General features: G+C 43.3%; 3 protein-coding genes, 1 long non-coding RNA gene and 2 pseudogenes across 6 annotated transcripts; 3 read left to right on the top strand and 3 right to left on the bottom strand.

The window, feature by feature from the left end:
- Window positions 1-4,927: 4,927 nt before the first annotated feature.
- LOC125519643 lies at window positions 4,928-8,595 on the top strand (the record flags this gene model as incomplete). Its single annotated transcript, XM_048684379.1, has 4 exons — window positions 4,928-5,181; window positions 5,278-5,371; window positions 7,622-7,957; window positions 8,401-8,595. Coding segments are annotated over exons 3-4 (525 nt in total), but the record flags the coding sequence as incomplete, so codon positions are not given.
- Window positions 8,596-30,209: 21,614 nt separating this feature from the next.
- Window positions 30,210-34,232, top strand: LOC125521116. The gene is made up of 4 exons (XR_007289019.1): window positions 30,210-30,311; window positions 30,439-30,605; window positions 31,921-32,120; window positions 33,882-34,232. It is a non-coding gene; the product is annotated as an uncharacterized LOC125521116 (long non-coding RNA).
- A 2,453-nt stretch (window positions 34,233-36,685) lies between these two features.
- Window positions 36,686-42,021, top strand: LOC125521113 (putative disease resistance protein At3g14460). 3 transcript variants are annotated; one of them, XM_048686163.1, is made up of 4 exons: window positions 36,686-36,843; window positions 37,009-37,200; window positions 37,339-41,588; window positions 41,737-42,021. In XM_048686163.1, exon 3 carries the CDS (start codon window positions 37,739-37,741, stop codon window positions 41,549-41,551), a length of 3,813 nt encoding a protein of 1,270 aa, XP_048542120.1. In that variant the 5' UTR covers window positions 36,686-36,843; window positions 37,009-37,200; window positions 37,339-37,738; the 3' UTR covers window positions 41,552-41,588; window positions 41,737-42,021. The 3 variants fall into 3 exon arrangements, with proteins under 3 accessions (XP_048542120.1, XP_048542121.1, XP_048542122.1); XM_048686164.1 differs by having other exon boundaries at window positions 41,734-42,021; XM_048686165.1 differs by lacking the exons at window positions 36,686-36,843; window positions 37,009-37,200 and having other exon boundaries at window positions 37,723-37,852; window positions 37,936-41,588.
- A 4,826-nt stretch (window positions 42,022-46,847) lies between these two features.
- Window positions 46,848-48,300, bottom strand: LOC125519641 (annotated as a pseudogene).
- Window positions 48,301-48,393: 93 nt separating this feature from the next.
- On the bottom strand, window positions 48,394-51,916 carry LOC125521115 (annotated as a pseudogene).
- Window positions 51,917-58,505: 6,589 nt separating this feature from the next.
- LOC125519640 lies at window positions 58,506-59,531 on the bottom strand. The gene is made up of 3 exons (XM_048684378.1): window positions 59,309-59,531; window positions 59,057-59,185; window positions 58,506-58,580 (listed from the first exon to the last, which is right to left on the bottom strand). The coding sequence occupies exons 1-3, from the start codon at window positions 59,501-59,503 to the stop codon at window positions 58,506-58,508; spliced, it is 399 nt and encodes a 132-aa protein (XP_048540335.1). The 5' UTR covers window positions 59,504-59,531.
- Window positions 59,532-72,089: the final 12,558 nt, after the last annotated feature.

Raw genomic sequence — 72,089 nt, 5'->3', positions numbered from 1 at the left:
CCTAGTTAAAAAAATGAAGCCGAGCCGTGAGGTAGGATTTCATGTAGAAACCGAGCCGTGATAAAAATGGAGCTAGCCAAGTAAGCCTGCTCCATTCCATTCTGTGTTTTTGCCATGAACCTCCGCGTGCTGAGGCCCATGTGCACACGCCCCGAAATAGGAGTTTATAGATTTTTTTTCTGCATAAAAAAGGAGTTTATAAATTTTCTCTAAAAAGACAAATATTTAGGGACGGAGGGCCCATGTTCTAATTTTTTTTCTGAATCGGATGTATGTTGACATGTTTTAGTGTGTTTGTTCATTAATTTCAGTTCGCATGTAGCCCATATTAAAATATTTATGAACGGAGAGAGAGTTGATTTTCAATTATTAGCTCTATAAAAAAACCAACAGTCGGTTTTGTGAGCAGCAACATGAAAAACGTAGAGAAAAAACAAAGAAAAATTGAGACCCTAACACATGCTGACGGCCCATGCGCACAGGTCTCCACAAAATCGTGAGTGCTCTTATATGACGCTCACTGGGCACGTAATAGCCGGATACCCAATTCCATGTAGCGTCCTGTTTTCCTTGCCGAGCGCTCCTACAGTTTTGTCTTGGCAAATGTTTCTTTGGTTTACAAAGTTTGGCTTCGTTTCAAATCGGTTTTATATCTCGTACATAATATCAATTTTCAGATATAAAATGTGAATAATAATAATACTTCAGCAAATATCCTTTATTCTTTTTAGAACTACATGAACATTTCTTAAAAAAATATGATTTCTAAAAAAATATGAATATTTTAACAATATTAATATTTAAAATATATGAATATTTAAAAGGGTACAGAACTTTCACATAAAAATGCATGCACACTTTTGTAAAAATATGTTCAGCGTGTATTTCAAAATGCTTATCATGTACTAAGAAAATGTCCACCATGTTTAAAACAATGTTCACCATGTTTTAATGAATCTTGGTAGGCTTAAAAGCATGTTCATGGTGTACCAAAAAATTCCGACGAGTTTAAAAAAATGTTTGCCATGTATTAGAAAATATTCACCAGGATTAGATAAATGCTCATCATGTCGTAAAAATAGTTGCTCAGCGTGTATTGTCCATCATCTACAAAATATGCCCACTGCGTTGATTTCAGAGGACCAAGTGGTCCGTCCCCGGCGTCGGTGATGATTGAATCCTTCCACGAGCCACCAAGCACGCGATCACTTTTCTTGTTCTCTCTTAGGGTGTTTTTCATAAGATTTAGTAGTTTGTTTGCTATTTTCAGTCTATTTGAGGGTCCTGATTGTATGTGTACTACTGCTCTTCACATTTATTAATGCAGTGTCGGGTCCCTTTTGGACCCTTTTCTTGTTAAAAAATAGACAATAAGTCGCCGAGCAGCAGCACCCGACATGTGCATCAGCAGGTCGGGCCCAACGCCCTCTGCTCGCTGGTACAACCCGCATTGATAATTGGTGGTAGGGCCTACTCCATTATTGCTCGCTCAGGCCATGTGAACTGACGTGTGTGGGCAACTGGACATGCAACCCTAATTATTAGGATCATTGTTATTTTTCCTCAAGAAAAAGGATCACTGTTATTTTTTTATTATGCAACCTGTTTATGTTCAGTTTGGTTTGATTTGGATGAAAGCGTTACAGACTAAATTGATATCTTCCACAAGCCACATTTACGTGTTGCATGACTTGCTTCGCACACCCATTTCTCAATTATTCTTCAACCTTTTGAAAATACTAGTAAACATGCACGTGCAACGCACGTATCAAGCATTAACCAAGTAATCATAAGCACATATAATAAAAATGTGATATTTCCAAATATATGAATTAAATATAAACACATTGTTGCAATGTCCACTCAAGTTGTGTTTTCAATGTGAGAAACCATTGCGGATTTGTGGTCGCGTTGCTGGATAATAATGTAAGTTGTTTCACCATTTAGTGTTCGTTTTAAAAGATGATTAAATCTACTGATCTTGCACACACATTTTTCTTTCATGGAACCCTAGGATTTTAGGATTGAATCGTTGGCTACATAAAGAATTACTCCCTCCATCTGAAATACTTGTCGGAAAAATGGATGTATCTAGATTTCTCTGACAAGTATTTCCGGACGGAGGGAGTATATAGACAGGACAGTCCGTCAGCAACATAGAATGGCCTCCGTGAGCATCACTCGTACCCAAATTGGCTAGTACAAATATTCAAAAAAACTGTCTAGCACAGCTTGCCATCCATTGTTTGGACTCGCCTACTGATGGCAGGTTTATTTTATCTCTCTGCCCCCGCAAGAGCCAAATGAGGCATACTGTTCATAGATGTAGTTTGTCCGACAACCTGAAAAGTACTTACCGTAGAATTGCACTTTCAACAATTTAGTTGTACTCTCTTTTCTAAAGGGGCCAAGACTGCTAATTTATAGACAAATGTACATTGATAATTCAATCAGTTTCCACTATCAAATTGAGTTATTACAAGATAAACACCACAAAAGTTCCCCTGCTACAACACATGTCACCAACAGCAACACCTTCTCGGCCTTGAAAAACAACTATGAAGAGTGTTCTTACGATACAACCATATATATGTATGCAAGCACGGGCTCAATAACTTCGTTGATATGCAAGGCAGCTCGTCAACATATAAAACTCGCAGTGCATTACAAGCCTCTAAAATCCAAACGTTATGAAACCAATTTATCTATTTACTAAGCTTTTAGAATACTCATTTTGCTAAAAATGTGAAGAAAATGAAAAATGGATAAAATTTTGACGATACTCACCACGTCCAGTTTTCAGCAATAACAGTGAAACAATTAGTATGTTGCATCTTCCGGCATCATTAGTAAGCAGAGCAAAGGAATAGAGTAAGCAAGTCTTCTTTACCATCCAAGGTTATCCATTTTCATAATGAGGTTACCAACTTTGTACATTTCACTGAATTGTTCTGCAAAACATGAGGGCCGTATATTTCATCAGCACGGATAATTGCTATGAAAGAAAGATTTTGTACACTCAGTTCCATTGTTCTGCTAGTAGTAATGGTATTTGATGCAGATATTTAAATTCTTTTCTGATTTAGCCGAAGTGATTTGAAATATGTAACAACCAATAGTCTGCAACAACACTAACAGGCTGGAATCAGAAAAGAATTTAAATATAGCTGAAACGAATAAATGTAGTGTGGTTCTAATTATAGTTTTGATACTGCCAAAGATTATTATAACTATCTTATCCCGGTAAATTTTTAAGAACCATGCTGCTAGTTCTTTATGATGGGCGTCCAGGCAGAAGAACTGCTACCAGACCCTTGTAAAGACCTCTGATCAAGACCATCACACATATCTAGAACTTTTTACTTAGATTACTGGTAATACCATCACAAATGCTTGAGAACCTCGAGATTCAACCTGACATCATCCAAGCTTCTGATTTGGTTGTACAAAAGTCAAAGGAAATGAGCTAAAGAAGGAACCGAGCAAAGCTTTAACTTGCGCGCGATCCTTATGGTTCTCCCCTTTCTGAACTAAACTAAGCAGCTATGCACTGTAATTATTCCAAAATGTGCCTGTTATTCTATACACATGATACTAAAAAATCCTGTAGAAACAGAACAGTCTTGATACTTTAGATTTCTAAACAGTCATAAAGAGAAGATTGTTAAACACACATACTATATTTATTCTAATGGTGGTGGTTCTTGAAATTGCTTGTCATCTGGGGTCAAAGACAGCAACATTTCAGAATTATACGTGTGCTAGAAATCTGCACTTCTAAATAATACAATTGACAAGAACATCGAATTGGGTGCACTTACAGTGGGTTAATTGATTGTATTTGGACAGCAGCGGGAAAAGGCTTGCATTCTTCTGAAAAAATTTGTGCCTGTTTCTCCGCAATGGAATCTACAAGTTGTACATCCTTTTCTAACTGCTCATCAACACTACCAGGGAGCAATTTGTCAGGTAATCTATGTTTCGGATGCCCCAATATACTAAGGTTAAAACATCATCTAATACTTTCTGTACAATGAAGTACATTCTGCATCAAATAGTCCTTTCTGCTTACAGTGCTGGAAACTGTTCAAGTGAAAATAGCTACCGATTATCAGTGTTATACCAACCTTCACTCTGGGTGGTCGACGTAGAAGCTAGCTTCCACCAAGTTAACAATTAGACGGAGAAGGTCCACTCGCCTACCTCTCCCATGCAACAACACAAAAGATGATGCACGCTGAATCTGAGTTTGCAATTCTCATCACACACCATATATCTAGCATCTGTCTGTAACAAAATCTAACACTCAACAAATGTAAGCCTCAAAGAACAAAGAGATGCATTCCTCTCACCTGAATTGCTATGCGTGATACCGAGGAAATTCACGATCTCTGCCAAGTCTGCAGAACCCCAACCATCAGCACAAGGAAAAAGCAAGCATTCCAAATTTAGTGCGGCGAAAAGGGTGGACCAGGAACCTTATGTTGGATCCTGATGTTATCCTCCTGCCAGTTCTGCTGTCCCCCTGCCAGTTCTGCTGCGTGAACGGCGATCTGTCGCCCAGCAGTCGCCGGCGGCGAAGAGCGCGGGGCGGGCGGCGTCTCCGCGGCTAACGGCTGCGGAATTTTGCGGGGCGGCGAACGGCGCGGGAGAATGAGGAGGGGGCGAGCGGTTGGCGAGCAGGGTCCGAGCGGCGGTGTGGTCGAGAGGTTGGAAGGGGCGTGCGGGCGTGCGAGACGATTGGTAAATCATTAACAGCTCGTTTGGTACCCATCATTTGGGTCGGATTTGGTGGATTTCATTTGCGAATTCCGGAATATACTTGTTTGGCTGCCACAGAATTGAGGGTGGATTTCATTCTAAGATTCCAGAGGATGTAAACTTGGCCTAGTCCCAAATCCCAGCCCCTCGCCCGTCATTCTCCCAGATTCCACTCGCTCGCTTCCCCCACCCTACCCCGACGCCTTCGTCTCTCGCCTCCTTCCCCCACCCTACCCTGACGCCCGCCGCCGCCGCCGCCGCCATGAGCCCCACCTTCTCGGCCGCCGCTGATGCACCCCCCGCCGGTGAATAGCTTCTCCCCGAGTTCTCTTCCCCCGTCCCCTCTACACGCGAAGCTTTCTGTTCGATGGTGTGCTGCCTCCGGTGACCACAGCGCCGTCGTCGAGCTCTCAAATCCTGGTAGGTTCTCCCTCCACCTCTCTTCTCCCCCTCCCTCTCTCTGGTGGATCTTTTCTGCTTGAACCCTAACCCTAACCTGAACCCACCTCCATCCAGCCACCCGATCCGGACAGAAGATCGACTTCTTGACGATTCCTCCGCCAGCCCACGGTCGGTCAGCTCCACACCCCGGAAGATCGACCTTTTTGTGGTACGTGGTCAGCGTGTCTGCGTCCCCTCTATGCAAACAGAATGGATCTCTGAATTTAATGCGTTTTGCACACTGATTATTTTGTCTGAATTCAGTATAGAACAAAGTCAGTGTGGTTGGACAGTGATTTTTTTGTCTGGATTCAGTATAGAACAATTCAGTATGGGCCGCAAGCAGACATGAACCCCTGATTTCAATATGTTTGCACACTGATTTTTTGTCTGAATTCAGTATAGAACAATTTCAGTGTGCTTGCATAATGATTTTTTGTCTGAATCAGACTGGGTTTTTTCCAGACTGAGCTGATTTTATATTCGGGCTTGTTATTGAAGCTAGATACTTGAGCATAATGTTTTGAAATACAAGTTCAGGATAGTTTTGATTCACTCCGTTTTAGGAGAGAGTGTTAATAACATGTTCAATAAGACTGTGTCAATTGTATCGTATGGCGATTGAAGCTTCTTTTTATGTGAAACTCTAATGCTTGATGGTTTTGTTTGTTATGATCTATTTTTCCAAAAGTATGGGGGCGCAGGTCTGTTCATCCACCTGACAAAAGTGAAACCGAAAGTAGCATAAACCCTGTTTGGGTTTTGCCCATCTTTTTCCTCCATCTAAGCTTTCTTGACAAGCAACTGCATCTGTTTTTTGTGTATCACTAGTAATAAGCATGAGTTTTTTGTGTATCACTAGTAATCGAGCTTGAGTTCTTTCTCAATTGTTATTTTCTTCATCTTAATATAGATGTCGGACTTGTACATTAACACATTGCATGGTGATGAGAGGAGAAAGAAAAGGAAGAGGGCAGCTGCTGGATTTTTTGTGTCGGTTGTCGCGATAGTTCAACACACGTATTGTCAGAGGAAGATTAGAGAGCTTGATGATTTCAGTGAGGATGAGGCGGAGATTAGGATTAGAAAGCAGATGCTTAGATCAATTTATCGGGGTTCTAACAAGCACTGTTTTGATAGTTTGCGCCTAACTAAACGGTCCTTTGTGGACCTGTGCGCTATCTTGCGTGAAAGATGTGGTTTGGGGGACACATTTTATGTGTCGGTTGAAGAATCAGTCACAATGTTTCTGCTAGTGCTAAGCCATGGGATGAAATACCGGTTAATTGAAAGCACGTACAGATGGGCACTCGAGACCATCAGTAGGCATTTCAATGAGATCTTAAGAGCTGTCCTTTCCTTGTCTCATGAGTTTATAAAGCTACCAACCCCTTCAGCTGAGCAGCCCGAGGATAGTAGATGGAAATGGTTTCCAGATGGGCTAGGAGCTTTAGATGGCACACATGTTGATGTCCGTGTTTCCGCTCTCAAGCAAGGCAGATACAGGAATAGAAAGCAAGATGTGACCACTAATGTGCTTGGTGTTTGTGACCGGAATATGAAGTTTTTGTATGTCTTAGCTGGATGGGAAGGTTCTGCATCTGATTCACGAGTGTTGCGAGATGCAATGTCACAACAAGACGCTTTTAGAGTTCCACATGGTAATTCTCTGTCTTGGTACGGTAGAACAACTAAGTTATGATATTTCAATGTAAATATAATATCTAATACTTGTTATTTTTGCAAACATTAGGAAAATACTACCTTGTAGATGCTGGGTACACTAATGGTCCGGGCTTCTTTGCTCCATACCGGTCAGTCCGGTACCATTTGAAAGAATGGGCAGCTAATGGAAATAACCCACAAACTCCAAGAGAGTTATATAATCTGCGACATGCATCAGCTAGGAATGTGATAGAGAGAACTTTTGGTCTACTAAAGATGAGATGGGCTATTTTGAGGACTAGTTCATTTTTTCGCATACGGAATCAGGTATCACATAGTATTTTGCAAAACCAAGCCTCCGTTTATTTTTATTTTTTTATTAACACGCCAATAATACCATCTCGCAGATCCGTGTCATTAATGCTTGCTGCATATTGCATAACTTTCTAAGAGATAGGCAGAGAGAGATGGATCATATAATGCTAATTGACGTGGATAATCAGTTAAATGTTGCTGCCATCGAACATCCTGAAGAACCAAACATGATTAGACATGTTGAATCAACAACTGAGTGGAACAACAAGCGAGATACCTTAGCTAATCAAATGTGGGCAGATTACCAAAGGAGACGCGGGGGAGCCAATCATTGATTTCATTCATTTGTATGTTCATATATTTCATATGCCTATTTTTGAACCCCCTCTCTCTCTCTCTGGATTCTACGTTTGTCTCATACATATATTGTTGCTTGCAGGAAGATATGGATGTGGAGAAGAAAGGAGGTAGAAACTACCTTACCTGGACGGATGAAATGGATGAAGCAATGCTGAATGTGTTCGTGGAGCATTACAATAGAGGGGATCGTGCTCAAAATGGGTGGAAGCCACATGTTTACACTGCAGTTGTCAAGAATGTTCGAGCCAAGTGCAATGTGGATATCACAAAGGAGAATGTCATATCAAGGTGCAAGACTATTGATAGACACTATGTCAATGTCAGCAAGATGTTGTCAACGAGTGGTTTTGGGTGGGATTGGATCCATAACAAGCTTATGGTTGATAGTGAGGACGTGTGGAGAAACTATGTCAAGGTAAGCACTACATCTTGAGCATCTATGTATTCATGGCATGGCCACAAGATTCATTTTCATCATTCATGTGGTCAAGTAGTCTTATTCGAAAACAATGCACTTATACACCTTCTCCACCTTCTCCATCATGATGTGGAATTCAGCCAAGTTTATTTGAAAACATGCACTTATACTTGTTCATGCATAGCCTTCTAATCAGTAGTTTACTCATCATTTCCCCTATGTTTTGCTATTATATTAGTAATCAGCCTTCTCTTGAGAAACAATCACAACTTGCAGCAGTGCACTTGTTTTCCCCATTATTTATGTGATTTTGCACCATGACATGAGTTACATCTTAGCTGTAGTCTACGATTTTCTCTTTGGATGTGTGTTTGGTGTTTGGATGGATGTGTGTTCATTTTCCACCATGACATGAGACTATTTGTCTTCATGGGTTGCAGGCAAACAAAGATGCAGCATGCTACAGGCACAAGGTCATAAAGTTTTGGGACTCTATCAGCCTTGTCTTCTCGAAGGATCATGCCACCGGAACCGGAGCCAGAACTGCTGGTGAAAGTGCAGCGGAAATGGCTGCAGAGAATGTCAACAACATCAACACTGATTCTGCCGCAACATCTTCAACCCAAACCGGCGAGGAAAAGATATCGATCGGATGACTCAATTGCATCTATGCTTGGAGAGAAATTGGATAATTTTACCAGTGCCTACAAAGCTGATATCGCTCAAGTTGCTCCTCCTGAGAAACCCTCCTCTCCTGAAGAAATACTTGACGCTCTCAATGCAATTGTGGGACTGGATGATGATGGCTTGCTAGCAGCTTATGATTTCCTCATAGCAGATGACCGCAAGTTCAAGGCTCTTATGGCGCTGCCTGAAAGGATGAAGAAGAAATGGATCCTCAAGCAAATCAACCAATGAAGGTATGTTTCTTGTTCTGTGATTAGTTACCAGCTAGCAAGCTCTACTGCATTTTGTCCTTAGTTGTTTGTTATAGTACAATATTATGGGTGTCCTGTATTTTGTCATGCCAATATGGAGCAGAGGAGGCAGCAGCTTGCTTGCTTTTCATCATATTTATGTACTTACCTATTTCCATGTTTGAGATTAGCATGATAGAAGGTTTTATGTTATCATCTTAATAAGGTTTTCCTGCCAGGTCTTCCCAAACATGGCTTGATAAAACAACGTTTTCCTGCCATGTTTGAGAACAACTTGTTCTGCCTTGTCTCCTGAAACAAGGTTTTATGAACATATTTTGCATGCACATAAATATTCAGTGTGTTTGAAGGTCTCTTATGAACTAGTCTTTTTTTCTTCGGTCGAGAGGTGGCATTATTAGTCTAGAATACATCAACCAGATATATGCTTATTTAGTGGCTGTAGTCTTTTATCGACTTAGTTTCGGTCCTACTTAACCTACTCGGTTGTTGATGGTTTTTTGCTATTACCTTTCGATTCATGATAATTGTGCAAATGAAGTGCAAGTTAACCTTTGAAAAATTTCTATATCAAGTTGAGTTTTCTTACCCTTCCTAGAGATTGTTGCAAGCTAAAGCTTATCGTGTGACACTTCGATTTGTCTTCTTGGCTATCCTCATCTTTCACTTTGAGCAATTTCTACCAACCATTGTGTTCAAGGATTGTTTATTGCCCTATGAGACCATATGTCACCATTTCTCATCATATTTTGCAGGAAATTTTGGGTGAAGTGTGATGTTGAACGAACAGAACGAAGAAATGAAGATCCTTGAGCAATGAAAATCTTTCTTGGATGGTGCTAATAATGCAAAGATTCAGTTTTTATGTAACCTTGACTAGATTATGATCATTTGATGTTGTTGTGAACCTTTGTCGTATTGCAAAGATTAACTTTTTACAAAGTCTCATGTTTAAGTTATATGTATTGGCATGGTTCAGTTTAATGCAAAACATTGCCATGTGTGAACAAACGAGCTGTCAATGTTGGTGTTGGTACAGATTTGTTCATACTATTTATTCCTAGCACAAAGGCTAGTGCGTTGGTGCTGGTATAGTTTCATGCTCATTTTGGTTCTGGTACAGATTTGACCTCAAAATCCTAGTGACAGCCAAACATGAAATTTGGATTTGGAATCTAGATTCAGCCAAATGAAATCTTGATAGAGATTTCATTTCATTTCATTTCAGCCAAATGAAATGAAATCAGGGGAGCCAAACAAGCTGTAAGTAATGGCATGGTGGGTAATTAAAGTGTAAAACGCGTTTAGTATGTTGGAGTGATGTAGACCATCAGATTGTAGGTTTCGATGAATAGGATGATCTGGTTCTCCGCCCTCTCTTTCTTTTATAGTGGTATAGTAGAAACAGAACATCAGGATATATATGTTTCGCAGAAATTCAACTACAAAATTTTATATATTTAAAAAAATCATCTTTCATTTCATTTGTTTTATTTGCGTGCACACAAAAACAAATCAGTCTCTGTGTCCTCTGCCCATTGCCGCCAGAGCAGAGTCCGCCGCCATGTCTGAATCGAGCTCCTCTGTTTCCCAGTCTTCTCCGCCGCCGCGCACCCCCACCCCCTCTGGCCCTGTCTGAGATCTGCTAGCAATTGTCCTCCGCCGCCGGCGCGGCCGCTATGGTGAGGTGAGTATTCATTCGCCCTTAGCAGGTGAGCTCCATCCTGCCCCTGGAAGGAGCTATATATGTTTGGTCTTAGCAGATGCAGAGGTTCTTGATCCATCCAATTGATGCCCATGGGAGTAATCTGAATCTGAATCTGAATCGGTGGCCCATGGGAGAGGGGCATCTGAATCTGAATCTCAATCTTAATCAGCGGATAAGATGCAGAGGTAGGTTGCTGTAACCATTGATGCATGCACTTTGTCTTACACAACACAACTTTTTGGGCCACTGATTCAGATGCAATCCTTGATTCATCCTTTTTCGCCTAGTACTAGTACTAGTAGGAGGGTAAAACATACTGTATTGCATAACCTGCTATATTTACTGCTGATTATGCCTTGACGCAGTTATATACTTCACCTACTATCACCAATTTGCTATTGGAAACCGGTCACTGACAGTGACCGAAAAGAAACAGAAGCAGGTAACAAACTACTAGTACAATTTGCCATAATCTGCCTCTATTGTCTTTCCTTTGATGCATATCATTATCATTGTTACGCATTTGCTATTGTATGTTGCCATTGATTCCCTGTATGTAAATCAAAGGCGTAAGAGATGGTATTTTATTGTTTGTCATATATAGCTTTCACAACTCGAGCGTAGGAAGGCGCTTCGAAATCACAAAGGGCCGGTGATGGTGATGGAAAACAAAGAGAAAATAAGCAAGTAAGGCGACCTACCTACCATTTTTGTTCATACGTATTCTTTAAAACAAACTTCACTGACTTTCTTGCTTTTGATGTGCTACCACCAGGTAAGTCCTACACTACACGATATGCAAACTGGCAAGATTCAAGCTGGTATTGGTGAGCCTTCAGGCTAACAACTCAACTCAATCCCAGACTTGCTGTTTTGTGACTTGCCTCATGTTTTCAGCAGAACCACTGCTTCTAATTAACTGCCGAGTGACATCCATCCCTGCTGAAACAGTGGTTAGCTCGATTTACTCCCTCATGCCAACAACCGTTCTCTTTGATCAAGTAACACCACCAAAAGATGAACAAATGAGCAATGGCTCATTACTTATTAAAATATAGCTTAGGCCGGCAGCTTGGGGCACTTGTTGTACTTATAATCATTTGATTAGTGAGTGCGCTACAGTACACTGGGTACGCGTTACTTTTTTCAGCAAGTTGAGCTCAGCTCAAGTTAAAATACACAACTAGCTGGAGCAGAGTTTTTTTGCTTCAGCGTGCTTGGGGCAGTCAGCTAACCTATCTATTGTTCAGGCAATTTGTTCCATGTATAACCATTGTTGCAATTTGTCTTGACAACTCAATTCAATTTGGGTCAGTCACCAAGAGGGGGAAAACCCCATCGGATTCAGATGCAATCATTCTTCTTTTTTCTTTCCGACGAGGCCAAAACATGTTAGTTAAACTATGTTTACTGCGGAATATGCCTGCCTTGTAGCAGTTAGTTAACCTGTATGTGCTGGCAGGGATGAAGCCTACCTGCTCCAGTTTGTTCTTGGAAACCATGAAAGGCCAGTGATGGTGATGGAAAAACAAAGAAGGAGTAGCAGGTAAGGTTACCCAAACTGCTACAGTTGTCATAATCTGACTTGTTGGAGTTGTGTTGAATATAGTGTACAAGGTAGGTTACAGTTGAACTTGTAGTTGTATCGTGTTTAAATAGGATACGGAGTCGTGTCCTAGGACACTTGTATCCCGGGCCTCTTATATATAGTAGGGGTAAACACACGATGTAACCTATGCCAACATAATAGCACCGGAACGCAGGGGAAGCCGGCGGCATGTGCCGGTGTCCAGGGCGACCGGGTGCGGTATTGTGACGGTGTCACGGGGAGGAGCGCCCGTAGTCAGGCCCCCGGGATGTAGCCATATCGGTGAACCTCGTTAACAAATCTTGGTGTCGTGTTCATGTGATTGCTTGGTCTTCAACTAATGGCCTTAGGTACACATCAATGTCGTTGTCGGGTTGCTTAGGGCCTTGGATGAGAACTGGCATCATAATGAACTTCCGCTTCATGCACATCCAAGGAGGAAGGTTATACATACATAGAGTCATGGGCCAGGTGTTGTGATTGCTGCTCTGCTCCCCGAAAGGATTAATGCCATCCACGCTTAAAGCAAACCATACGTTCCTTGGGTCCTTTGCAAACTCATCCCAGTACTTTCTCTCGATTTTTCTCCACTGCGACCCGTCAGCGGGCGCTCTCAACTTCCCGTCTTTCTTACGGTCCTCACTGTGCCATCGCATCAACTTGGCATGCTCTCCATTTCTGAACAGACGTTTCAACCGTGGTATTATAGGAGCATACCACATCACCTTCGCAGGAACCCTCTTCCTGGGAGGCTCGCCGTCAACATCACCAGGGTCATCTCGTCTGATCTTATACCGCAATGCACCGCATACCGGGCATGCGTTCAGATCCTTGTATGCACCGCGGTAGAGGATGCAGTCATTAGGGCATGCATGTATCTTCTCCACCTCCAATCCTAGAGGGCATACGACCTTCTTTGCTGCGTATGTACTGTCGGGCAATTCGTTATCCTTAGGAAGCTTCTTCTTCATTATTTTTAGTAGCTTCTCAAATCCTTTATCAGGCACAGCATTCTCTGCCTTCCACTGCAGCAATTCCAGTACGGTACCGAGCTTTGTGTTGCCATCTTCGCAATTGGGGTACAACCCTTTTTTGTGATCCTCTAACATGCGATCGAACTTCAGCCTCTCCTTTTGACTTTCGCATTGCGTCCTTGCATCGACAATGACCCGACGGAGATCATCATCATCGGGCATATCGTCTGGTTCCTCTTGATCTTCAGCAGCTTCGCCCGTTGCAGCACCATCATGCACATCGTCTGGTTCCTCTTGATGTTCAGTAGCATCACCGTATTCAGGGGGCACATAGTTGTCATCGTACTCTTCTTCTTCGCCGCCTTCCATCATAACCCCTATTTCTCCGTGCCTCGTCCAAACATTATAGTGTGGCATGAAACCCTTGTAAAGTAGGTGGGTGTGAAGGATTTTCCGGTCAGAGTAAGACTTCGTATTCCCACATATAGGGCATGGACAACACATACACTAGTAGAAAAATGGTCAAACGTGAAGCACATTAGTGCCGGTTTGTATTTGAGCCGGCACTAATGTATACATTAGTGCCGGTTCCAACGGATAGCCGGGCCGCTTTCATTAGTACCGGTTCGTGGCGAACCTTTAGCACCGGTTCGTGCCACGAACCGGTACTAATGAGAGTGGTGGCAGGATGTTGTCAGAGTGGGGCCCCTCCAGCACCTTTAGTACCGGTTCGTGCCACGAACCGGTACTAAAGGTCGTCCTATATAAACCCTTCGTCCACCAGCACTCTGTTCTTCCCCCTTTCCCCTCTCCGGCCCTCTCCTCTGTTCTTCCCTTCTTCCTCTCGAGTTCATCACAAAATTTGCCCAAAATTTGTCAAGATTTGAAGGCCCTCATCCATTCAAATGATCACAAAGGTTAGCAACTTTGTCCTTTCATCTCTCATTGCTAGATTAGCTCTTGCATTGGTTTATATAGTGATTAATTTGTGAGTTTAGTAATTTGGGAGGATATATATATATGTGCTAGTATTTGATTTATATGCAATTTGAGGTCAAAAATAACACTTAGTTTGCATATGTAGGTGTAGTTTACTTAGTGCCTTCTAAATCTCCATCGTAGCCACCGTCGATCGCCCGCACCGTCCCGTCGCCGGCACCACCTTGTGGTGAGCCTCTTGTTCATGAAATTTTATATAAAAATTGATGTTTGTGTGATTTGGATATATAGTTACTCGTATAATTATCTTACCCGTACGTTGTTTGTTATACATATAGTGCCATGGTTTTGATATCCGTCCCTGTCGGCCCTAGTCCTTGTTATGATTCGGATGTGGTATGTATATTCTCTTTTAAAACTAGTTGCATTTCGTGTTTATGACAAATTATGCCCATCAAGTTGACATAGAAATTTTTTCTAGGAGGTATCTGAACCAGAAATTCCAACCGACCCTATTGCCGAGAGGTTAAATTTAGTTGAAAGAGAAAACGAGTACTTGAAAGAAAAATTGAAAAGAATTGAGGGGGAGAAGATGGAATTGGAGTTGCATGTTGCCGATGTCGTCGATGATCACAAGATCAAGATGGAGAAAATGCGCTTGAAGATTAGAAAGATTAGAAAATATGCCATCGATAGTGAGGCTTGGTATCATTATGCTGTTGGATCCATTGTTACCTTAGTTGCGATCTTGATCGTATTTGTTGTTGCATTTAAATGCTTTAGCTAGAGAGTTATTTGTTTGTTGCATTTAAGTGTTGTATGAACTTTATGTATGAACTTGTATTAATTTGGTCTATTCGGTGTTGTGTAATGAAGATGAGCCGGCAATGGATGTACGATGACCGATGCTCTCCCCAGTTCGTTGAGGGCGTGCGTACTTTTTTGCTTGCGGCTGAGGCAAACAAGCGGGCGGATGGTTTTATACCTTGTCCATATGCTCGCTGTAAGAATGGTCACAATTACTCTACGTCAAGAACCATTCACGTCCACCTGTTTAGGACCGGTTTCATGCCCCATTATAATGTTTGGACCAAGCACGGAGAAAGAGGGGTTATGATGGAAGACAATGAAGAAGAAGAGGACGACGACAACTATCCTGGCCATGGGTTCCCTGAATACGATGATACAACAATGGGGGAAGAAGCTGAGCCGGTAATGCGGGAAGAAGCTGAGCCGGCAATGCGGGAAGAAGCTGAAGAAGAGGCATCAGATGATCCCGTTGATGATCTAGGTCGGGCCATTGCCGATGCGAAGAGAAACTGCGCAAGTGATTTGGAGAAGAAGAAGTTGCAGCGCATGTTAGAGGATCACAAAAAAAATTGTTGTACCCGAATTGCGTAGGTGACAAGAAAAAGCTGGGCACCACACTGGAATTGCTGCAATGGAAGGCAGAGAATGGTGTATCTGACAAGGGATTTGAAAAGTTGCTGGTAATGATAAAGGATATGCTTCCAAAGGACAACGAATTGCCCGAGAGTACGTACGAAGCAAAGAAGGTTGTCTGCCCTCTAGGGTTAGAGGTGCAGAAGATACATGCATGCCCTAATGATTGCATCCTCTACCGCGGTGAGTACGAGGATTTGAACGCTTGCCTGGTATGTGGTGCATTGCGCTATAAGATCTGCTGCGATGACCCTGGTGATGTCGAGGGCCGGCGCTCCAGGAAGAAGATTCCTGCCAAGGTGATGTGGTATGCTCCTATAATACCACGGTTGAAACGTTTGTTCCAAAACAAAGAGCATGCCAAGGCGATGCGATGGCACAGAGAAGACCGTAAGAAAGACGGAAAGTTGAGAGTACCCGCTGACGGGTCGCAGTGGAGAAAAATCGAAAGAAAGTACGGGAAGGAGTTTGCAGATGACGCAAGGAGCGTATGGTTTGGTCTAAGCGCAGATGGCATTAATCCTTTTGGGGAGTAGAGCAGCAACCATAGCACCTGGCCTGTGACTCTATGTTTGTATAACCTTCCTCCTTGGTTGTGCATGAAGCGGAAGTTCATTATGATGCCAGTGCTCATCCAAGGCCCTAAGCAACCCGGCAACGACATTGATGTGTACCTAAGGCCATTAGTTGAAGAACTCTTACAACTGTGGAATAGAACAGGTGTACGTGCGTGGGATGAGCACATGGGGGAAGAATTTGACCTAAAGGCGTTGCTGTTCGTGACCATCAATGATTGGCCTGCTCTCAGTAACCTTTCAAGACAGACAAACAAGGGATATCGCGCATGCACGCACTGTTTGGACGGTACTAACAGTATATATTTGGCTAATAAGAATGTGTACCTGGGACATCGTCGATTTCTTCCGAGCAGGCATCCCGTAAGAAAGAAAGGCAAGCATTTCAAAGGTGAGGCGGATCACCGGACGAAGCCTCGCCACCGTACTGGTGCTGATGTACATGATATGGTCAAGGATTTGAAGGTGGTCTTTGGAAAGGGTCCTGGTGGACAACCTGTTCCGAATGACGCTGACAGACGCGCAACCATGTGGAAGAAGAAATCTATATTTTGGGACTTGCCCTATTGGAAAGACCTCGAGGTCCGCTCCGCAATCGACGTGATGCACGTGACGAAGAATCTTTGTGTGACCCTGCTTGGCTTCTTGGGCGTGTATGGGAAGACAAAAGATACACCTGAGGCACGGGAGGACCAGCAACGTATGCACGGAAAAGACGGCATACATCAGGGTCATGCAAGCTACGCTCTTACCAAAGAAGAGAAGGAAATCTTCTTTGAATGCCTGCTCAGTATTAAGGTACCGTATGGCTTCTCGTCGAATATAAAGGGAATAATAAACATGGCAGAGAAAAAGTTTCAGAACCTAAAGTCTCATGACTGCCACGTGATTATGACGCAACTGCTTCCGGTTGCATTGAGGGGGCTTCTACCGGAAAACGTTCGATTAGCCATTGTGAAGCTATGTGCATTTCTCAATACAATCTCTCAGAAGGTAATCGATCCAGAAATCATACCAAGGTTACAGAATGATTTGGTGCAATGTCTTGTCAGTTTCGAGTTGGTGTTCCCACCATCCTTCTTCAACATCATGACACATGTCCTAGTTCACCTATGCGAAGAGATTAACGTTTTGGGTCCTGTATTTCTACACAATATGTTCCCCTTTGAGAGGTTCATGGGAGTCTTAAAGAAATATGTTCATAACCGTGCTAGGCCAGAAGGAAGCATCTCCAAGGGCCGTCAAAATGAGGAGGTCATTGAGTTTTGTATTGACTTTATTCCTGACCTTAAGCCGATTGGTGTTCCTGAATCGCGGCATAAGGGCAGACTGGATGGAAAAGGCACGGGGGAACAAATAATATGTATGGACGGACATTCTCTCACTGAAGCACACTACACAGTTCTACAGAATTCCGCCTTGGTGGCTCCGTATATGGATGAACACAAGAATTTGCTACGCTCCAAACACCCGGAGCGGTCTGATGACTGGATTACACGTGAACAAACCAGGAGTTTCGCCAGCTGGTTGCAAGCACGTACCATGCATGACACCTCTATTGAAGATGACCTGTACTTGCTGTCCCAGTTACCATCTTCGAATATAATGACTTTCAAAGGGTATGAGATAAATGGTAATACATTTTACACGATCGCCCAAGATAAGAAGAGCACCAACCAAAACAGTGGTGTCCGCTTTGATGCAGAAACCAAGACGGGAAAGGAAACATATTATGGTTATATACAGGACATATGGGAACTTGACTATCGACGTGGTTTGAAGGTCCCTTTGTTTCGGTGCAAATGGGTCAATATGACACGAGGCGGGGTAACAGAAGACCCGCAGTACGGAATGACAACAGTGGATCTCAACAATCTTGCGTATGCAGACAAACCATTCGTCCTAGCCAATGATGTGGCACAGGTTTTCTATGTGAAGGACATGTCTACCAAGCCAAGAAAAAGAAAAGATAAGGAAGCGAATGCATCGTACGATGAGTCAAAGCGGCACATAGTTCTTTCTGGGAAGAGAAACATCGTGGGAGTGGATGACAAGACAGACAAGTCAGAAGATTATGAAAAGTTTGATGAAATTGCTCCATTCACAGTGAATATTGACCCGAGCATCCCGTTAAATGATGAAGATTTTCCATGGCTACGACGCAAAGGGACACACGCGAAGAAAAAGTTTCACACCCAAAGATCTGGGATGTGATCGGCTTAACTATCATCACTTTCTTTTGTGTTTCACACCCAGGAGGGAATCTCTGTAATAGTTAGGGTAGCTAGTTATGTGTTTTGGCATTTGAAACGCGAAGAAATTTTATGTGCAAGCAAATTCTTTCATGCATTTATTGATTTTTTCCAGCTAAATGACCCTGAAATTGAAAAGAATTTCAAATGAACTCAGAAAAGGATGAAAGTTGGCATGGTATCATAATTTCACCCACATAGCATGTGCAAAAAAGTAGAGAGGGTTACCGCAAAAACTGGATGCACTTCGTGTACAAAATGGACAATCTGTTTCGAAGTATCAGGGTTTCGGACGAAAACTCATCCGTTACAAAGGCATTTCATTTTTAAATAACTTAAGCATTACCAAATTGAATATAATGATAAAACACACTAATATTAAACATAAGAAAAAAGAATCACTGGAAAATGTATTTTTAAAGTTAAGTTATTCACAAACTAGTGATTCACACAAATTTCAAATAATTCAAAATTTAAACTATTCAAATTTAAAAACTACCGGCACTAACTGAAAGTTTCTAAAAACTATCAAAAATATTCACAAAGAAACTCTAAATATAGCAAAAAACAACTAAAAATAAATAAAACAAAATAAATAAAGTAGAAAAGAAAAAACTAAATGAAAAAAGCCCACCTACCGGGCCACAGCGGCCTGCATACGACTAGAAACCCAACCTGTTGTTGGGCCAGGATGCAGGCCCGCAAGCCCAATAGGCCCCACAGGGCAGAGTAGCAGAGGTAGGCCCAGAAGGCCTGCTTTAGAGAGGAGCTCGAGACAGCAGCGGCGGCGGGGCTTATAAGCAGGTGTGAGCGCCCTTCGGCTAGCGAGGTGGGACTAAACTTCTGCGCCCCTCGCCTGGCAGCGCACCCCCTTTAGTACCGGGTCGTGGAACCAACCGGTACTAAAGGGGGGCCTTTAGTACCGGTTGGAGCCAGGAACCGGAACTAAAGGGGGGTGCTTCCCCCCGCTTGGCCTGGCCAAAACAGGCCTTTAGTACCGGTTGGTGGCTCCAACCGGTACTAAAGGTGTCCCCTATATAAGAAACACTTCGAAAATTTTCAGTTTCTCATCTCCCACTTCTCTCTGCCGCCGCCCCGTCCCGCGCCGTCCCCGTCGACTCCGCGACGCCCCCGTCCTCGTCGCGTCGTCCCCGTCGACTCCGCGGCACCCCCGTCGCCGTCCCGGTCGCCGATCCCCTCGCTTCGCCGTCGCCGTCGTCTTTGGATCGACCTCGCCTCGCCGTCGCCGTCGCCTCGACCTTGCCCGCGCGCGCTGTGAGCCCCTCCCCCGGCCCCTCTCCTCCCTCCAATCGATCGTAGCGCACACCGGCGCCGGCGCAGGCGCCGACCGTAGCGCACACACACGCGCGCGCGCACACACACTACATGCACGCACACACACAGTACACACACACTAGACGCGCACACACACACAATTTTTCTGTTTTTAGCTTTTAGTTTTTTCTGCTTTTCTGTTTTTCATACAAAGTTTTAGATGAATTAATTAATTAGATTAGATTAATGTCAAATAGTATGTAGAAATGTTAGTTATAATATATATAATGTCAAATGTTATAGAAATGTTAGTTATATAGAAATGTTAGAAATTTTGGAAATGTTAGTTTTAGCTAGCTAGATGAATTAGATTAATTTCAAATTGTTAGACGATGATCGATGTTTTTTTAGTTTCTTATATTTTTAGTTATAAAATTTAGAATTTGCATATATGAAATCATCACAATCCATCATTTAAAAAATGTTACTTTACTTTTGCGGCATATAGTATTTTGTTGTCGACGATGCCCGGCCCGCATCCTCGCCGTCGACACGTCCGCGACGACGTCCTGCTTCAGAGGACCCATGTCCGGGACTGGGCTCCGCCGGGCTGGCACTGGGAGGTGCTACCTTCAGGGGCACGACGCTTGGTGAGGAACCCAGCCCCGGGTCCCGTCATCGACTCTCATCTCCTTTGGTGGCATTCGCGTGGGCCACTTTCGGTGCGGAGGGAGCCGGCCCCGCCGGAGGTGGTACGTCGCCGTGTCAGGGAGGAGGACGAGCACGTCCATCGCTACATGGCTGCTATGGACGTCAGGTTCTCCAATACCTGGCAGGTTGTTTGGGGAGATCACCCGAGCTATGATCCAGTGATGGTTCCTTCTCTTTGGGTGTCCACCGCCCGCACCTCAGGAACCGCGAGTGGCCTAGATTACTCTGTAGTATTCGATCTTTATTAGCTTGCTAGCTAGCTAGCTAGTGATGTATTCAATATTATATCTATTATTCGAGATTATACTAAATTGTTTTATATTTCTTTTGGCATAGTTAAATAAAAGCTATGGCGGACAATACCGACAGAGAGAGAGAACAGACCATGTTCGATATCATACGCGGGCCAGATGATGATCAGAATGAAGAAGATTTTGACGGCTCCGAATTTCTAAACAACACCGGAGAGGGTGATATGATATTCGATCGCGACGACCGAGAAGATGAAGTCATGAACTACGACGAAGAACATGTTGATCCTGAAACAACAAACACCGGCGAGGTATATATATTTATATAAGTAGGAATCTGGTGATCATCGCATGTTTTAAATGAGTTGAAGATATATTAACGAATCGATCTTTCTTCTTTCAGCCATCCGGATCGAGCAAATCTTTAGGCAAAAGGACGAAACGAGGCCCGAACAAAAAGTTGAAGGAGGGCGTAAAGTACAATATCGAGGCATTCAAACCTAATGGCGAACCATTAGCGCCTAAGAAGATTGCGGACAAGTTCGTTCGTCAGTGCGGAGTTCTTGTGAAGGACCAACTCCCGATCTCCCTTCAAGAATGGAGAAAGCCAGCAAATCCACGTCCAGATGTTACTTTTGTCGACGAGAATCAAAAAAATCTGCTTTGGGATACTCTCATGGAACATTTCACCCTACCAGATAATTTCACAGAAGCAGATGTGCGGAAAGTCAAGGACGCTGCTTTTAGGAAGATGGCGGTTGCATTCAAGAACCACAAGAGAATGACGTGGGAGAAGTATGTCAAGGCAGGAAGGAAGACTCCAGTATTCGAGGGGATACTAGAGAATCAAAGTGCTCATTGGGACGATTTCGTGAAATTCAAGGATTCAGAATTAGCTAAGGAACGGTCGAGAATAAACAAGAAGAATGCCGAAAAAAAGGATAAGTTCCATAAGCTGGGGCCAGGTGGCTACGCGGTGGCAATGCCTAAGTGGGATAAGTCTGAGAAAGAGATGGAGGATGCAAGTGTCACTCCGGTTACTAAGAGCTGGCCCCCCAGGTGCAGGACTTGGTTCTATGCGCATGAGGGGGAGTTGGACCCGAAGACAGGCAATGTTTCGACGAAGGCATGTCTGAACGGAGCCGGCGATGCGCTACTTGTTGCAATAGAAGAGGCTCGATCGGGGGTGTTCCAGCCCAACAGAGAGAACGACGAGCTTACGCGTGCCTTGGGAAATCCTGAACACCCGGGAAGAACACGAGGCAAGGGCACTCTTCCATGGTATGAGGGGTTTTTGGACTGGAACGCCGACTACAGAACCCGTGCGAGAAAGAAGATTGCGGAGGAGAAGAAGAGGAAGATGGAGGAGGAGCAGAGGAAGCGGGACTATGAACGCCTTCAAGGCCTAGAAGTAAGTCAAGCGGAATTGGCAGCTAAATTCCAGCGGCAGCAGGAGCAGATCGACTCACTTAGCCAGCAAAGGGGGTCTCAGCATTTGCAGCAGCTAGCGGATGATCCAGCATTGGATACCACCGCCCCATCCATGCCGAGAAGCAGCGTGGGTTCCACCCCGGGCGACGCAGTAGTGCTGGATAGATACCCCGTGGATGACATCACGGAGAACACTAACTGCGAGCTACACTTCAAAATGAAGAACATATCCATGAAGGTGGCGGACGCCGTTGCTTTTTCAAATTCCCCCGAGGCAACCTTCCATTGCAACCCGATTCCAGCGGGCTATACTCGTGTCTTGGTTGATGAGGGTGGACCCATATTCGGAGCTACAACTTGACATTCCTGGAGGTGACGACGAGCACACATTGGGAGAGGCCATACATCGTGTCATCCTATGGAGAAAGGATTGCATCATCTTTCGAAGGCCACCGACACCGCGTCACCCGACTCCTCGTCGAAGTCCGCCACCGAGTCAGCAGACTCCCGCTCCTCCAAGTCCACCAACGCGTGAGGCCACTCCTCCTCCTCCAAGTCCGGCAAAGTGTCAGGCCACTCCTCCTCCAAGTCCGACACAGCGTCAGACGTCCACTCCTCCTCCAAGTCCGGCACAACCTCAGGCCACTGCAAGTCCGGCACAGCTTCGGGCCACTCCTCCTCGTCCAACTCAGCCCTGTCAGCCGTCTCCGCCGCCTCAGCAGTCGCAGAAGAGACACCCCGCAGCTATGGTGCGTAGCGGTACGAGTCGAGGTCATAGTACAGGAAGTACAGGCGGAGGCAAGCGATATAAATATGGTCCAAACCTCACTACTCCTCTTCCTGTGAGGGCTTACGACAGGACCGAGGAGCAAACCAATGCCATAGTGCAGGCAGAAGTCGACGCCCATTTTGGACCGAAACCGTCACCGCCGCCAAGGGAGAAAGTGCCTGTGGAAGTAGTTGACCACTTCACTCGTATGGCTCAACCACCAGCTCCTAAGCCTGTTGACTCAGACTATGAGCGCCACATCAGGAAGTTACATCGATGACGTCTACAGAAGGAGGCGAGCTCGAGCTCGAGCAAACAACAAGCAGCTGTCAAAAAATGCAGGAAAACCGTTGCCCAGCTGGGAAAACAGGCGGCGCAATCGACCCCCCCGCTTGTTGTGCCGCCAACAACATGTGACAGTACGCGCGCCCAATATTATTGTGGCCAAACAGTTTACCTTCCCGAGGTGGGCGATGTGGTAATAACCCAGGAGCATATAATGCAGGCTGAAGAACTCAAGATCACTGTTGGACAACTCCTCGAGATCGAGGACATGCCTGGGATTACAGAGGAGGAAATAAAACGGAAATATGTCCGGGGCCAACCTTTGGTCGAGCCAGAAGATGTCAACAAGCTCCCAACGAGAATGTATGAATTGCATCAATGGTACATGGACATTACCAAGAGATCCAATCGAGAGTCCCTCATGGTGAATGTCAAGAAGGATGATTACTACCATGAGAAAGCTGTGGCCGTTGAGTATCCTGAACTGTTTCAGTTATACAATCAAGACGCACTCAACAAATCTATCGTCAGTTGCTATTGTCTGTAAGTGATTTCTTTCTGTAATTTAAGTCTCAAGCTAGCTGTAGTGATCCTTTTGATCAATCATTACCTGTAATTATCCTCACTATATTCTTTTTTGTGGTATTATGCAGGATGAAGATGTATGAAATGAGAAAAGGTGGACGCTATGGCATTGGGTTCATTGACCCAAACACCGTTAATGAATACACATGGAAAATGAACAAGCATCAAGAAAAAGAGGTAGAGGACAGCATGCTAGAGTTCTTGAAGCGCCTCAAATACAATGAAGATATACTACTTCCTTACAACTTCCAGTGAGTCACACTTTCTTGTACTACAAATTCTCTGTTTTTGCCTACTAGCTAGCTACATGTTTTTGCTTACATATGCCCGCTTAATTAAGACATGCAAACGTGTGTGCATGCAGATTTCACTGTATCTTGTGTATCATAAAAGTTGACGCCGGAACAGTTGAAATACTGGACTCGCTACTCAAAGCAAATAGTGACTATAACATCTTGTTTGGGATAGTCAACAGGTAATTTCAATCATTATTAACTATATATCTCGGCCTATTTAGTTCGTCATTAATTTCATGAAATGAACTATTTAATAACCCCTTTATTCATTTTCTTTGTCCGCGGGCAGGGCTTGGGCAAGGTTCATCAGCGTCACGGAAGGTGAATGGAAACCAAAGCTGAAATGGTTTCGATCCAAGGTAAGTAATTAAGTAGTACTAGCTAGCTAGCTAGCTGCCATCTCTTTAATTATCATGCTTGATTAATTATTATCTGATCAAATTAAATTCCATTCTCGTAATAAAGGCCCTGAAGCAGGCGCAGGGGACTGATCTGTGTGCATTCTGCGTTTGCAAGAACATTCGCATGATGGCGTCCGAAAGGAGCAGATCTCAAAGACAGGAATGGGTATGCTTGTCAGAACACTATTCACAATTTTTACACCATTATCGATATCTAGTCACACAACTAATACACATGCATATTGATCTCCTTCTTAACAGTTCAAAGAGGTGTGGGACAAGCTCCTACCAACGGAGCGCGTAGAAGCACTTCAAGAGGAAATAGCGGGATTTTTGCTCGACCAGGTCATAAATCCGAAGGGAGAATACTATTACCCGCTACCGCCCCCATGAACCACTTCCAATTGTCATCGTGCTCCGAAGGCACCAATTAGGCTAATGCCACTGCCTCCGAAGGCAACATGCATATGTAGGAGAAATTGTATATAGCTATACATGTGTGTATGTGTAAATTAATATGGTGGTTTGTGAGACATTGATGATATATATATATATATATATGATTGGTTCTACTAGAAATTCTATATATATATATATATGCATAACGTGTACAATGTGTAGTACCGTAAAATACCAGCAAACGAAAAAGAATTAAAATGGAAAACACAAAATTAAATGAAAAAGAAATCATAAAACCAAAAACCCCACAACCATTTAGTACCGGTTGGTGTTACCAACCGGTACTAAAGGGCTCCCGGCCCCCAGAGCTGGCTCGTGCCACGTGGATCCCCTTTAGCACCGGTTCGTGCTGAACTGGTACTAAAGGGGGGGGCTTTAGTGCCGAAACTTTAGTGCCGGTTCCTAAACCGGCACTAAAGGGCCTTACGAACCGGTGCTATTGCCCGGTTCTGCACTAGTGATAAAACCATTCTGCTTGTTTGCCTCAGCCACTTCGAGAAAATCATGCACGCCCTTAGTGTACTCGGAGGTGTGTCTGTCACCGTACATCCATTGTCGGTTCATCTGCGTGCATTATATATAATTAAGTGTGTCAAAAATCATTACAGAACATCATGAATAGATAATTAAGTGACCAAATTAATAGAAGTTCATCATCACATAAAACCAAAGTACATACATAGTTCTCATCTAACAACATAAAGCTCTGCAGAGCATCTAAATTAATTAAACCATACATTGAAACTATGTAAAACATTTCAATGCGAAAACAAATGCGATCATAATCGCAACCAAGGTAACAACTGATCCAACGGCATAATGATATCAAGCCTCGGTATGAATGGCATATTTTCTAATCTTTCTAATCTTCAAGCGCATTGCATCCATCTTGATCTTGTGATCATCGATGACATCCGCAACATGCAACTCCAATATCATCTACTCCTCCTCAAGTTTTTTTATTTTTTCCTTCAAAAAATTGTTTTCTTCTTCAACTAAATTTAACCTCTCGACAATAGGGTCGGTTGGAATTTCTGGTTCAACAACCTCCTGGATAAATAAAATCTATGTCACGTTGGTCGGCATAATTTTCATAAACAATAAATGAACCAATAGTTATGAAAAGATAATATATACCACATCCGAATCATAGACAGGACGAGGGCCGACGGGGGCGGATACCAAAACCATCGCACTATATAAGATGCAATAATAAAAGTAAGAAAATAATACAAGTATCTATCTAAACATACAAGTAAGAATATTTTTCCTTTCAGAAAGAAGATAAGAACAAGAGGCTCACCACGGTGGTGCCGGCGATGAGATCGGCGCGGGTGGTCGACGGCGGTGAAGACGGGGACGGAGCGTGATGGACCGCTAAACCTAGACAAATATTGAGGAAAATGGAGCTTGGAGGTCGAGCTTGGAGAGGAGAAAGCTTAAGTAGTGTGGCTCGGGCATTCCATCGAACACCTTGTGTGCATAGGAGGTGAGCTAGAGCAGCACCAAGCCCTCTCCCCTCGGCTAAGACAAAAAACAGAGCAGTGTGCTCTGCTCTTACGCGGGGGGTATATATAGGCACATCATTGGTCCCGGTTGGTGGCATGAACCGGGACTAAAGGGCAGCCTTTGGTCCCGGTTCAAGCCACCAACCGGGACCAATGGTGGTGGGCCTGGAGCGAGGCCCAGTGGTCCCGGTTCGTCCCGCCAACCGGGACCAAAAGGGTCAGACGAACCGGGACCAATGGCCCACGTGGCCCGGCCGGCCCCCTGGGCTCACGAACCGGGACAAATACCTCCATTGGTCCCGGTTCGTGGCAGAACCGGGACTAATGGGCTGAACTGGCCTGGGCCATTGCCCCCTTTTCTACTAGTGTTCCTTTTTACAGACTAGTAGTATGTTAATGGGCTGAATTCCAGGGTGGTCCATGGACCACCCTGGCCAACCTACAGTTACGCCACTGTCTAGTACACGTGAGGACTAGAATGTTTTTTGGTTGGAACTGTTGTAGTACGCGGAGGCTGTTCGTGTACATGGGGCATCGCGTGGAAAGTTTGGATAATTTTTCACAGGGTCAGTCATATGAAAACCATGGCGCCAACGGGTACCAGGTTTGAGGTGGAGAAGTTCACGGAACTGAAAACCTTGGGTTATGACAGACAAGGGTGAAAGTTTTGATGGCACAATAGTGATGCTTGAAAGTGTTGCAGGAAGTCAGGTCAGCTAAGATGGAATTATTACGTGATGGATGAAAATTTGCGGAAGACGATCTGGGAGCCTTGAGCGTGTCATACAGTCGAACGAGTTCGGCTGGGTCGGACTGGGCGGTCTGACGGGATCGACGTAAGTCGGTTGGTACAGAAGACGATGGTGGGATCGGCGACGACCACATAGGAGCGTGATGCCGATGGTGACCGACTTCTAGGCGTGGAAACACGTGGCGCAGGCTTGAGGGCTTGTGTGGCTTCGACAAGACTGGCGCGGGGTTGATTCAAGACGGTGTACACATGGGAGCTTGAAGTCGACGGGGCGCGAGGGTGGACTGATCATCTACCAAGGAGTCATGTTGAAGGTGAAGCTGGATTGAGGGGCTACGATGTAAGGATCCAGGGAATCGAAGCCTATTCAGCAACGGGAAAAAGCGAGTGACACGTAATTTGGACGGGAGCCCAGTGGTCTGATGGAAGTGTGAAACTCGTCATCGGTTGGTGATGATCGGTGGTACTCTGTAGTGGGGGTTGAGTGGTGTGGGTTCACGACCCTTGAGGCTCGACCGGGACAGCGGAGGCTCGACGCAGTAATAGCGGCGAGGCGTGCGGTATGCACGGTGCATGGAGACGGACTAGGGCTCTGGTGGTCATACATGTGGTGAGACAACTGTGAATTTGACTCGGGATGACTACAAGCAACGGTGAAATTCCTTCAAGTTTCAGACAGGCGGTCAAGAAAGGAGCGGTGATGTTGAGTTCAGGTAACTCTTATGTGTGACACCCAATATGTCAGTTGTTCACTTTCAGGTAGGTCAGTGATCGGTGTGTGATGGCGTTGGACTGATACTCTGGAAGTTGGGAGCACAAACTAGAGTAATGTGGAACTTAATTTCGCTCGAGTGTTGACTATGGTCAAGAAAAGAAGGAACTACAAGTTGCAGGTGGAGTCACATGGAGTCTTTGGAGTAGCAGCGATACTCATGGGATAAGCTCAAGTCCAATGTACATGGAAGTTTGACGCATTGACGAATTCAAGGTGGTGGATAATATTCGCCAAGGTGGAGTTTGTTGGAGTTGTGTCGAATATAGTGTACAAGGTAGGTTACAGTTGAACTTGTAGTTGTATTGTGTTTACATAGGATATGGAGTCGTGTCCTAGTAGGACACTTGTATTCTGGGCCTCTCATATATAGCGGGGGTAGACACACGATGTAACCTATGCCAACATAATAGCACCGGAACGCAGGGGAAGCCGGCGGCATGTGCCGGTGTCCAGGGCGACCGGGTGCGGTATTATGACGGTGTCATGGGAGGAGCGCCCGTAGTCAGGCCCCGGGGATGTAGCCATATCAGTGAACCTCGTTAACAAATCTCGGTGTCGTACTCGTGTGATTGCTTGGTTCTCGAATGATCGACGGTAATGCCTCGAATTTATTGTAACATGTCTTATCACCCACTTCCTCTCTGTTTCGCGATGTCATAATCGGTCTTCATTGTTTTTCCTTTAGTGCACATCATATTGCCCATTTGCTATTGTCAATTGCCATATATATCCTGTATATTGAAGGCATATGAGATCAACTCTATTCCTAATGGAGCAGTTGGTAGTCTCCGCCGGTCAATTTTCGTCCCACCTCCGCTGGTTTATTTTCGTCCTGAAATTTCGTAGGTTAACCAGGGACAACTCCCACCTCCCAGGTTTTTTTCCGTCCCAACTCCCACCCCAACCCACGTACGCACCCAAAAAACCGGCCCTCATCCACCTCTCGACCCACACCAAATAGGGTTTCTGTCCGCCACCGCCGCTCGCATCGTCGCCTTCTCCTCAGCTCTTGAGCTCCCACCCCTCTCGCTCGCCAGTCGCCTGTGCCCCGAGCCCCCACTAGCCCGACCTTGGAGGAGGCTGCGGTCGCCGGATCCAGCCATGGCCGTCACCAACGCCCTCCTCTCCATCGCCGCAGGCCCATGTTGGATTCAGCCGGCGGGAGGGGGAGCGGGACTGGAGCTCGCAACCCTAACCTCAATTAGGAGCCCGAGGGAGGGGGAGCGGGACTGGAGCTCGATTCAGCCGCCGTGCCTTGGATTCAGCCGCCGTGCTATACCCGGCGGAGGGGGGAGCGGGACTGGAGCTTGATTTGGACAGGGGGCGGTTTGTGGCTCCCGTGCGCGTTGAAGATCCGGCGGCGGCCGCGTCCTGCATCAACGGCGCGACGAGGAATCATAGGACAGATGGGAGAGATGAGGAGATGGGAGGAGGAAGGAAGGAACGGGGAGGGACTCACCGACGCGGTGGCGCTCGCCGGAGGCTGGCTGGCGGCGGGGTCACACGAAAACGGCGGCACGCGTGTGGCACCCTCCCGGCGGCGCGAGCAGGAAGGAGGAGGTGCACAGGAGGCGTAGGTGCTACGGTGAGATGGGCTTCAGATGTGCAGCCGGCCCTAGCGCTGCAACTTCTGCATCATCAGAGAAGGTTTGTGATGCAAATGCCTACTCCTTTACTCTTTTTTTATTAGTTTCAACTGATCGTATTGGTTGGATTAGCACATATTATCTGTGATTCCAATGCCTTCTCCTTTCCTCTGCTATAGAATTTCCTCTCTTGTCGATAAACTTTAGTTTCCAGTAAAAACCCCGTGCGTTTGCTTTTTTCCTGGGTGAAAGCACTGGAGGTTTTGTTCATGCATGAACCTTTATTTATTTTTCCTCTTATATTTTTTCTATCTTGGATGTCTCAAGTAAATACAATTTGAAGCTTCAGTGCATGATAGGAATGTAGTTATGATATACTCCCTCCAACCCAAAATAAGTTATTTTGGGACGGATGGAGTGTATCTTAACTGAATATTGTATCTCATCAACTGAAAAATGTAGCAATCAGTCACACATCGAATATTCAATTTACATCTTTCTGGTACAAAGACATCAATTATCTTCTATTTGCATCCATGTGCGTAGACAGTCTCATGAAGATGGCCATGTTACTTTTACGTGGAAGATAATCTGTTCAATCTTTTCAAAGGTACATTGGTGAAATGCAGCAACCAGATAAAAGAAATGCATTACTCCATCACCACACTGCTGCTCCATCTCCCTCTGATGGCAAGTGCGACCCTGATGAAGCTGCTCCCCTACATCAAGGACTACCCCAACAGTGCGGCCTTGATGGCACAACTCCGATACACCAAGGACTAGCCCCATGGTGCGGCCACGACATCACTGCTCCCCTACACCGCCGACTACAACCTGAGATCTTAGAACAGGTGCAGAACTTACACAAATTCCATCTCCCTCATTTTTGATCAATTACATCTATATTCTTGCTTGCAAGGTCATGTGGATTGTTTTTATTATTATGGCTAGTCGTGAGATCGATTGTTTTGGATGCAGGTTTGCAGGTTCATTGGAACAAATGTTCAAAAGGAAGATGCACAGTAAGAATTACAGTAAGAAGTTCAACTACGAGCCCAGACATGAGGTATTTTAACCGCCAACAGAGGGTGTGTTGCGCTAAAAATTAGTAATCTTCGCTCCAAATTCTTAGGTCACTGGCCCAGGTTAGTGCCCATTGTCATTGTGCATCTCTGTTAACTATTTTAGAACTAGCACAAATTTGAGTAGGGCTGGAACAAAATGAACACCCAGGGTTCGAGTACCTCTACTATGATATAATTATCTTCCAAACAGGTGTCATTTCCTTATCAAGATGGTTCTCGTGATTTAGGAAAACTAACAACACCTCAATGGTCTTCGCACTAGATTAGCTGTAGGATCCATTTTCTGGAGCATTTTGATTTTGGTGGACTATTTAGATACTTCCATACATACACTTTACTGAAGGTTATTTTGACGGAACGTTAGCTTGGAAGCTTTTCCATACTTTTTGTAACTATCCTTCAGCAAAACTAGATGCAGTTTGTGTTGTGATGAAATTAAGATTGCTCACAATATTTTGCAGGATAAAATTAATTACAATGTAAGTTCTTTGGTGTGTGATCCATTACAATACAGGAAGTTTGTGGTTTATGCCATAAAATTTCAGTTAATATTTGGTACATGAAGTGATCTAAGTCTGCCACACTGTTTGCATTTGTAGCTTGCTTTGTTTAATAAATAGATTGATCTTATTTTCTATAAACTTTTTTATTTAACCTACTAACTTGAAATACATTATATTTGATCCTTCAAGGGCAAAATAGTTCAGCTCTTTGTTTTACAAGTTTCAGGATTGAAGGGGGAGATGCTACAACAGTACAACTACAAGTTCCCTTGCTTCTTTGTAAGGGAACCAATCAACTAACTTAATGAGATTGATGCACGAGAGCTTCTAGATGTTCTTCTCGATCTTGAATATTCATTTTCTCCAACTATGCAAGATTTGCTTGTGTATAAGTTTGATAAGGCCAGGGGCAAGAACAAAGTGGTTGATTCATTGAGTAAGTTCATCCCTCAGTTAGTTTAACTTGGCTGCTTGTGTCCCATAAGGTTGTACAACCTTTTGCAGCATCTAATCTACTAACACATGGTTAGATTGAATTTGTGTAGTTTCTCATTGTATTCATGCTCTGTAGTCACCGTCTCAAATTTATTTAATTGCTTCAGTTAATTCCATTGGTTAATATGTACTCTTTACTTTATTTGGTTACAAATATAAACCTGCATTACTCATGCCCTTGATATATAATATCATTCGTTCAGGGTGGTTGAATCCACTATAGGGAGTTCTTTAAATTCGCATGTTGTGTTAGTGCATTGTAATTTGTTTGGTACATACGCTGCAATCAATTAGCAGCCACAAGCTTTCCTTTTTCTTTAGCACTATTTTTTCAACTGCAATTGATGCTTTCATTATAGTTAGTTTTATTTTTCCAGATGAAGTATGCGTTATGTACAGTCCTCCAGAATTCAGAAATTGATCTATAATTCTGTGAAGAGAAGGTTTTCAAACCCAAAGGAGCATTGGCAACCTTAGGGACTTGGGCGCCAACGTGTAGTCCCAGCAGAAGTTGCTCACCCGGAAGGTGGTCTTCTCCAAGGCCTCCCTAGCCTTTGAACAAGACCGCTCCATCAAGGTATCTACACACGTTTCCAATTACCAAACATATCTTTTCTCTTGGGCCACAGGACAATATCTTCATCTTAATTATTTGAATCCATTATTAAATCTTATTCTTTGGTCGAGTTGAATCTATGAGTCTCCCATGGAGCAATGTCGTCTTTGTTAGGCTGCAATTATATGCCTGGGGGTGGTCAAACTGAAAAGTTCAGGGGAGATTCAGATTACATGTGGTAGTGCTGAACATTGTTGTGGCGTTCATCGAATGTGGTAGTGCGTATAAGGTTGTAGCCTCGGGTTAAACTAAAAATATATCTGCAATTTGCTTTTACAGTGTCTAAGAGTTAATGATGTCTAGAATTGCTGCAAATTAATTAATTATTATGGTACCATGTAGTGGTACACTGATTATCTGCCGTTAAGTAATTAATTGAACATTATTTTTGTGTTCATCAATTGTGGCAGTGCATAGGCTGTTATATCTTCAGTTTAAACGAAAAACCATCTAAAATTTGGATTTACATTGTCTAACTGTGAATGGTGGCTAGCTTCGGTTGAAGCTGAAATACCAAAGATCACACTAGAGTGAAAAAACACCCCCGCGTCACCCTCCTCTGGCGACTCGAGGGGCGACTCCACCCGCGCGCCGCCGGGACTTCCCCTCTCCCCGCTCGTCTCGCGTCCCGGTGTTGCAGGATCGAGCTCGTCCCGCGCCCGACACGGCTAGACGGATCTCGTCTCGTGCACGGTGCAGCAGGAGTGACCTTTGGATCGAGCGGTTGCGGCGATCCGGTGTCGTTCCTTTGGGGTGCGATGTGTCTCGGGTGAGGTGGTGTCGAGGTCTTGGATGCTAGGGCGGCGGCCCTGGTGGTGGTAGCGCGGTGCTTGTGGGCAGAGCCCGTGCCTTGGTGCTGCCCGGTCACCATGGCCGTGTGGGCAGCGTGGTGTCCGGGGTGTGGCGTTCGGTGGCGATGAGTGTTGGCCGAGGTGAAAACCTGTTCTATCTTCGAACGGACCGGCGGCGGCGAAGATCGTTCCTTTCTTGAAGGCGTCGTCGCGGCTCTCATTGCCTGTCATGCGGTTCCGAGGGAAACTCTGATCTTTGGATCGGGCGGTGGCGGCGATCCGGTGTCGTTCCCTTCCTGAAGGCGCCGCCTTGGAGCACATGGTTCGTCATATGTAGCTTCATCTCTGTGTGGGTAGTGCTAGGGGTGGTGTTGCTGCGCTCAGCACCTATGTATCCTGCCCTGGGTGTGTGCGTGTGTTGCGGTGGCGGGCGTGTGTTTGTACTGGGTGCTTGTTGATTGATGCTTTATATATAAAGCGGGCCGAAAGCCTTTTTCGGTAAGATCACACTAAAATCCTTTTTTTAAAGCTCTCATGGCTGAGTTGAATTTCTTCTTGGTCGGTTTAGTAGACGGAAAGTTAGCCTCGTCTCCAAATTCTGAAATACGGAGTATAATTTTTGTTTACTAAAAAGATTAATTGACTTTTAACAGCTGGGGTGATGTGATCTGTTTTTCAACCATGTTAATGTATACTTTTGGAATGGAAAATGAATCTATATCTATTTGTTTAAACAGAGAGAGGACCTGTTTTTCAACCGCATTAATGTATACTTTCGAAACAAAAATGACATTATATCTATTTTTAAGCTTTTCCAAAATTGGAAGCTGGAAGATGTATACTTTTGGCTGCACGGTGATTTTTTTCTGCCTATCCGTCCATTCTACTGAACCTGATCATCTCTGATTAGTGTTGTTCCTACTTCTTTCAGGGTAAACCATTGAGTGGCAATGATACATGTGTGTCCATACGACATAGTGATTAGCAGCATGAGGTGCTGAGCACATCGCGTGTGTGTCTGTATGTGTGCGCTGATATGTGGTTCATGAGGAACAAACTGATTAAGCATGCTCCAAAGCTACGAGCGACTGAACTAGGTATCTTTTCTATTTTCATGGTGAAGCCTGGTTTTAACTGCTAAAGAATAGCAGGAGATGGAATCATTGAAATATAATCAATTCTTAAGTAAATGAACTGAGACTTGATGGTTGTGTGTTATTGGTACAATATGTATTTTGGGCCTGAATTGTGAAGCAAATCGAGAATTCCTGGTTACTTATTATTAGTATAGTATACCTTTTTTGGGCCTGAATTCTGAACCTTGCTGATTTTTTTGGTAGTGTGTTATCAGTGTAGTATGCATTTTTGGCCTGAATCCTTAACCTTATCTAGGTATTGATTTTCTGCAATCAGTGAAGCACTCATGGTCATGCTTATTTGTTAGTCTACATTACTTATAGATTTAGTTGTTTTGATATGTATCCATTCGTCGGTTAGTTAACTGAAATTTGTTGGCAGTGGTTCTTTATGTTCTTTAACTGTTATACAGAAGCAGCGGACTGAAACATTTAAAAACAATCAGCTCTTTATGAATTAACTAAAGACTTGATGGTTGCGTTATTATTATAGTATATACATTTTTGGGCTTGAATTACAAATCTGATTCAAATATCCTTGTTTTGTGTTATTATGATGGTAATGTTATCGAGCTTTGTTAATGTTTTTTTCCTTTCCTTCCTGAACTTCTGATACTCTCTGCACTGATGAAATGTTTTTGCATGTCAGTTAAGTACCAGGGCAACCACAGATGATGTTCCTTCCTTTCATTGAGTTGCCTTACTGTTATGTCGTCCAACTTTTTGTTAATATACACACTCGACAACTTACTGTTATAACGTCCAACTTTTTGTTAATATACACACTTGATTCTGGAACCCATGAACTCTTTGTCTCTCCGAGGACATGTTTCACATCTACTCCTGTTTGTAAAAAAACATTATAGTCTATTATGTGTTATATAGTCAAAAAATACATAATTGGTTCTCTTCTATGTGCTTTCCTTAATGAATACACTTGGTTCACAAAAGCCTTAGCATAATTTGTTGAACAAGTTTTGCCTAATTTTATTTCTTGCATCTCCTGTGGTAAGTTTTATTTCTTGGTACTTGTAAAATTGTTCAGATTACTTAGCTTCGTTCAACTGCTGTGTTGACTAAATCTACTGTGCCTATAAACATACGTGCTTGCCCGTGACCATGTCGGCTATGTTGTTATTCTTTCTTGAATTGGTAGGGTTGAAACCAAGAGGGCATTGTAAACTTTGATGACACTTTGTGGGAAACCAATTACTTCATGGCCAGAGGTGATTTTGGAATGGAGATTTCAGTTGAGAAGATATCCCTTGCACAGAAAATGATGATCTACAAGTGCAACCTTGCTGGTGAGCCTGTTGTCACAGCGATTGTAGGCAACATCCATTCCAATTGTCCATTGGTTTAACTGCAGTTTTTTATGTACAATTTATAGGCCGGACTGATTTTTTTTACTTGCCCTGATGAAGCTGTAGACTATACACATAAGTTGCTGGTTTTGCATGCTATACTTGTGTAAATGTTGTTCCACCTTCCCACTTTGTAATTTCATGGCCATTTCAGATGATCTAGACATTTAATGTATGGAATTTACATTGGCACTAAATAAGGAATATTGAAAGATAGTATGCCACAATATCTGTTATGAGGTAAAAAATAATAATTTTCTCACTTTAATATTTTAGTCATGACTTGTATTTTTATTTACTAACCTCTCTTCATAATTTTTTTTGAATTATATTTAGCTTTTCAGAAAGTTGTAAAGAATAGTTCTATTTTTTGTGGGTAGTCAATCAAATTATGGTTCTTGGTTGAAGCCCTCTTGATGACATCATGGAGAGATTAAGAACATCAGCAACATCTTGCGGTGTTCCTCCTCATCGTTGTTATCACCACCGAATAATGACGACCAGCTCATTAGACCGCTACTAGAGCATTGGAGCCTTCTTGAGAAGGCAACACACCTGAGATCGGGAGAGAGTGCGCGAGAGAGAGGGGGAGAGAGCGAGGGAGCGAGGGAAGGGGGAATTGGGAGAGAGATCTTGCACACATTGGTAGGAAAAACATGTTCTGAAATATAAATGAGATTTGATGGTAAGTCATCATTGTGTTTGTTCCCTATCTGTCAGATACCATAACCTTAATGTCGGATGTGTTGTAGAATTATTTTTTTGATAACTATATTTTAAACCATTGATATTTTCGTATGATTGTAAATTTGTCCATCCACGTATCACCTCAAGGAACATTTTTAGTTGATGGATGGAAGAAAGAAAAAAAGAAGTCGCCGATGCAGCCCGTTGCAACGCACGGGCGTTCTACTAGTAAATTTATTATTTGTCATACCTTTCATAACTGGAGCGATGCTTCCTGGAAATCACAAAAGGGCCTGTCATGATAATGGAAAAGAAAGAAAAAAACAAATAATGAGAAGCAGGTAAGGTGACCTACCGTTTCATTGTTAAAAAACATGAGTGGATGGGCACTTTCTTTTTATTAATTATACCTAAGGCGGCCACTTCATGTATTTTAATCACCGTTTGATTAGTGAGTGCGCTACAGACAGTGGGTACCGGTTAATTTTTCAGCAAGTTGGGCTCAGCTCAAATTAAAAATTGCGACTAGCTGGATCAGATCCATTCATGTCTTGTTGACCCTCATTGGAGAGTCTTGCGTCCTATTTCTCTTATGGTCTAGTGCTGCCTCCAATTCGCCTCTCCCGCAACCTCCCATTCCCCTTCATCATCACACCGGCTCTAGCGATCGCTCGCTGCCTTGGTCATCCTGCAGCTCATCATCTGTGTAAGCTCGCTGCCCTTTGTTTTCTTCCTTCTCCCTGTTAGTATTCTTCTTCAAATACATCTACTTTCCAAAGGCAAGAAGAAGAATCAGTGTGCAGCGGCACTGTTTACAGTGTGTTCTATGATGCAACTCTCTGATTTATTTCCCTGTTTTTTACTCCTGCAGGTTTTTCAACTATTGCTATCAAAAACCTTTGATTTTCACTCCAGGGGCCATCATTAGAGCTCATGCTCCCGTTTTCCCATCGGTCTTGTGTTGCCTCCAATTCGCCTCTCCCGCAATTTCTCATCCCCCTTCATCACCGCACCTGCTCCTGCAATCGCTAGCTACCTTCATCATCCTTCACCCATCATCAGCGTAAGCTCTATGCCTTTCTTGCTGTTTTCTTCTTCAAATATACTATTAACTTGCACAAAAGCAGGAAGAAGAATCAGCTTGCAGCGGCTCTGTTTGCTGTATGTTCACTGATTTATCTCCCTGTTTTCGCTCATGCAGGTTTCCCATCTATTGCTGTCTTGAACCTTTGATTTACACTCCAGAAGCCATCTTTTTCTTTTTTGAGGAATCTTTAGAGTTAGCTATTGTTTACTTCTCCGTATTCACCCTACGGTTTAGTGTCTTCACCCATTCATTCTGTCTCAGTGTCCCCTCCAGATACACTTCTTTGCATCATTTTTTCATCTTCTCCACCAACCACCAACCAAATTGAAGATTCTGTGAATACACACACAAACACAATCTGCCTTCAGAGTAATTTTACCTATTTCCCATATTTGCTCTGTTATATTCCTGATTTTCATTCCTCAAAAAATCCCAATTTTCCCACCGTGCCTTTCTACTTCCAAGAAACACAAAAAAAAAGATACACCCCCCTCAATACCACGGTGTGCTTTCAATGGCGGAAGTGGCATTGGCTGTGGCTGGTGTACGGGCTGGCTTACAGTTGGTGGTATCACCGATCTTGAAGAAGCTGCTAGCTGACCCCGCAAGGTGTCTTGGTGTGGACATGGTGAGTGAGCTCCATGAACTGGAGACCAACATCATGCCACAGTTCGCTCTACTGGTTGAAGCAGCTAACAGGAGCCCTCACAGGCCAATGTTGAACAACTGGGTCCAGCAGCTCAAAGACGCCTTCTGTAAAGCTGAGGACCTGCTAGATGAGCATGAGTACAACATCCTCAAGCGCGAAGCAGAGAAGGGGAAGGATTCTTTGATAGAACATGCATCTTCTAGTGGTACTATTATGAAGCATGTGCATATTGTGTCGAGCAGGCTGTCCAATCTGCGCCCAAAGAACAAAAAGCTACTCGAGCAGCTGAAGGAACTGAAGGTCATCCTTGCGGAAGCCAAGGGCCTCCGGGAACTACTTTGCTTACCTGTTGTGGCCTCCTCAGTGCCAGCAGCTGCTATTCGAGTGGCCACATCAATGGCCCCTCAGAAAGTGTTTGGCCGCGACAAGGACCGCGTTGATATTATAGGTCTTCTTACCAAGCCGGTTGCTGTTGAGTCTGATACAAGTAGGTTTTCTGGTCTAGCCATTGTTGGACTTGGAGGCATGGGAAAATCCACCTTGGCGCAATATGTTTACAATGACGAGAGGATAAAAGAACATTTTCAGGTCAGGATGTGGGTTTGCATCTCACGCAAACTTGATGTAATTGGCCATACACGGTTGATTATTGAATCAGCAAAAGGAGGGCAATGCCCTCCTGTTGATAATCTTGATACTCTCCAATGCATATTGAGGGACATGCTGGAAAAATCAAAGAGATTCCTGCTTGTGCTGGATGATGTCTGGTTCGAAAAAAAGAGCAATGAGGACTGGGAGCAACTACTGGCTCCTCTAGTTTCTCGACACACAGGAAGCAAAGTTTTGGTAACTTCTCGATCCAAGACACTTCCAGCTGCTCTTTACTGTAAGGAAATTATTATTATGAAAGAAATGGAAAACACTGATATCTTAGCACTCTTCAAGGACCATGCCTTTTCTGGTGCAGCAATCGGTGACCAGAGGGTGCGTGAGCAGCTAGAAACTATTGCAGAAAAGCTTGCTAAAAGACTTGGAAGATCTCCTCTGGCAGCAAAAACTGTGGGTTCACGGCTGAGCAGGAAAAAGGATAAGGCAGCATGGGAAGATGCTTTAAGGATTGACAACTTAAGTGATCCCAGTAGAGCACTTTTGTGGAGTTACGAGAAGTTAGATCCAAGTCTGCAGAGGTGTTTCCTGTATTGCAGTTTACACCCAAAAGGCCACTGCTATAAAAGGGATAAGTTGGTTTGCATGTGGGTAGGAGAGGGACTTATTGATTCGTGCAATGTGAACAAGAGAACGGAAGATATTGGGAGGGACTGCTTTGATGAGATGCTCTCAGTTTCATTCTTTCAACCCGTTTACAGAGGTGACGAAGTTATGCACTGGTATGTTATGCATGACCTCGTTCATGATTTGGCAGAGTCATTGTCTAAAGAAGTCTGCTTCAGATTAGAAGATGATAAGATGGCAACAATACCACACACTGTTCGACATCTATCTGTTTGTGTTAAGAGTTTGAAGCAACATAAGCACTCTATCTGCAGGCTACATCATTTACGTAGCTTTGTCTGCATTGAACCACTTATAGATGATGCAACAGATATTTTCCAGCAGGTGCTGCAGAATTTGAAGAAGTTACGTGTACTTATTCTGGAGTTCTATAACAGCAGCAAACTGCCTGAATCTGTTGGTGAATTGAAGCACCTTCGGTACTTGAACGTTGCCCGTACTTCGATCTCTGAATTGCCTGGATCATTGTGTGCTCTTTACCACTTGCAATTACTATTCAGTCCAAATGTTGAAACTTTTCCTGAAAAAATATTCAGTTTAAGTAAGTTGAGATATCATGAAGGGCGTGGCCAAATCCCTTACATAGGCAAGTTAATTTCACTCCACAATCTCGATCAATTTTGCGTGAAAAAACAGAGTGGCTATGAGCTGCGACAACTGAAAGACATGAACAACCTTGGTGGCAGTTTAAGGATCACAAATCTTGAGAATGTTGCTGGGAAGGATCAAGCCTTAGAAGCAAAGCTACATCAGAAAAATCATCTCGAGAGATTGCACCTTGAATGGAGTGAAGAAAATGACATGACTGCTCCTGATAGATTACATTTGGAAACCCTGGAAGGTCTGGTGCCACCACCGCAAATAAGGGGCCTTACTATCAAAGGTTACCGATATGCAAAATACCCAGGCTGGTTACTCGGGGATTCTTATTTCCAGAATTTGGAATCACTTGCACTTGTTAATTGCAGTGCCTTAGAAATCCTACCATCGAATGCCGCTCTCTTTGGGAATTGCTCCTCACTTCGCCTCGAGAATGTCCCATACTTGAAGACATTACCTTCTCTTCCGGCTAGCCTTGAAGAGTTAGTGATTGAGAAATGCATATTGCTTATGTTTATTTCCAGCGATGAGCTAAAACAATTGGACCAAAGGGAGAACACCATGATGACATGCAACCTGAAGTCACGGCTTTCTTCCACCTGGGAGGTGGATTCGGGATCAAACATCAAGGACACACTGTTGTCAGAACATTCATCTCTGAAGCGCCTGATGAAATTGATGGATGTTGATATTTCTCATCTTGAAACCATTGAAAGTGCTCTAGAAAGAGAGGGGAGTGAAGTATTGGTGAAAGAGGATATCATCAACGCATGGATATGTTGCCATGTGGAGAGGATAAGACTCATATGTAAAAGGAACGTTAGCCTACAACTGGTTCCACCATCAGGGCTTTGTCGGCTTGACCTTTATTCATGTGTCGTTACAGATGAAGCATTAGCGGTTTGCCTTGTTGGTCTCACTGCATTGAGACGTTTGTCATTAAAAGAGATTATGACTTTAACTACACTTCCGTCACAGGATGTTCTCCAACAGTTGACAAAGCTTGATAACTTGCAGATCGACTCGTGCTGGTGCCTTAGATCATTAGGGGGGCTGCGAGCTGCTACCACTCTTTCAACATTTTTTTTGTGGAGCTGCCCTTCTGTAGAGTTGACACATGGAACAGATGTTATGCCATTGTCCCTTGAGATGCTCAGCATAAAACACTGTGTGGTTGCAGCAGATTTCTTCAGTAGTGACTTGCCGCAACTGAGTTTTCTTTCGATGGATTGGTGCAGAAGCTCTTCATCATTGTCGATTGGTCATTTAACCTCCCTGGGACACTTATCACTACGAAGTTTACAGGACCTGTGCTTTCTTGAAGGGTTGTCTTCGCTGAAACTTGGCAGTGCACATTTTGGAGATCTCCCGAATCTTAGTATGAAGTGCATCTCACAGTTGCAACTCGGTGCTCTCTATGTTAGCAGCTCTGTAATACTCAACCACATGCTCTCAGCTGAAGGTCTTACAGTTCCAGGATATCTCGCCCTTGAAGATTGCAAGGAGCGATCCTTTTCATTTGAAGAATCAGCAGATTTCTCATCTGTCGACTGCCTGACATTTAGGAATTGTGAAATCAGTTCCTTGCCAGATTTGAAGTGCTTTTCAAGTCTGAGTACACTCCAAATTCTTGGATGCCCCAATCTATCATCTTTACCTGATTTGCCATCCTCCCTGTACCACATACTCGTGCTGGATTCTCAACTCTTGAAGAAGAGCTGCCAATCGCCTGATGGAGAAAGCTGGCCAAAGATTGAGCATGTCCGCTCAAAATATATTTATTAATCTTCATCCAGATTTGCAACTGTGTAGAAATAGAAAGGTAAAGTCCTCATCTGCTCGCTCTCAAAGAGATAACATTTTGTACTTTTTATTTCACAAATTTTTTATCTTTCAGTATGTTATATGTATGTTAAAAGTTCCCTTCATTAATTTTAAAGTTTTCCCTCTTCATTTATTTCGGACAGCAGGGCTCCAGGACACTGCACCTCGTCTCCATTGCCTGTCAGTGAGGTGGAGTGATTCTCTCAAGCTCTTAGCTTGCAGTTGGCCCGTCATTTCACTTTTATTGCCGATTTCTGTGATCCTCGCCTGCGACGACTCCACCATCTTTGCCAAGACGTGTATATAAATACATGTATTGTTATTATTATAAGTGTTGTTTTCTTATCCTCATCTCATAATGTTTCTTTTGGTTGTTATCTGCTACTTGTGGAGAGCTAATTAATCTCCATGCGCCATCGTGCCTCAACTTGTGCAGCAGTATCTTCTGTTAAATCACAGTGGAGGTTGCTTTGCAGTCCTTTGGTTTTTCTGAACCTTGTAACCGGACCTGGTCTTGTTCAGGCTTCTTTCAATGAATGGAGCCGGCCGGGGAGATCTCCCTGTTATTATTCGAGAAAAAAAAAGAGACATTTCTTTTATGGAAAGTGGTTTAGAATTAAGCAAAGCTAATAAGCAGCAGCTGCAGAGAAACCACCCTTCCCATACATCCGGGATAAAGGTATCAATATTCTTGATGGCCGGAATAAAGGGCGATCAAGTAGGTGGCTTGGTGCCTAACCTAGTTGATGGGGGTGTGTCCATTCTGCAGTACGCTGATCATACAATCATCTTTATGGAGCATGACTTGGCAAAAGCGAGAAACATGAAGCTGGTGTTGTGCTTATTTGAACAATTGTCCGGTTTAAAGATTAACTTTCATAAAAGCGAGTTGTTCTGCTTTGGTAGAGCCAAGGAGGAACAAGAAGCTTATAGGCAATTGTTTGGATGTGAATTAGGGGCTTTACCTTTTATTTACCTAGGTATACCCATTCACCATCGTAAGCTCACGAACAGAGAGTGGAAATGCATCGAAGATCGGTTCGAAAAGAAACTTAGTTGCTGGAAGGGCAAACTTATGTCTTATGGAGGCCGGTTAATTCTTATTAATTCGGTGCTCACAACTATGCCGATGTTTCTACTATCTTTCTTTGAGGTTCCAGTTGGGGTTAGGAAAATGCTGGACTTCTATCGATCAAGATTTTTTTGGCAGAGTGATGATCTTAAGAGAAAGTATAGACTCGCCAAATGGGATGTTATTTGTCGACCAAAGGATCAAGGGGGGTTGGGTATCGAGAATCTTGAGGTCAAGAACACATGCCTGCTTCGTAAGTGGCTGTATAAGCTATCAGTTGAGACTGACGCAACTTGGGCACAGATTCTCCGTAACAAGTATCTGCATTCCAAAACTTCGTCACAGGTGACAGTGAGACCAACTGATTCGCTGTTTTGGAAGGGGCTTATGAGAGTTAAGGCAGCCTTCTTTAATAGAACAAAGTTTATTGTCGGAGATGGCAACGATACTCGTTTCTGGGAGGACACTTGGCTTGGTGATACACCATTGGCATTATAGTACCCAACTCTGTATCGTATTGTCCATCGCGGTGATGCGCTAGTGGCAACGATTATGCAGTCCATTCCCCTTAATATCCAGTTTAAGAGGGTGCTTGTTGGTGATAGATGGGAAGCTTGGCTTCCTGTGGTGCGTAGACTGATGGAAGTCCGGCTACATCATCAGCCCGATCAGTTGTGTTGGAAACTTACTATGTCTGGACAATTTACCATTAAGTCGATGTACATCGATGTTATTAACTCGAGTGTCATTCCTAGCTCCAAACATGTGTGGAAAGTCAAAGTTCCTTTGAAGATTAAAGTGTTTATGTGGTTTGTCCATAAACAGGTCATTTTAACAAAGGACAACTTGGTTAAGCGCAATTGGACAGGATCTACTAGGTGTAGTTTCTGTGATCGGGATGAGACCATCAAGCATCTCTTCTTTGAGTGCCCGTTGGCGAGAATTTTGTGGCGCTCCGTGCAAATTGCCTTTAACATTACTCCTCCGAGTTCGGTCGGGTCGTTATTTGGAACGTGGCTGGATGGGATAGAGTCCGATACAGCTAGACACATTCGTGTAGGAGTTTGTGCGTTGTTATGGGCAATTTGGAACTGCAGAAATGATTTGGCTTTTAACAGAATAACTACTATTCATTTTTTGCAGGTTGTATTCCGTGCTACGGCGCTGATCCGTATGTGGTCCTTACTCACTCCGACGGAGGCCAGGGAGCGTTTGGTTACTGGATCTGTCCGGTGGGAGATGGTAGCGCGGGATATCTTCAACCGGTTTGGATGGCGGTCATGTAATAGGATAGGCAATTAGTTTTCCTATCTTTATTTTGCCAGCCGGTTGTGGCTTTATGGCCTTTTCTTGTTTTAGCGTCAAGGCTCTATGTGAGCTCGCCTTTATTTTGTTTCAAGACTCTATGACATTGTTGAACCTTTTTTATTTATCTATGTGGCTGTATGCATCGTTCTGATGCAGAGGTCAGGGAGTCCCCTTTTCGAAAAAAAAATCAATATTCTTTTTTCACTTCAAATGTATATACAGCACAGTGGAAGCACTAGCTGCAAAAACGTAGTCCCTCTGTAAAAAAATAGTAGTGACCTGAACGCTCTTATATTTCCTTATGGAAGGAGTACATTGCTAACAGTTGTGTGAGAATAACTGCTTTCTGAACAAGTTAAGAGTGTGGCTGTCAGTTGCTACCGTCAGTGTACCATAACAAAAGAGGAAACTTTTCCTTTTGAGAATGACACAACAAACAAACGAACAAACAAACAAACAAACTTTGATATGTACAGAGTCACTACGCTTTAAGAAGATCAATCTTGCTAGGACATGATTATTACTCCCTCTGTCCCACAGGGCTTCAGTTCAAGGCCCGGTGACAGCCCATTTTCTATTTTTTTTCTTCAAAAAACAATTTCAACCGCAGTTCCAAAATAAAGCTGCAGTGAAACAGACAACTTCAACTATGCTCCCTTCTTTCTTGCGTATTCGACCGCAGGGCCGTCGGCGAAGCCAGTGAGTTTGCTTCAGAGCCAGATCAACGTTGCCAAGGTAGACTCCATATGTCCGCGGCACCATTACACCGTTCAGGCCACAGGGACGAGCATGCTTTTTTTTTTCTTTCCTTCTGACAACAGTTCCATCGGTGTAAAGTTTAAACTGAAGATACATTCAGTACCACCCTAAGACTTGCAGAAAAGCAAGATGCCAACTTGGACAACATCACCCAAGCTCATTTATAATTAAAAGATCGCCAGAGAACAGACCATGGAAAGAAGGTACAAAAATACATGTTCTGCTTACCTCTTTGGTTCATTCAGGTCAGCAGGAGAAGGGCAGATTCTACCATGAGGTTGCAGACAGAGACTCAAGGGTTTATATATAAACCACACAAAATAGTCTTTATAAGTCTTCATTCGTCAGTTCTGAATTGCTGTGTGTAGGACTCAAGGATCTTGGCAGGCCGTATGTAGGCTTTGGACAGGACACGCGCTCCACGGCTTAAGGCTCCATCCTCCCCTGCAACTACTGTACATGGCAAGGTTCAAATCAAAACTCCCACAAAAAACACTCTGCTTTGCTACTAGCACCTGCTACAACCAAATCTTTGTCAACTTTTTAGGTTGCTGCAAGCTAGTCAAGGATATACAATTTGGACCCACTACTCTGCTCTTCGCTTCTCCTATAACTATCAACACAGCGAGATATCCTAACAACGGCTACAATCAACTGCATTCCCGAATGAAACTGAACGTGTGCGTTCACAACTCTTGTGAGACACATATTGCTACAGACTGAAAAATGAAACTGAATGTGTGCGTGGCACAAAAAGGGATTGTGTTGCTCCTCGATCTCCGTTACAAAATCCCAGTTTCTGAATTTGCAAGACATACTGCTGTTACCTGAAGAGAGCAACCTGTTTCTGAATTTACCAAACATAATGCTGCTACCTGACAATACATTACTAGTTGTTCTCTCGATCTCATAAAAGCTTTCTTGTCGCCAATAATATAAATTACGCAATGCAGGAGCACTTGCCCCAATTTACCTCCAGGCAACATGCAGCAGTCACGAATTGAAGTGCAGGGACTTGTGACAGTACTGAAAATGCAACATGCAGTGAATGCCAAATCAATTACTTGACTCTGCTCTTACCTTGTACTGTAAATTAAATATCAACACAGCGAGATAGGGAGGGACAGCCAACACATCAAGTACCATGGCATATCCTATTTAACTGCTACATAGTACATGACTGTTTTAATCTTGCCCATACATGACTCCCAACAGTAAATTATTACACAACACCTGTCTTTGCCTGATATATGACAATGAAATTTTAGACCTGGGCCCCATCGCCAGGGCCTGCTCTTCAGCAGTCTGACGATGTAACCAAGCTAAGCTGCTCTACCAGCTAGGAACACTGAAACCAAAGACAAACGTTGGACTCCGCCGACACAAGGGACAGTTAAAATAAATACTGATGCTGCTTTTCTGGCAGAGACTGGAGAAAGTGCAGCCGGGGTTCTCCCACGGGATTCCCAAGGCAAAGTTTTCAAATCGATCTGCAGAAACCTTCCTCGCTGTAAGAGTGCTGAGGTCTCCAGTCAACAGCAGAGGAGTTCATTGGTCAAGTAGTAGTACTTGAGATGGATAATCAGACCATTGCAAATTATGAACTGCCTATACCTGGCCAGACACGATCCCCCCACTATGGCCTAATCATGGACATCAAGAAGGCCATGGCTGGTTTTGAGGCGTGCAGCGTCCGACACGTTAAGCGACAGTGCAACTCGCTGGCGCATGGCCTCGCGGCAGTAGCAAGAAGATCAGGCGAGCCTACGACCATTGATGCTAGCTGAATGTACTGCCCTATCGGAGTAGTTCTCTGCTCCAAATCTCAAAAAAAAAAAAAAAAAAAAAAAAAAAATAAGAAAGAGGCAGAGTGGGGGCTGTATATCATTCTCCTTACATAACGAACAATGCCCGACATAGGATTAAATTTTCCAACAAAACCCGCACACTTCATTCCATAGAGTACAAACATGTAAATACCATTATAGAACTGGCGTCCAGCAAAGACCCACTTAGTGCTTCAAATACAGATACAATACAAAAATATAGAAAACTGAAAACTTATGTAGATGCGAGTATCGAACAATTCGCTTGCAGTGGAATTGGGCACTTCTTGGTTCATGGTGCATCGTCTTGAGTGTTCTTCATGAGGCGAGCCCACCTCACGGCCGCTTGCACATAAACCTTGTCATATAGCTCATCAATGAACTGAAAGTATGCATCCCGCCATGCTCTCTTCATTAGCATGGTGCAGAACACTGTCCAAAGACCCACCACGAAGCCTATGTTCGTGACAAGATAAACAGATGACATATGATTTATATCTTCAAGGCTGCTTTGTTTTGCCGTCATTTGCCGAACAATTCTTGGAGAAAGGAGGACCACAAAGACCAGGGTTGCCGATGTATATATACATCTGATTGTCAAGAGTTTGAAGCTGTGGTCCAGATGGTAGTGCACCTGATAGATTGTTGTATGACAAGTTCAAGTGGCTCAAAGAAGTTAGTGCCGACAAACCTGATCGGATTGCACCAGAAAATATGTTGTATGATAGGTCCAGGGACTCCAAATGCTTTAAGTCACCTATCTGATTTGGGATTGTTCCTGTCAGCTGACTTCTTGATATATTCAAATTGGTGAGGGCAATCAGTAAACTTATCTCGTCTGGATTTGTCCTGTTAAACTGTTACTGGACAAATCAAGATTCAGAAGGAAACATTATTATTCACGGCCGAGCAAGCCAAGCAGGGCCGGCACACAAGCATGGGTGCTAATTCCTAAAAACTGATTCAGAAGGAAACATTATTATTCATTTATTTATTCACGAAAAGCATAGTTTCATACACCGCAGAATGTTCCGGAATTTTTCTTTTTACGTGTAGATATAGATGTACAGTATATGTGCACGAATTTTCATCAATATACATATTTATATGTGTTGTATAAAAGGATAAATACGTAAACAAAAATGGGCATGTACTTTTGTTTCACGTACATATAAATACAGTGGGACCCTCCGGAATGCAAAAAGCCATTTGTTTCAGGTACAAAAATACAGAAATGATGTTGATACAAGTGGGTTATGAAGCATGTTATGGAGTATGAATGCTCATTCAACAGAGCCAAACAGGGTAGTATATATTGCGAAAACTAAACATGAGCACAAGGGGTAAAGGAACAAACCATATGCACGAGGAGGACAACACCCGCCAACACTTAATTTGGGTTTAATACCAAGTTCCAGTATAAAAGCATAGTAGATCAGGTACACAATCATGCACCCTGTTGAGAACAGATTGAGTGTCCAAATCATGCATGCTAGCTAGTGGAAGCAATACAAATATTTAATGATGCTATTAGTGTGAGCCCTGCTGAGAACTTCAAGGCAGTGATAGGCACCAACCAAATTCAGACAAATTCAGAGACGTTAACACGTTGAGTGCCATAGCATGAACGGACGACAAGTTGCAGTCTGAGCCATGCATTAGAAGACTTGCACCTGCGCTAAACTATCGATTTCTTCAGAAGGTTCAGCTCCTGACGGGCAGTCATCTCTGTCCACCACCACCATCACTCTGCAGTTTTTTTTTCGAAAAGGGGTTTTACCCCAGCCTCTGCATCAGAAAGATGCATACGGCTCATCTTATTAAAAAAATATCCAGCAACAAGTCTCCAAGTCTCGAAGTAAGGAAACTACAAATGCTCAAAAGAGCTAAACAAAAAGGATGAAGCCACAACCGGCTGTCAAATAAAAATAGGAGCACTACATGCCTATCCTATTACATGACCGCCATCCAAACCGGTTGAAAATATCCCGAGCTACCATCTCCCATCGGGTAGACGCAGTAACCAAACGCTCCCTGGCCTCCGGCGGAGTGAGTAGTAACCATCACTCTGCAGTTAGCAAGGTACAAAACGGAACCCTGGCTTCTCTACCATCCAGGTCAATGCCAAATTTGTTGACCTTCCACTGTCACAAAACACCACTGCACGATACTACTGTCATCTCCCCAACTCTGCTCTGCTCTTCTCTGAACCTTGGCTGCAACTGAATCCGATTGAATGAATCATGCCCAAACACCTGTCATCATGTTTGCAACATACTCTTAATTGTTTTCTCAACACAAAAGAGCTTGTTGCCGATAATACGATTATACTAAGTACACAGTATATCAAGATTTTTCACTTTCCACGGAGAGTAGAATTTGTAGGCAGCTGCCTCATAACTAATAAAGCTGGCACCTTTATGCCAGTGTAGTTTGAAACATTGGGTAGTACTACTACAGGATTTATGCCAGTATATGTTTGAGAATTATATATGCAAAATGCAGACTGACAATGCTTCTACACTCTGATTTGCTCTGCTCTTCTCTTAAGTGAACCAAGCCAGCACATGAATCAGCATGAGTGAACCAAGCCCAAAACCCCAAAAGACCAGACATTTTGTTTGCATATTCTTTCTTCAGACTACAACAAGCAACTCAAAGAATATATAGCAATGACAATAGTCTTTAGTCTCCATGCTGCAACATTACTACTGGTTCTTCTCCCGACGCATAAAAGCTTACTGCCAATAGTATATATAATATACAAAACACTAGTATTCGCAGAAGATGAAGCTTAGTGTCATGGACTACTTGTTAGTCACAGTTAACGTGGACCCTCTGAAAATAATTAGGGTCCTACAGACTACAGGGCAGAATGGTTTAGTCATGAACTTGCTAATCTCACCTAGCTGAATTAATTAACAATTGTGGTTGCTTCCCTTTCAACTCAACCCTCGATTGATTTTGCGAAGAGCAACAACATGGGTATAAGTATACAGGCAACTTCAACTCTGCTCTCTTCTTTCTTGTGAGGTCATGGCAGCGAGTTTGCTTCATGGAGAGCGAGACCGACGAGGGCCAAGGTGGATGCCAGCTGTCTGTGGCACCATTACACAGTTGAGGCTTCAGGGACGAGCATTCTTCTCTTCTGAATCTACCAGTTCCATCGATGTAACCTGAACATACATTCAGTGCACATCCGTATGATGCAACCATCATGTATGTACAACCGTTAAAACTTGCAAACAAGAAAGCAACATGCCAACCCAACACAAATAGTCTTTAGCAAAGATGTGACCAATCCTACACGACACTTGTCTTTTTTCGTGATATCCATCTTTTCATTCATGTGGCAGCACCAATTTGGCTGCATAGTCAGGGCCTGCGCAGAAAGACAAATACTTAGCAACATATATGAGGAAGTGCAACCAAATCAGAAAGTAGCCATTAAACAACCCACACGTACAGCTAGTGTTGTGTCTAGAACAACTCAACAACCATTGTCTGAAACAAGAAAACTTACGAAATATATTCACTTATCATGTAGTATATGTGGACAAATGTCAGGAGATAAAATCAAATAAATTTATAAACTGGAAGAGTGAGAGGAGAGTGCTCAAATTAAGACAAAAGCTCCTATGTTTGATATTCTTTACCTGGCTTCAAATATGGTAGAGCTGCTAATGTTTGAATCCAACTTGTAGTTTTCTCCTCTTGTGTACAACATGTACCATTTTCTTTGGTTGTCTCCATCAGGCGCATATGCCTTGACATGCTCCACATGGCTGAACTTACACCACTCAGGACCACACTGTCCTGCGGCTAATGAAGATAGCAACCGTCTCCTGCAGAGTAGCTCCAGATGCCTTGGCATTATATCTCGCATGTATTTTGGGAGTTCTTCCATGAAGTAATCCTCCAGTACCAACCTATCGAGCACAGGGATACTCTCCAGCACCGTCAACTTTGGGCAATCAGTGATGGTAAGCTTCTGCAGATTGGGGAGATTGGTAATCTTATCTAGCTCGGGGATTCCATCCACTGTAAGCTCAACAACTGAAGGAAAGCTCCCAATGTAGCAGAGGTGTCGGACATTTTGTAGAGTTAATTGTTTCAAAGCCCTTGTGTTAGAGGCAAGGCCTGGAGGAACATGCCTCAGGTTGCAATTAATGATTTGAAGCTTCTCCAAACGGGGCATGGCTTGCAATTGCTCCTCCCACTCCCACTCCTCCCACTCCACCATTCCGGCTAAGTTCATCTCATTTAAAGTCGGAAATGGAGCTGCTGCAGCCTTCAAGAATCCAGTCCCAATCCGCCTGATGCATGGAGCACGACTAACCTGAAGTAATTGCAGGTAGGGGAGCTGACACAACCCATTTGGAAGTTGTGTGCAACAAGCCAGGTCCACAAAAAATAGAGTCGTCAAGTTGTTGAGGTGCACCGTTGATGTGGACATCATCCAGCTCGGGAGTTGCTGGCCAAAATACCCTTTTATATTAATAATCTCTACACTGGGCGGAGGGCAGAGCTCATCGAACGCATTCTCGATTCGTTGTTGCTCTTCCTCAGATACACCTTGGTTCTCTTTGATGAGCCCATCATCTCCTAGTCTACTGGTGCACCACAAGAATAGTTCGATAAGATGACGCTCAACCATATCTTTTTGCTGAACCCGCCTCGGATGGCATCATCATTGAAGACCTTCTGGGCAAGGGTGGTCGTGCCGATCCCGCCAACACCTACGATAGCGACCACCATGATGTCATTGTTGGCATCCTTTCCCGTCTGCATGATCTGGGACACCAGTGCTTGTGTATCTTCTTCAATCTTGTCCCCAACCACAGCCGACCGGTCAAAGTCCCCTACCGTCTCCCGGCTTGGATTACCATGGCGAGAGGCGTGGGCATTGCTGCTATGACAATCCTCATATGACCCAAGATTGATGAAGTTGAAAGGAGCGCTGCGCTGCTTGATGGAATCAAGCCTCTGGTTGAGCGCCTTGATGCGGGTGCCAATCTCACGAGCATGGAAGGGATTCCGCATACAGAAAAGTAAGGGATTGCGACACCCTGCATCCGCAGAGGAAGACCCACGCTTCTCCATGGCCTTGAGCTGGCAGGGGTCAAGGATGTCAGCAGCTTCATACATGGCGCGTTTGAGCTGCCCCACCCAGAGTTGGACGGTCTCGTCGGTGATGTTTCTCCTATCGGCGTCGGCGAGGAAGTTCTTGAGGTCCTGAAGCCTGTCACCCAACTTGTCGATCTCGCCCGAGACGCCAAGCATCGTCCCCACCTAATCCTGTACCACCTGCTTGAGGTAGTCCCCGATGTAGGATGCAAACGCGTCCAACACCATCGCCATTGTTCAACTTGCTGGCCTTGTGCTGTGATTGCAATTAGAGGCAAGTAAGTTGAATTTTAAGTAGCAAGACAGAGACAAGGAAATAAAACTTGAACACTAACGAACTACCTCAAGGCTCAGGCGACAAGGTAATCAAAGAAAGATACAATACAAATTCAACTTGAACTACGTCACAGACCTTTGAGATTGATGGGATGCGCTGCACGGCACAACAGTCGGTGGCGAAAAATATTAGCAGGGGGGGCCGGCAGAGGCCAAGGAGGAGGCATTGCCTGGAGGGATTGGGATGTGGGAAGCAATGCCATCGGCTAACTGGTTGGCAGCCGGAGGTGGGTAAAGTAAAGCAGCGGTGGGGAGAAGCAAAGCAAAGCATCCCATTCCCATGGATGGAGCAAGCAAAACAAAAGCAAAGCAGCTTCTTTTCCTTTTTCCATGGACAAAGCAGGGTATGGAATTTTTACTTGATGCCTCAGGCATATGCTTTTAATTTGCCTCGTGAGCACGCCAAATGACGCTCACCCTCTCTGCTTACTGTTTTCCCGAAAAACTAGCGCGCGGTGTACTGATTTATGAAGGATAGACCACCAAAGAACTGCAGCTAGTGCAGTCTATAAAATGCGCACACACATGCACCGGAGTGGAGTACTAACTGAGGCTGGATTGGAGCAGTGATACTGAAAATGGCAGCACCCGTCCTTTTATAGGACAGTTTAAACCGACTTACAAGCTCAAGTCGCTGCTTTAGTCTAATTTGCTAGAGAAGTCTACGAATATTGTCTTTGGAGCTCGGTTTTGAAAAATTCGAATTTCGTTAAATTTCATATTTTCTATGTTTCAAAACTTCTGGAAAAAACACACACAGATATATATGAAGGCATAGCACACGTGTGTTCAAACTTTCAGTGCAAAATACGTTGACATGAGGTATGTGCAAAAAAAAAAGATAAATCTGGGGCTTTTTAACACATGATACTACTCATCTTCTCAGGTCAAGAATTTGTCTATTTTTATACAGGTCGTATTTCAACGTTTTTCATCCTAAAATTTTACACACATGCATACAACGTCCTTGTTTACTTGCACAATTTCTTTCAGATTTTTTTGAAACTAAAAGGTTTGAATTTTGATTTGTTTCAAAAGAAGATCTTTAAGGAGGCCGAGAGCCAAACGTCCGTTCTTGAGAAGTCTAGTACTTCTAAGTCGTGTTTGTTAGCCAACATGCAGCGTAGCCTCCTTCCTCCTACCGGCCTAGAAGTGTTGAGTTAAACTTTGTCTCGGATGATTTGCATACATGCATGCAACACCAATGGCAGTTACTTAGCCTACAAGTGAAGACGGTAGAAGCTTCAGGTCGGCAAGTCGGTTTGAATAAAATACCGGTCGCCGACGCAGGGCTCCCCCGTCCGGCCACTCCGCGGTGGCGCGATGGAGCGGGGTTCTGGCCGGACGGCTGGAGGCGGCGGCCAAGGTCCATGACGGGTCGGCGAAGTGGCTACCGATATGCTCTCCAAGTGTGGAGCTCCTCTCTGCTCTCTATCGTGTGATTTTTCTTTCTTTCTTTTGAGACAGATTCTACTGCAGCGGCCCACGAAATTGAACCCAATGCGCCTTACTGGAAGCAGCCCATGAAGTTGAGGCCATGTGCGTCCCTCAAACAAGCAACCTTTTTTTTTCTTTTGTTCTGAAAAAAGAAACTCTACCCGCAGATTGTAATCGGATTCCAGTTGATTAAGAAAGCTCCCTAATTTCGACGACAAGTAAATTCCCATGCCGGTTTAAACAAAATCGAATAATTAAGACTCTGTATTCCTAAAATTATATATTTCATTTAGGGCTCAAACTATCTCAAGCATTCATTCTTAATGTCGCAGCGACGGCAGCTTGGGTCCTCCTCCGGCGTGTTGCCTCCACATGCAGCCAACCCGCGTGGAGCTACAGCTGCCGTAAGAGGCAGAGTAGCTGGGTGCCCTCCGGTGACCAAGGCATGTTGCAGGAGGGAGAGCTAACGATGTAAATGGGCAGACCATTTTAGATAGCGAAACTACTACACCATCTTGTTTTGGGAACCACCCTGACCGTTAATGGAAAATTCTGGAAGGTTTTTCTTTTACCTTTTTTGTTTTCTTGTTTGTCTATTCCAGTTTCTTTTACTTTAATTTCTATAATTTTAAATAACACAACTATTTTATAATTTCAAGAAAAATATTTTCAAAAAATGTTGGCAAATTTGGTAATATAGTCGCGTTGTCAAAAATATTAATTTGAAAAAAAATGTATTTGAAAAAATGTTTGCACTTGGCCCAGTTTTACCTCCCGCGGGTGCTTTTGGGTACTCTTTTTTTTTAGTTCAAGTGCTTTTGGGTACTAGTCAATCACTATGGATGAATCTATGATATGCGAAATGAAAAGAACACATCCATCACTTGAACTATTGCCGCCGAAGAAGATTCTTTCTCGCCAAAAGAACATGCGGGCCGATCGAGACTAAACCAAATTAGCCATGTTGATATATACGACTTTGAGAAAACACATCTTTCCTCCACGCGCGGCAGACCCGCATGGAGCTACAGCGGCCGGGATTGGCAGAGTAGTTGGGTGCTCTCAGGTGGCGAAGGCATGTCGTTGTTTGAGAGCCAGCGATGTAAATGGGCTGATCCATTTTAGATTGGAAAACTATTACAACATCTGGTTTGGGAACCGTCCTGACCGGTATTGGAAACTTTGTAAAAGGTTTTTGACTTTTTTATGTTTTGAGTTTTGTTTATTTATTTCGGATTTCTTCTATTTTGCTCTTTCTTTTTATAATTTTTAAAACACAAAATGTTTTATAATTTTCAAAAAAATGGTTTTGAATATAGTTTTGAAAATATGTTAATGTTGCCAAAAAGTTAACAAATTTGAAAAAAATATATTTTAAAAATGTTTGCACATGGGCCAGTTTTACCTCCAGGTGCTTTTGGGTACTACTCCCTCCGTCCCAAAATTCTTGTCTTAAATTTGTCCAAATACGAATGTATCAAGTCATATTTTAGTATTAGATACATCCGTATCTAGACAAATCTAAGATAAAAATTTTGGGACGATGAGTACTAGTCAATCACTACCCCCCCCCCCCCCCCCCACTAGAAAAACTAGTCAACCACTATGGATGAATCTATGATATGCGAAATGCAGCACACCTCCATCATTTGAACTATAGCAACTGAGTAAGATTCTTTCTCACCGAAAAAAAATGTGAGCCTCTTTTAGGCCAACTCCACCGCGCGACCCTATCCTGTCCGCCCCAGTCCGTTTGGGATAAAAGGGACAAAGGAGGCGGCCCAGCGCGCGGGAGCAAACGGACTTTTGTCCGTTTTGTGTCCGCTTTCGACCCATCCGCAACCCAAGTTTGCGCCGCTTTTGGGGTGAAACGGACACCACGCGGACGCGTGGGTCGTCTGCGCGTGTCCTCCCCTGGCCCGCCCGTCGGTGGCACAGGACGGACCAAGGGTGGTCGTGCGCCGCGTGTCTACAACACCGGAGCATCCCGGATGGGTGTTCATCAAGTGCTTAAACGATGGGGTATGTGCTCTTTTAGCTTCGGTGCATGTTTGTGCTCTTGGATTAGACTAGTGGTGCTAACTTTAAGTTTTATTGTGTAGACTGGATGCAAGTTTTGGTATTGGGAAGAAGAGTACATCGATATGCTGATAGAGCGAAATGTAGTGCATGTTCGTGCACTTTTAGCTAGCCTAGAGGCTTTAGATGAGACAAATGCACTTGTTGCTAGATTAGAGTCTAGGCACGATACTACGTGCGAAGAAGCAACAAGGCACGATACTACGTGTGAGTAAGCAACGTCGACTTCTGACTTGAAGAAGAAAGGAGGGGGCAACGTCGTGCCTCCTCCACAGATCAACAATGAATGCATCGAGAAGGCACTAACCCAACTCAAGGGAGCAGTTATGGAAGTTGGGTATCTTCTCAAATGTATTCTTGTGGTTCTTGCTTTCTTTGGCCTTGTTTTACTAGTCAAAATGTGATGATGTATTGTCATGTACTGAAAATAAATGATAAAAAAAGTTTAAGGACTTGCAAAGAAATATACGCGGATAGGATGGGGCAAATGGATGCGGCCGCGCGCTGGGCGCACGGCCACCGCATTCCAGGACAGGCCCGGATACGACGCCAAACCCCTACCCAAACGAACAGAATCCGGATAAAACGGACGTCCGTTTAGAGTCGGGCGGTGGAGTTGGCCTTACGTAGCCCATCGAGACTAAACGAAATTGTGCCAAGATGTGCTTTCGCCTCGTGCACACGCCAAATGACGGTCACCCTCTCTGCTTACCAAACTGGCCGGTGGAGGTGCCCCCTTCATCCTCCTCGTAGCCCGGTCGACGGTGCTGGGCTGCTCCTCTCCTGGCTCGGCACCACCACGGAGCTCCCCTATCCGGACACTCCATGGTGCCGCCATGGAGCAGGATCCCGGCTAGACAGCTGGAGAGCGATCTTTCGGCAGCGGCGAAGGTCCATGGCCTGTCGACCGTCCGGCAGTGTAGCTACCGATTTGTTCCCCGACTGTGGAACCCTCTGCTCTCCAATCTCTATCGTCTCATTTTTTTCCTTTTCAGGAGATAATTGATTTCTACTGCGGCGGCCCATGAAATTGATGCCATGTGCCTTACTGGAAGCGGACCATGAAATTGAGGCCATGTGCGTCCCTGAAGCAAGCAACCTTTTGCTTTTCCATTGTTCTGAAAAAAAATTATTTGCCTATAAAAATTCTACTCGCATACTGTAATTGGATTCTAGTTGATTAATAAAGCTTCCCAATTTCGATGCAAAAAATATGTTCGCAAACCAGTTTAAATGAAATAAATTAATTAAGGTTCTATATTTTCAAAAAGTATATATTTTATTTAGGGCTCAAATTCTCTCGAGATATCGTTTTCTATATTGCAGTGCCTACGCCATCCACCGGCCCGTCGCCTCGCGCAACGGCTGCCCGGATCCTTCTCCGGCGCCCCACCGCTGGGAGCGGCAGATCCTCATCTAGTGCGTCGCCTCCAGGCACAAAAGCCACATGAGGCAGAGTAGCTGGGTATCCTCATCATGGTGATTCTTATTTGACCATTAAACATCAAACAGCGAAATCACTAAAAGCACATGGCGCGCTGCATGTGCGCCACTTGTCGCAACCTGGAAGTTTTTCTTTTTTTATAGATCTGGTTATTCAAAATGTTTTATCTCTTGAACCGTGTGTCCAAATCTCGAACCGCTTTCGCCATTGGATTCCTCGCGTCGAGATCTTCAAAACTAGATCCCATGTTGATAGGTTTTGACGAACTTTTTTTTCACGAAAAAACCGGACGAAAAAACCGACGAAAAAACCGAACCGGAAACACGGGTTTTTTCCCTTTCCGAAAGAAGCACGTCCGTGCCTCTAACAAAAGCACAACCGTGCCTCTGGCGGAAGCAAAACCGTGCCTCTCGCGAAAGAAAAAAAACAAAAAACGCATTTAGGTTATGCTACTGTTGTCAGCACTTCAAGACGAACTTGTAGGTTAAATATTTGAGTTTCATTTGTAAACTTGTTGACATACGAACCTTTGAAATTTACGGTGCCCGGTTTGATGATCAGAGGCTTCACGTCATGCATATGTTTGTTAGTGAAATATTCTAGGTATGACGACAAAATGATAGTTGCCTTCAAGAGGTCCGACAAGAACCTGAATGACAACCTCAATGATATAGTACTTAGTTCTGTGACGTGTGTATTACTTTCTCATTTGACACACTTTGCTTTTGATAATTTTTTAAGAAACCTCATGTTTACTCTTATTTTATAGTAGATACATTGCTATTCTCATTTATAGGCACTATAAGATTTAAGAATTTTGGACATGGAAATCATTTTTATATTTGTTGTAATAATATTATTTCTACTACCTGTTCATATATATACAATCATCTAAGGTTCTTGTGAATATGCAGGTAAGATTGGGCAGTGTGCTACTTGGTGTTGCTCATCATAATCAAACATCAGGAGGGCCGACGGCAAGAACCTAAATAACAGCCTCGATAATTTGTATGATCTGTTGATGTAAAATGAAGTGTACTTATGATGTGTGATATATTTTGTCAATAAAAATTGCAAGTTATCATTTTGTAGAGGAATTTACAAACTGCTATTATGTAGATACATAGAGCTGAACTGTGTAATGTTGTACTTAACAAATATTTTCTCTTGGACCAAAATTGCCATTAGGCTTTGTGTAATGCATTATACTAAAAATTGGGCTGAAAGAAGTGGGTTAATGTGCTCAGCCACGATGAATTTTGTGACGGAAAATACTATCCACGTAGGTAGACACGTCATTCAAATTGGTGAATAAAAAATCTTACATGTGTTAGTCCATGACGGATTGTTCCGTCACAATGGATTGGGCCTGGGCGGGCCTGGGGCAGATGCATGACGGACAAGAGTCGTCATGTAAGGTATGCTGTCAAATTATGACGCGATATACATGACGGATTTCAAATCTGTCATGGACAGGCACCCATGACAGTTTTCCACTAATCCATGATGGATCAAAACTGTCACGTATTAACATATTTCTTGTAGTGCAAGCCCTCGCTCTGCAGCCGCAGCTGATGCCAATTCAGCTATGAGGTTGGATACCTGCGAAAGGTAAAAAAAAACACAAATGGATCTTGTTGGAAGAATGAGTGTCTGTTGCTCTAGGGACAGATGTCGTTAAGCTCAATCCTGGAGTATTATCAAGAAATTGATGAGGTTAGGTAAAGACATGGATCCCGTGTAGTCCTTTTTCCCTGGAAAGTTAACAGAGACAGTTCCAAAACAGCAACTAGACAATGCTTTGTTGAATAAAACATCTTGTTATTATTGTAATGGAAGTGAAGGGCAAAAAAACTACTATATCATTGCACAACAATTTGATGACATACTCTTCTACTTCCTCAGTCTCAAAATAAGTGTCTTAAGCTTAGTATGACTTTGTACTAAGGTTAGTACAAAGTTAAGACACTTACTTTGGGACGGAGGGAGTATTATTTTGGGGCCTATGAACTAATGGAACGAAATAGCTCGGGTCTCAAACAGATGTAAGGCATTCATGAAGTAGGAGAGGAAATTACCTCGGACCGGTACTCTTTCTCGACCGCGCCAACCGTGGCCCCCGGATGACGAGCTCCGACGAGCATGAAGGCTGAAATCCAAATGAGCTTCTCTAGCATTTGCTTCTCGAAGGCGTCCTTGTCAAGCACCTGAGAAATCTCACAGACGAGTATTGTATTTTTCAGATATTGGTCAGGAGTATGAGTAGTACTAAGCCAGAAAGTTTGGGACATTTTAAGCCGAAATCCAATGGAAGCTAATATACTATGGACCTTGCAGGTGAGGCCTCCGTTTTGGAGCCTGGCGGCGACGGCGGGGGCCCAGTTGCCAAAGGCGGCGGTGAGGCCCTCCGGGTTGGCGTCGGTGATGCCGTCGACGGGGGGCTCCCCGAGCTTGGAGACCACGAAGTAGGCGAGCACCTGGTTGGCGCCGGCGAGGCCCTTGCTCTCCAGCCACGGCTCCAGCATCCCGTTCTGGAAGAAGACGAGATCTGGTAGCTAGCTTCTCCATTGTCAGCTCAGCTCAGAGCAGCAATTTAGATGGTAGAGTAGAAGAGTTGGCTAGGGATGAAAAAACGCACCTTGCTAAGGATTGGTATAATTTCGATGGTGGCATGGTTGTTTGGCGTAGTTTTGCACTTAGTTTTGCTGGCCCATCAGTGCTTCTATCGCCGAATTATTTCCTTTGCACCAATTCTGCAGACTCATTTTATCCTATTTTCCTTTTCCCGTTTCCATTGTTTGTTTTCTTACTTCTTTCTTTTGCTCCTTTTCCCCCCTTTATTACCTTTTTCATTAGTAAAAACACATTTGTCTTTGTGTTTTATATGAGTATTTGTGAAAAAGAACACAACGGACATGTCGTAAAGCCTGGTGAATAATTTTTAAATACACATTGAACGAGTTTTTAAGCAGGTGAACGTTTATTTAATACACGCTGAACATTACTTTAATGCATGGTGAATATTTTTTCAGCCCGGTGAACATGCTGAACTTTTTTTGAACGAAAAACATGTTTTAATATATGGTGAATACTTTTTAAAACACAGTGGTCATATTTAGTAGATGATGGACAATACATGCGGAGCAATTTTTACAACAGGGTGAACATTTATTTAATCCTGGTGAATATTTTCTAATACATGGTGAACATTTTTTTGAACTCGTCAGGCTTTTTTGGTACACTATGAACATGCTTAAGCCTACCAAGATTCATTAAAACATGGTGAACATTGTTTTGAACACGGTGGGCTTTTTCTTAGTACATGATAATCATCTTGAAATACACGCTGAACATATTTTTACAAAAGTGTGCATGCATATTTATGTGAATATTCACATTTTTTAAAAAATATTCATATTTTTAAAACATTCACATATTTTTAGAAATGTTCATGTAGTGTTAAAAAAATGTTTTCTGAACTATTATTATTTTTCAAATTTTATCTCTGAAAAATCATGTTTTGTACGAAATATAAAAATCAAAACCATAGGAGCGCTCCGCAAAGAAAACAGGACGACATGGAATTGGCATTCGACCCATTAACGTGCCCTGATCGTTGAGCTCCATATAACGCAGTGAGCATCATATAAGAGCACTCACGAATTTATGGAGACCTGTGTGCATGGGCCGTCATATGACGATCCATGGCAAAAACAAATGAGCAGGGCGTTAGGGTCAAGTACGTTTTTACGTTTTTAAATAGTTAAATAATTGAAAACCTACTCCCTCCGTTCATAAATATTGTAATATGGGCTTCATACGGATTGAAATGAGTGAACAAACACACTAAAATATGTCTATACACATCCGATTCAGAAAAAGTTAAAACGTCTTATATTTATGAATGGAGGGAGATTAAAAAATAGAAAATAGATTGAAAAATTGTTTTGTATGGGTTTAAAATATTTTATTTCATATTGAAAAATAAATAGTATATTAAGAAATGTTCACCATACATTTAATAACAGTTAATCATATATGAAAATCTTGCCATAAATTAGTAAAAGCTCACTATGTATAAGAAATTTACCATATAACAAATAAATCTTAAATGTGTATTTAGAAAATGTTCATCTTATATTAGAATTATAGTATAAAAATATAAAAAATAACAGAAAAACCATATCTAGAAGAAAAAACCCATAAAAACGAAATGAAAAATATCAGTATGTTATGTATTCAAAAGTTCACTTTTCTTAATTTTAAAGTTTTGCCTCTTCATTTATTTCGAACAGCACATCGTCTACAGTCGTACCTGGAACCTGTGGAGTTTCTTTCGGATCGCAGCGGAGGTTGCTTTGTCCTTTGGTGTAGAATATGGAGGTTACCTATCTATAAATTATTCGATTGACCCATTTATACTCGGTAGAATAGATTTCTACTTGAGTGGGCTACTTGTGTGGATACGGTTTTTACATTCTCAACTGTTGGAGATTGCTCATTCTCAGCTGCTGATATCTTTTGTATGGTGTGATCGATGTACTTGTGGAGAGGTAATTAATCTGCATGCACCATCGTGCCTGAACTTGTGCAGTAGTACCTTCTGTTGAATCACAGTGGAGGTTGCTTTGTAGTCCTTTGCTTTTTCTGAACCTTGTAATCGGGCCTGGTCTTGTTGTTCAGGCTTCTTTCCATGAATGGAGCCGGCCGGGGGAGATCTCCCTGTTATTATTCGTGAAAAAGAAAAGACATTTCTTTTATGAAAAGTGGTTTTCAATTATGTCAAGCTAATAAGCAGCAACTGCAGAGAAACCACCCTTCCCATACACCCGGGTTTAAGGCATTAATATATATTTTTCACTTCCCATGTATATATATACAGCACAGTGGAAGCACAAGCTGCAAAAACATGTGGTAAGCAGGATGGATGTCACAAAGCCAACCATGGTAGGGGGTGGAGTGGCAACCGCCCTGCACGTCAAATGATATGGACCGCCTTGAGGGAATAAATCTCTATACCAATTCAAAGATAGATATATTTTTTTCTTTCTGAATTCAGTTTTGTCAGAGTATGGTCCATAACAAAACATGGCCTTGATCGATTGCTTATCGCTGCCACTATAATGTCAGTGTAAATAAACCCCGTTGAATTGAATCTCCAAGGTTATGTTTTTTCACCTTGTTTGTTAAAGCAATTTTCTCACCAGATATTAATCCCAGTGAAGCTTCTCCAGTCCACCCTCAACAAATGTGCAGGCTAAAATGATTTTTTTTTCAGTGCTGTTGAACCATAAGCCCTACTATCATGTAGACTAGGAACAACCAACACATTTCACATCACTAACATATCCGAGAAGCTGGTCCATGGCTGGATTTTGACTCTAGTGTCTCGCCGTGCATACTTTTGACTCTAGCGATGTACATTGGCTAGATCGGTCTTTTGATTGCATTGGCTAGAGCATGCACTTCTACATGGTATCAGAGCCAAGAGGTCTTGAGTTCAAGACCCGGCCGGCGCAATTAAATTGCAGCCCACTTTCGGTCCACGTTTAGGCCTGAGGGAGCCATACGTGAGGGGGAGTGTTGACGTATAATGTGCTGCCTAGTCTCTTCCATTAGATCGGTCTTTTGGTTGCATTGGCTAGAGCATGAAGCTTAACTTGGTATCAGAGATAAGGTCTTGAGTTCAAGTCTTGGTTTGTGCAATTTATTTAAAAATTGCTGATAGCCCCCCTTTGTGTCCACGTAGAGGCCTCTTGAGTCATACGTGAGTTTCGCACGCCGTCGCTCTCTTCTGGTTGCACGTGTTGAATTGTCTTCCCCGTCACACGTGAGAGGGGGTGTTACAGTATATGTGGATTGTACTAGCCCTTTCCATCAGTTCGGACTTTTGATTGCGTTGGCTACTGCATGAAGCTTAACATACAAGAAGTAGGTATGTTTCAGGTACAAAAATCATGTTAGTATCGGAACTCAAGTTTCAGGTGCATCACTTTGATCCACTGCATTGAGGAATAACTTGGATATATATAAGCAGCCACGTGTTTCGTTTTTATAAACGCTTGTAAAAGTTTCAGAGTCTTGAGAGTTTCAGAGTCTTGAAAGGTGGCCATCTATATATATCCACGTACCTCTACAATCGCTATATATGCAGTTGTCAAGGTACAAAACAGAACCCTGGCTTCTCTGAATCTGTTGACCTTCCTTCCTTGGACTGTGACAAAACACTAGTACGCGATATATACTATTGTCATCTTCTCTGAATTTCATTCCTAACAGCAGCTGCTGCCCAAACACCTGTCATGCATAAAACAGCATACAAGACTCACTCACCTCTCACCATGTTTGCAACATATAGTACTATACTATGAATTGTTTTCTCAACACAAAAAAGCTTGTTACCGATAATATGAAATACGCAGCATATCAAGATTTTTCACTTTCCATGTAGAGTAGAATTCGCAGCTGCCTCATAAGCCCAGGACCTTTATGCCAGCATAACAAAATTCAGCCAACTTCAGACAAATTCAGAGACTTCAGACAAATTCAGAGACGATAACAAGTTGAGTGCCATAGCTTCGGAAGACTTGCACCTGCACTAAAGGGTCCCTTTCTTGGGAGTTTCAGCTCCTGACGGGCAGCCACCTTTACGAACAATCAGTCTGCAGTTAGCAAGCTACAAAATGGAAGCCTGGCTTCTCTTCCATCCAGGCGAATGCCAAATCTGTTGACCTTGGTTGGACTGTCACAAAACACCACTACACGATACTAGTGTCATCTCCCCCACTCCGCATTGCTCTTCTCTCAACTTCATTTCTAACAGCTGCTGCAACCGAGTCCAAATGAATGAATAATCTAGATAGATTTTTCACATTCCATGTAGAGTAGAATTCGCAGCTGCCTCATAAGTCATAACTCATAAATCATAAGGCTAGCACAGTTCAAACATTGGGTAGTGCTACGACAGGATTCAGTCAGACTGGAGATGAAAATGAACTCAAGATGGCTCCTATACATGTTAGCGTACATCCATCCAGTTGACATCTCCAGAATGCACAAGCTTAACGTTTTTTGTTTTTTTTTTGTTGAAAGGCACGAGCTTAACGCTGTTAGTAACTCAACTCTGATAAATCATAACTCTGATAAACCTGATTGATTGTGCGAAGAAGAAGAACATGCAACTTCAACTCTGCTCTCTCCTTTCTTGTGAGATCATGGCAATGGCAGTTCTTCTTCTTCTGAATGAATGAATAAATGAATGAATGAAGTGTTTCGATGCAAATTCTATAGAAGACCGCTAGCAAAGGAAGATGTGTTTCTATTCTTTCTGAATGCAGCTCCATGGGTGTAAACTGAAGATACGCTCAGTCCATATCCATCATGTCTGACTTGCAGAGAAGCAAGATGCCAACTTAATTTGGCAACATCACCCAAAAATAAACTATCATCCATGATTATGTATGTAGTGGTGAAACAGGGCATATGCCGTGATAGAGAAAACGCCATCGTATAATAACAACAAGGAAAAAAAAGACCTGATGCACACTACTGTATACATACTGAAACAAGTGTTTGTGAAATTCTTTCATCAGGTTACAGCAACCAACTCAAAGAATATAAACAAAACACAAGCGCTCTCTCCGCGCGGCCACACTATTAACTCTTCTCTCCTGAAGGCACACATCACTTGTCTTAACCAAAGGTATGGAGGAAAAGAAACAAATTCGCCGATCCAACTTTGAGTTTAGTGGTGTAGGTAGCCGCGCCCCTTCCGCCGTTGGCGATTTGATTTACTTGTAACCAAGCAGAAAGATGAGGATCCATCTAGTACAAGCTAGTCTCCCTTCCGCCTGCTCTCATCAAGATTTAAACACTAGTAGAAAACAGGGCTATGGTCCAGGCCGGCTCAGCCCATTAGTCCCGGTTCAGTGTAGAACCGGGACTAATGTGGGCATTGGTCCCGGTTCGTGAGCCCAGGGGGCCGGCCGTACCACGTGGGCCATTGGTCCCGGTTCGTCTGGACCTTTTGGTTCCGGTTGGTGGGACGAACCGGGACCAATGGGCCTCGCTCCTGGCCCACCACCATTGGTCCCGGTTGGTGGCCTGAACCGGGACCAAAGGCTCCCCTTTAGTCCCGGTTCTTGCCACAAACCGGGACCAATGAGGTGCCTATATATACCCTCGCCCGCGAGCAGAGCACTCCAATGCTCTGTTTTTCTCTGGCCGGCGAGGGGAGGGGTTTGTGGTGCTCTAGCTCACCTCCTATGCACATGAGGTGTTCGATGGAATGCCCGAGCCACACTACTTAAACTTTCTCCTATCGAAGCTCGACCTCCAAGCTCCATTTTCCTCGAGATTTGTCTAGATTTAGCGGTCCGTCACGCCCCGTCCCCGTCTTCACCGCCGTCGATCACCCGCGCTGATCTCATCACCGACACCACCGTGGTGAGCCTCTTGTTCTTATCTTCTTTCTGAAAGGAAAAATATTCTTACTTGTCTGTTTAGATAGATACTTGTATCATTTTCTTACATTTATTATTGCATCTTATATAGTGCGATGGTTTTGGTATCCGCCCCCGTCGGCCCTCGTCCTGTCTATGATTCGGATTTGGTATGTATATTATCTTCATAACTATTGGTTCAGTTTATTGTTATGAAAATTATGCCGACCAACGTGACATAGATTTTATTTATCGTAGGATGTATGTGAATCGGAAATGCCAACCGACCCTATTGTCGAGAGGTTAATTTAGTAAAGAAGAAAACAATTTGTTGAAGGAAAAAATAAAAAAATTGAGGAGGAGAAGATGATATTGGAGTTGCATGTTGCGGATGTCGTCGATGATCAGAAGATCAAGATGGATGCAATGCGCTTGAATATTAGAAAGATTAGAAAATATGCCATTCATACCGAGGCTTGGTATCATTATGCCGTTGGATCAATTGTTACCTTGGTTGCGATTATGATCGCATTTGTTTTCGCATTGAAATGTTTTACATAGTTTCAATGTATGGTTTAATTAATTAGATGCTCTGGAGAGCTATATGTTGTTAGATGAGAACTATGTATGCACTTTGGTTTTAATGTGATGATGAACTTCTATTAATTTGGACACTTAATTATATATAATGCACGCAGATGAACCGGCAATGGATGTACGGTGACAGACACACCTGCGAGTACATTAAGGGCGTGCATGAGTTTCTCGATGCGGCTGAGGCAAACAAGCAGAATGGTTTTATGTGTTGTCCATGCACTGAATGTGGGAATACGAGGTCTTACTCTAACCGAAAATCCTTCACTCCCACCTGCTTTACAAGGGTTTCATGCCACACTATAATGTTTGGACGAGGCACGGAGAAATAGGGGTTATGATGGAAGACGGCGAAGAAGAAGAGTACGATGACAACTATGTGCCCCCTGAATACGGTGATGCTGCAACGGGGGGAGCTGGTGAAGATCAAGAGGAACCAGACGATGTGCCCAATGATGCTGCAATGGGTGAAGGTGCTGAAGATCAAGGGGAACCAGACGATGTGCCCGATGATGATGATCTCCGCCAGGTCATTGTTGATGCAAGGACGCAATGCGAAAGTTAAAAGGAGAAGCTGAAGTTCGATCGCATGTTAGAGGATCACAAAAAAGGGTTATACCCCAATTGGGAAGATGGCAACACAAAGCTCGGTACTGTACTGGAATTGCTGCAGTGGAAGGCAGAGAATGCTGTGGCTAACAAAGGATTTGAGAACTACTGAAAATATTGAAGAAGAAGCTTCCAAAAGGATAACGAATTGCCCGACAGTACATACGCAGCAAAGAAGGTCGTTATGCCCTCTAGATTGGAGGTGGAAGGAAAGATACATGCATGCCCTAATGACTGCATCATCTTACCGCGGTGCATACAAGATCTGAACGCATGCCCGGTATGCGGTGCATTGCGGTATAAGATCAGACGAGATGACCCCTGGTAATGTTGACAGCGAGCCCCTCAGGAAGAGGGTTCCTGCGAAGGTGATGCGGTATGCTCCTATAATACCACGGTTGAAACGTCTGTTCAGAAACGAAGAGCATGCCAAGTTGATGCGGTGGCACAGTGAGAACCGAAAGAAAGATGGGAAGTTGAGAACACCCGCTGACGGGTCGCAGTGGAGAAAAATCGAGAGAAAGTACTGGGATGAGTTTGCAAAGGACCCAAGGAATGTATGGTTTGCTTTAAGCGCGGATGGCATTAATCCTTTCGGGGAGCAGAGCAGCAATCACAGCACCTGGCCCGTGACTCTATGTATGTATAACCTTCCTCCTTGGATGTGCATGAAGCGGAAGTTCATTATGATGCCAGTTCTCATCCAAGGCCCTAAGCAACCCGGCAACGAAATTGATGTGTACCTAAGGCCATTAGTTGAAGAACTTTTACAGCTGTGGAATGGAAACGGTGTACGTACATGGGATGAGCACAGACAGGAGGAATTTAACCTTAAGGCGTTGCTGTTCGTGACCATCAACGATTGGCCCGCTCTCAGTAACCTTTCAGGACAGACAAACAAAGGATACCACGCATGCACGCACTGTTTAGATGACACTGAAAGTATATACCTGGACAAATGCAGGAAAAATGTGTACCTGGGCCATCGTCGATTTCTTCCGACCAACCATCAATGTCGAAAGAAAGGCAAGCATTTCAAAGGCGAGGCAGATCACCGGAAGAAGCCCGCCATGCGCACCGGTGATCACGTGCTTGCTATGGTCAATGATTTACACTATAATCTTTGGAAAGGGTCCTCGGTGGAATTGATCTGTTGCCTGTTCCATTTGAGGAGTTCTATCAGTTCTTCAATCAATTGGCCCTCGATAAAGCAACTGTCACCTGCTACTGTCTGTAAGTAGTACTACTTCTGTCATTAAGTTTCTCTATATAGCTTAGCTCTCATTGCATGTATTTATAATCATCCTCACTATATTATGCAGATTGAAGATCATCGAATTGAAGAAAAGACAAGTCGGTGAATATTGGGTTCATTACCACAAATCTCATAGATGCAACTCAGGTTAAATTTCATGCCGCAGAAACCGAAGCCAGCATGCTAGAATTGTTGATAATAAATCAAAACAAAGATATAATACTCTTTCCTTACAACTTCAAGTGAGTGTTACTGTCTTGTGCGTATTCGGTTTCCCTTATATATTAGTCAAGGTTATAGTAATGTAATTGATGAGTTATGCATGTGTGTGCAGTTTCCACTATATTCTCCTACATATTAAGCTCGAGCAGGGACTAGTAACCGTCTTAGACTCAAGACGAAAAGATCCCAAGGACTATGCAGACATGACTCAAATACTCGAGAAGTAAGTTAAATCGATCATTATCCACCATATCAGCAACTTTGTTCATTTCCTGATATATCAAGTAATTGTTTTCTTTGTCCGCAGGGTTTGGAGAAAATTCACCAGAAAAGCTCCGGGACTGCCGAAGGAGCTGCAATTTAGACACCCGAAAGTAAGTACTAGCTATAGTAGCATTTTAAGCGCATCTACTAGTCATTCAAGCGCTAGTTTCATCAATACCATTTGGCATTCTTGCTTATCAGTTTGATTAACCTCTATTTCTTGTAAAGTGGTTGTGGCAGGAACAAGGGAATGATTTCTGTGGATACTATGTTTGCGAGTCCATCCGCCACACGACCTGTGAGCGGGGCGGGTACTCTAACGAACAATATGAAGTACGTAAATAACAACATTCACAATTTTATTTTATTACCATCATTTGTGTTGAGTTTCATTCATTCATATATATATGTATTGACCCCCTTCTTTAAATTAGATGTTTCGGAAGCGGGATGAACTCCTAGCACCAGCTCGCATGCGAGCAATTCAAGAGGAATTGGCGGCATTCTTTCTTGACCACGTGATCCCTGAAGACGGAGAATTCTATGTGGACCCTGAGTCCGTATGATTATATTTGTAAGAGATAATTATTGTATATATGTAGCCGGTAGTGTCAGATAGATATACGAGAACTTGTTGTTCGACCAATCTCTCGGAGAAGGAGAGGTGGTCGATATCACTTCTCTCTGTTTATATGCATATATGTTCATGACGATCTTCTGTTCCCTTCGCTTGCTTACTAGCTAGCTAGCGTGTCTTGTCCTCTCTATATACGTACGTATAGTACGTAGCGTCGACCAAGCACGGACATAACAGAGGACACTTCTCTCTATTAATTATAACTAGCTAACACAATATATGAAACACCTAAATTAACCCCCAAAACCCCCAACCCCCCCCCCTTTCAAAAAAAACAAAAACCCCAGCCACAGAAGTGCTGACGCGTGGATGCCTATTGGTCCCGGTTGGTGCCACCAACCGGGACCAAAGGGTCTCCACGTGGGCAGTGCGCAAGAGCCCAGTCAGGAGACCCTTTGGTCCCGGTTGGTGGCACCAACCGGGACCAAATGGTCTCCTGACTGGGCTCTGCGCACTGCCCACGTGGAGGGCCTTTAGTCCCGGTTCTGGATTGAACCGGGACTAAAGGGTGGAGGTATTAGTACCGACACTTTAGTCCCGGTTCCTGAACCGGGACTAAAGGCCCTTACGAACCGGGACTATAGGCCCTTTTTCTACCAGTGAAACTGGATGAGATACTAAGTACTCCCTCCGTGCATGCATACTCAACACTCAAAAATTATAAAGCCGGCCAGTTAATATGCAATGTGCTTTGCTTAGCATATTGCTAAACAGATGTATTGATAACCGTAGTTTCTTTTGCCAGCAAATGTATTGTCAGCTCACTACTCTCTTTCCGAGCAATTAACTAGCGCCAGATTTCCACTCAAGTTAACTAGCGCCAGAGCAGAAGAATGAACTAAAAACACAACTGCGACTTGAAGCATGATTAAGTAATAGCAGAGAAAAAAAAATACTCTCATAGTACCTCACCAGTCACCACCTCTCTGGTTATCCGCATTGTTATGAGGACTACCTCACTACCATGTTTTGTTCGGCCGTGTACTTTGTTCGTTTGTTGCTTTTAAGTAGTAGAAGAAACTGCCAGGTACTCAAGCTGAAATTGAACATAGTAGGAACCCAGTTGCTCGTCTATACAAAAAAAAAATTGAGCAGAGCAACCCCTAAAATATTTAGCAGAGCGTGCTGACTAACGAAATTGAACTGTGTTTTTTGGGTCCATTTCTGCCTCCAGGAAGTTGGGGGAAAAATCAACACTTCCCTTTATCGCGAAAATAAAATAAAAAATCAACACTTCTCTTGCCTGTGAATTGAATCCCCGATTGATTTTGCAAAGAATAACAAGATTGGTGTAGCTGCAAACAAACAGGCAGCGTCGACTATGCTCTCTTCTTTCTTGTGAGATCATGACAATGTCAGTTCTTCTTCTTCTTCTTCTGAAGGATGCGAATTCTTTCGATAGAAGACTGTTGGCAAAGGGAGGGTGACACTTCATGTCAGCGAGTGTCCTTAATGCAGAGTCAAATCGATGAGCATCAGTTGAGCCTCAAGGACGAGCCATACTGTATCCATGGGTGTAAACTGAAGATACATTCAGTCCACATCCATCATACTCGATCACAAAAGGACACTCGCTCACAAATAGTCTCCTAGTCTCCATGCAGCTAGAATATTAATTGTTTCCTCGATCACAAAAGCTTACTACTGCCAGCAATATAAGATACACTGATATATGACAACACATATTTTAGCCTTTGGTTGGCTCTTTCATTGCCATACAGGACCTGCATTGCATCCAAGTGCACGCACGCAATTTGGTGTTACCAAGCTGAGCAGTAGGGTGAAGGCCATCAACAGAGATCCCTGGGAACTACTCCCTTCGTCCCATAACATAAGAGCGTTTTTGACACTAGTGTATTGTAGGGAGTAGCATACTAGCGGTAGCGAACCAGCTATGCTAGCCATTCCACAAATAATCATTTGTTGTTTTCTATGGATAAAGTCCCTATATATTGTAAAAAAAAGCCCATGTGGTTTAAGTAGGCTGCAATCAGTGCGGTCCATTTGAGCTTTCTTTTATTTTTCTAGAATTTGTAAAACCTGAATGATAGTAATAAAAATAAAGTTCAAAAATTAGTGTGTTCGACGTATTATTTTCGGAAACATAATATAAATTGAACTTTAGCTCTGATATTAAAAATGTTTGTATAATTTATAGTAAGACAAATGTTTGCTACATTATAATTCATAAATGATTTTAATTATACAAACATTTGAATAATTATATGCACATTTTAATAATTCATAATTTTGTTGTTTCAAATTGACGTACTGACAGCAGCTGCACCGTCACAAAATGCTGATCAACTCTCACAAAACACTCTGCAAATGCTCTCATCTCTGTTCTACTCTCAATCAACCAAGCGTGCCCAAAACTACTCTGCAACCACTTGGCAAGGTACAAAACTAAGCTCTGCATTCCCTCGCTTGCATCCAGGTGAATGCCTAATCAGTTGATCTTCGACTCCATCGATATCCCACAAAATCATCTCTGTACTTCTTCACCAAATATAAGGTAATATCACCGGCGGTGCTTAAACTTGCCACACATGTTCACTTTAGTGCTTGCTTTATATATGTCTCTATGACCAGTGGGTCTCACATGTCAGCATAAAGGGAAAATCCTAGTTAAAGATTGTAGTTCCTAGGATTCGAACTAGTGCTAGTGAACCAGCTGTGCTCGCCACTCCACAAATTATGATTTCTTGTTTTTTATGGTTAAAATCCCTATCCATTGTCAAAAAAAAGCATGCCCATGTTAGCTTTCTTTTATTTTTCTCAAATTTGTAAAACATACGTAAATTATAATCATAGTAATAAAAATAAAGTTCAAAAATTAGTGTGTTATAAATATTAAACAAACAATAACTTATTTGGCAAAATTTCAATAATTTTAAATAGTATCGACGTACTATTTTCGAAAAAGTAATATAAACTCACTTTTATTTCTAGTTATAACAATGTTTGTATAATTTAGAGTAAGAAAAATATTTGTTACATTATAATTCATAAATATTAATTTACTCATACAAACATTCTAGTATTTATATGCTCATTTTAATAATTTATAATTTTTTCATTTAATAATT

Source organism: Triticum urartu, chromosome 7 (assembly GCF_003073215.2).
Source record: "Triticum urartu cultivar G1812 chromosome 7, Tu2.1, whole genome shotgun sequence".
Classification (NCBI taxonomy): domain Eukaryota; kingdom Viridiplantae; phylum Streptophyta; class Magnoliopsida; order Poales; family Poaceae; genus Triticum; species Triticum urartu.
Note: the sequence above shows the minus strand (reverse complement) of the source record. Positions and strands in the feature narration are given on the sequence as shown.

Bases quoted from the DNA above. Each gene is read 5' to 3' on its own strand.
- LOC125521113 (XM_048686163.1), top strand. From the start codon at position 37,739: ATGGCGGAAGTGGCATTGGCTGTGGCTGGTGTACGGGCTGGCTTACAG.
- LOC125519640 (XM_048684378.1), bottom strand. From the start codon at position 59,503: ATGCTGGAGCCGTGGCTGGAGAGCAAGGGCCTCGCCGGCGCCAACCAG. The intron at 59,186-59,308 runs GTCCATAGTATA...GAGATTTCTCAG, and splicing joins ACGGAGGCCTCACCTGCAAG to GTGCTTGACAAGGACGCCTT. The intron at 58,581-59,056 runs GTAATTTCCTCT...TACCTTTCGCAG, and splicing joins AGAAAGAGTACCGGTCCGAG to GTATCCAACCTCATAGCTGA.